At 35.2% G+C, this 72,089-nt stretch overlaps 6 protein-coding genes and 4 pseudogenes across 7 annotated transcripts in view; 5 read left to right on the top strand and 5 right to left on the bottom strand.

Moving 5' to 3' along the window:
• Positions 1-14,939: 14,939 nt before the first annotated feature.
• LOC100263321 (UDP-glycosyltransferase 76B1-like) lies at positions 14,940-18,398 on the top strand (annotated as a pseudogene).
• Positions 18,399-24,075: 5,677 nt separating this feature from the next.
• Positions 24,076-25,886, bottom strand: LOC100258217 (7-deoxyloganetic acid glucosyltransferase). 2 transcript variants are annotated; one of them, XM_019223941.2, is made up of 2 exons: positions 25,336-25,886; positions 24,076-25,258 (listed from the first exon to the last, which is right to left on the bottom strand). In XM_019223941.2, exons 1-2 carry the CDS (start codon positions 25,835-25,837, stop codon positions 24,312-24,314), a joined length of 1,449 nt encoding a protein of 482 aa, XP_019079486.1. In that variant the 5' UTR covers positions 25,838-25,886; the 3' UTR covers positions 24,076-24,311. The 2 variants fall into 2 exon arrangements, with proteins under 2 accessions (XP_019079486.1, XP_002281029.1); XM_002280993.5 differs by having other exon boundaries at positions 24,076-25,237; positions 25,336-25,885.
• Positions 25,887-26,445: 559 nt separating this feature from the next.
• LOC100253085 (18.1 kDa class I heat shock protein) lies at positions 26,446-27,557 on the top strand. Its single transcript, XM_002280899.5, has one exon. The coding sequence runs from the start codon at positions 26,871-26,873 to the stop codon at positions 27,351-27,353; it is 483 nt and encodes a 160-aa protein (XP_002280935.1). The 5' UTR covers positions 26,446-26,870; the 3' UTR covers positions 27,354-27,557.
• Positions 27,558-31,085: 3,528 nt separating this feature from the next.
• LOC100247961 (17.3 kDa class I heat shock protein-like) lies at positions 31,086-31,665 on the top strand (annotated as a pseudogene).
• Positions 31,666-33,400: 1,735 nt separating this feature from the next.
• Positions 33,401-35,655, bottom strand: LOC100247927 (7-deoxyloganetic acid glucosyltransferase). The gene is made up of 2 exons (XM_002276735.5): positions 34,916-35,655; positions 33,401-34,809 (listed from the first exon to the last, which is right to left on the bottom strand). Exons 1-2 carry the CDS (start codon positions 35,424-35,426, stop codon positions 33,878-33,880), a joined length of 1,443 nt encoding a protein of 480 aa, XP_002276771.1. The 5' UTR covers positions 35,427-35,655; the 3' UTR covers positions 33,401-33,877.
• Positions 35,656-39,405: 3,750 nt separating this feature from the next.
• LOC100242779 (17.8 kDa class I heat shock protein-like) lies at positions 39,406-39,864 on the top strand (annotated as a pseudogene).
• A 2,313-nt stretch (positions 39,865-42,177) lies between these two features.
• LOC104881158 (7-deoxyloganetic acid glucosyltransferase-like) lies at positions 42,178-43,889 on the bottom strand (annotated as a pseudogene).
• A 5,137-nt stretch (positions 43,890-49,026) lies between these two features.
• Positions 49,027-51,108, bottom strand: LOC100259884 (7-deoxyloganetic acid glucosyltransferase). Its single transcript, XM_002276787.5, has 2 exons — positions 50,520-51,108; positions 49,027-50,414 (listed from the first exon to the last, which is right to left on the bottom strand). Exons 1-2 carry the CDS (start codon positions 51,028-51,030, stop codon positions 49,483-49,485), a joined length of 1,443 nt encoding a protein of 480 aa, XP_002276823.1. The 5' UTR covers positions 51,031-51,108; the 3' UTR covers positions 49,027-49,482.
• Positions 51,109-61,179: 10,071 nt separating this feature from the next.
• On the bottom strand, positions 61,180-62,124 carry LOC100254764 (UDP-glycosyltransferase 76B1). Its single transcript, XM_010660195.3, has one exon. The coding sequence runs from the start codon at positions 62,122-62,124 to the stop codon at positions 61,180-61,182; it is 945 nt and encodes a 314-aa protein (XP_010658497.3).
• A 9,545-nt stretch (positions 62,125-71,669) lies between these two features.
• LOC132254853 (uncharacterized) overlaps positions 71,670-72,089 on the top strand; it is a 1,134-nt gene continuing 714 nt past the window's right edge. The window contains exon 1 of the mRNA XM_059741486.1: positions 71,670-72,089. This exon is cut by the window's right edge and continues 714 nt beyond it. Coding sequence (XP_059597469.1) covers positions 71,670-72,089 — 420 coding nt within the window.

Genomic DNA, 72,089 nt, shown 5'->3' with positions numbered 1-72,089 from the left:
AAAATCCAAGCCCCACCAGTGGGCCACTGAAGTTGGAGGTTGAGGTTAGTGTTAATTTTTTTCAGATCTGAGTTTTTTTTATCATGTGTTGTTGTGTTGTTAGTATTTTTATTTTTCCCGTTGGATGCTAAGAAAAGTGGGAAACGAGAATGAAAATAGAAAGAAAAAAATTCTTGATTTTTCCCGTTTCTCAGTTTTGATTTAGGGTTCTTGAAATTTAAATCCAATGGCACAACAGCAAAGAGACCCCTAAAATGGATCCAGAAAACACAAAGAGCAAAAGAAAAGCAATTTTTTTGGTTTTCCTTGGGGGTTTTGCATGGATTTTCTCGGAAATCAAACGAGGATGAATTTTCGCAAAAATCGAATGGGGCATGGATTTTCTCGGAAATCAAACGAGGATGAATTTTCCCGGAAATCGAATGGGGCATGGATTTTATTGGGAATCAAAGGGGGGTTGCAAAAAAAAAAAAAAATAACATGATTAGATTAGTACCTGCGAGGATTGAGAGTGGCAGAGTGAGAGAAGGGCTTTTTTAGGGATTCTCCGGCTGGAAGGCAACTTCAGAAAAGGGGTTCTTCATGCCCGAGTGAAAGAAGTGGGTAGCATTTTGATTTTTAGATTTAATAGAGTTAAAAAAAAAAAAAACAAATCATGAGAACAATTTTATCTCATCTTAATAGAATATATTATAATTTTTAATAAAATTAAAGATTAAATAAAAAAGATATTAATAAAAATAATTTTATCATATTACTATTATGAAATTTTCCTGTGGAATTATTATTATGGGTTTGCTCTGGTATTAAGTACATCAGCTTATCACTTTTCCTATGGAATTAACTGAATTTACTAAATTTATATTAATATTACTAAATTTTCCTATTGATATTAAGTAAATGACTAAATTTATAAAATATTTATATATTTGAATATTTAAATGAATAAATGAATATAAGAATTAATTTTTGAAGGTGTAGTAGAGTCATTTTTATAAATATATCATATTTAAATACTTCACTTTTAAATAAATTTTATAAAATATAGTGTTATTTATTTTTATTTTCATATTTTCAATTACTAATTTACTTAATATCTTGTTTTTGTTAAAAAATATTATTTAATTTCATAACAAGTCAACATAATACCACAATTATGCGTGATGTTCATTAATCAATTATCAAATTTCAATTAGAAAAATTTCTCTTTATTTATAAAAAAAAAAATTCAATTAGATAATTGCTAGCTCTTGAATAACACAAGGGGACCCACCCTAGTAATTGTTAATTATTCAAAACAAAAGGGTAGTTGGTTGGTTTGAAATTTGAAACTTTGGAATAAGACTAGGACTTTGGTCTTTTGAGATTTAAGGAGAAGAAAGATAAAATTATAATAGTAGGGAAAAAATAAAATAAAAAATAGGAAAAAAAAAGATAAAGAAGCAATCTTACAAACTTACATATGCCCTAGGAGTCTCACTTAGAAGTAAAATAATTAAGTCCTACCATGAATATTGCAAAATTTGCACCCATAAAAAAATAAAAATAAAAATCTTTGGATCATCAATCATCATCCCCTTTTACATCCATTAGCTTTATTTATAAAGTTTTAGAACCCTTAAAACTAAAAAAAATTATGGAAAGTGTTGAATATAATGTATTTATAGTATATTATCTTTCCTTGTTAATATAGGTCACATGTATGGTAGTTAGGACTCCTAGCCTTGTATATATATATCTCTCAATTGTAAGTAGAGATAACATGAATGAGAATTAAGGTTTTTCTTCTTTCTCTCTCTCAACATGGTATCAGAGCCAGGGAGGAAAACCTAATTCTTTCCTATTTCCCGTGTCATCAACTCCGGGAAACCTTCCGGTGACCGTGTTTCATTCCGGTCACCTTCCCCATCTCCCAATACTTTCCGGTCAGTCGGAACGTCATTAGAAACCACTCACCGCCGGCAAAATTTTTCGGCGAACTTTTCCGGCGACCTATTTTTCCGACACCGACCATACCAGAAGGAGCGCCTGGAGGAGATCTCCAACTTTTGTGAAGGCACCGGCACCAAAAGAGCATCCACGCGCCGGCCACGCTCCATTTTCCGGTCGGCGGCTGCATCTCACGCGCCGGCGCGTGAGGGTGCGTGAGGCATTTTCCGGCGACGCGCCTCCTCCTCCAGCTTCGCCTGACGCCGACCAGCCTCCCTACCTCCTTGGTTTTCCCATCCGAGCCCTGCACGTACCTCTTTTGGGGTTTTTTTGTCTCCGTCGGCCCTCCAAACAGTCTTTCCGGCGAAGCTCCGACTATTTTTTCTCCACCCCAATCCCTGCACGGGCCTTGGGAAGTGTTCTTCTACCTTTCTGGTGGTACCACGCTGCAATCTGAAGCCGTATTAGGGCTCTCTTCGATCCAAACATACTTCATTCTCCAGATAAGTGGATATGGCCCAGTCCTCTGATTCTCCGCTGCCTCAGCCTCCGAGCTTTTCTGCATCTCAGGCTTTTATTGCCTCTGTTGCCCAGCCTGGTAATGCCTCTGCCTGCCTTACCCACACATCTTCTCTTGGATCCTGGATTCTAGATTCTGGAGCTTCTGATCACCTATCTGGTAATAAGGATATTTTCTCCTCTATTACTACTACCTCTGCTTTACCTACTGTTACCTTAGCTAATAGTTCTCAAACTGTGGCTAAAGGTATTGGTTTGGCCCTTCCTCTGCCTTCTCTACCTCTCACTTCTGTCCTTTATACTCCTGAATGTCCTTTTAATCTTATTTCCATCAGCAAACTCACTCGTACTCTTAATTGCTCTATTACCTTTTCTGATAAATTTGTGACCTTGCAGGACCGGAGTACGGGGAAGACGATTGGCATAGGACGTGAGTCTCAAGGCCTCTATCACCTCACCTCGGATTCATCTGCTGCAGTTTGCATTTCCACTGATGCCCCTCTCCTCATTCACAATTGTCTGGGTCATCCTAGTCTCTCCAAGTTCCAAAAGATGGTCCCTCGTTTTTCCACTTTGTCGTCGCTTCCGTGTGAGTCATGTCAGCTTGGGAAACATACTCGTGTCTCGTTCCCAAAGCGTTTGAATAATCGGGCAAAGTCTCCTTTTGAGCTTGTCCACACTGATGTTTGGGGTCCTTGTCGGACTGCGTCTACTTTAGGATTTCAGTATTTTGTCACTTTCATTGATGACTATTCTCGATGTACTTGGTTATTTTTAATGAAAAATCGAGCTGAGTTATTCTCTATTTTCCAGAAATTTTATACTGAAATCCAAACCCAGTTCAATATTTCTATTCGTGTGTTACGCAGTGACAATGCCAGGGAATATTTTTCAGCCCAATTTACTTCGTTTATGTCTCATCATGGGATTCTTCATCAGTCTTCTTGTGCTCATACTCCTCAACAAAATGGGGTAGCTGAACGCAAGAATCGACATCTTGTTGAGACAGCTCGTACTCTCCTCCTCCATAGTCACGTTCCTTTTCGCTTTTGGGGGGACGCTGTTCTTACTGCTTGTTATTTGATTAATCGTATGCCCTCCTCTGTCTTACACGATCAGATTCCTCACTCCCTTCTTTTCCCTGACCAACCACTTTATTTCCTTCCTTCTCGTGTCTTTGGTTGTACTTGTTTTGTTCATATTCTCACTCCTGGACAGGACAAGCTTTCCGCCAAAGCCATGAAGTGCCTCTTCTTGGGATATTCCAGACTTCAAAAGGGTTATCGTTGTTATTCCCTTGAGACTCATCGATACTTTATCTCCGCTGATGTCACCTTCTTTGAGGACTCACCATTCTTTTCCACCACTTCTGAGTCTCTTCCTATTTCTGAAGTCTTGCCCATTCCCATTGTCTCCCCACCTGATGCTATGCCCCCTCGACCACTTCAGGTTTATCATCGTCGCCCTCGTGTCGTTGCTCCTCTCCCTTTTCCTGAGGCTCCTGCTGACTCACTTCCTATCCCTTCGGCTTCACCTGCCCCGGCTCTACCTTCTCCTAATGACTTACCCATTGCTGTTCGGAAAGGTACTCGCTCTACTCGTAATCCTCATCCTATTTACAATTTTTTGAGTTATCATCGATTATCTTCACCCTATTCTGCTTTTGTTTCTGCTATATCCTCTGTTTCTCTTCCAAAGAGCACCCATGAAGCTCTTTCCCATCCAGGCTGGCGACAGGCAATGGTGGATGAAATGGCTGCTCTGCACTCTAATGGCACTTGGGATCTTGTTGTTTTACCCTCTGGTAAATCTACAGTTGGTTGTCGTTGGGTCTATGCAGTTAAGGTTGGTCCTGATGGTCAGGTTGATCGCCTTAAGGCCCGCTTAGTTGCTAAAGGCTATACTCAGGTTTATGGTTCTGATTATGGTGACACATTCTCCCCTGTTGCCAAGATTGCTTCTGTCCGCTTGCTTCTCTCCATGGCTGCTATGTGTTCTTGGTCTCTTTATCAGTTGGATATTAAAAATGTCTTCCTTCATGGTGATCTTGCCGAGGAAGTTTATATGGAGCAACCTCCTGGTTTTGTTGCTCAGGGGGAGTCTGGTTTAGTGTGCAGGTTACGCCGTTCTCTATATGGCTTGAAACAATCTCCTCGAGCATGGTTTAGCTGTTTTAGTTCTGTTGTTCAAGAGTTTGGCATGCTTCGCAGTACAACAGACCATTCAGTTTTCTATCATCATAACTCCTTGGGGCAGTGTATTTATCTGGTTGTTTATGTGGACGACATCGTCATTACAGGCAGTGATCAGGATGGTATTCAAAAACTAAAGCAACATCTTTTTACCCACTTTCAGACCAAAGACTTGGGGAAACTCAAGTATTTCTTGGGAATTGAGATAGCTCAATCCAGTTCTGGTGTGGTCCTTTCCCAAAGGAAGTATGCTTTAGACATCCTGGAAGAAACCGGTATGTTAGACTGTAAACCGGTAGACACACCTATGGATCCGAATGTCAAACTTGTACCAGGACAGGGGGAGCCTTTAGGAGACCCCGGGAGATATCGACGGCTCGTAGGTAAATTGAACTATCTCACCATTACTCGTCCAGACATTTCTTTTCCTGTGAGTGTTGTTAGTTAATTCCTACAGTCACCATGTGATAGCCATTGGGATGCCGTAATCCGCATTCTTCGATATATCAAAAGTACACCAGGCCAAGGTGTATTGTACGAGAACAGAGGTCATACTCAAGTTGTTGGTTACACAGATGCAGATTGGGCTGGCTCACCCACAGATAGACGTTCCACTTCAGGGTACTGTGTTTTTATTGGAGGTAATCTAATATCTTGGAAGAGTAAGAAACAAGATGTAGTGGCCAGATCTAGCGCTGAAGCCGAGTATCGAGCTATGGCTTTGGCAACATGTGAACTCATATGGTTGAGACATCTTCTTCAGGAATTGAGATTTGGAAAGGATGAACAGATGAAACTCATCTGTGATAACCAGGCCGCATTACATATTGCATCCAATCCAGTCTTTCATGAAAGGACCAAGCATATTGAAGTTGACTGTCATTTCATTAGAGAGAAGATCGCATCAGGATGTGTTGCTACAAGTTTTGTCAATTCAAATGATCAACTAGCAGACATCTTCACTAAATCTCTCAGAGGTCCTAGGATTAAATATATTTGTAACAAGCTTGGTGCATATGACGTATATGCTCCAGCTTGAGGGGGAGTGTTGAATATAATGTATTTATAGTATATTATCTTTCCTTGTTAATATAGGTCACATGTATGGTAGTTAGGACTCCTAGCCTTGTATATATATATCTCTCAATTGTAAGTAGAGATAACATGAATGAGAATTAAGGTTTTTCTTCTTTCTCTCTCTCAACAGAAAGCAAACCTAACCTATGTAGCAACTTGTTAGGACTATTGTTCATTTTTGAGAACTCCTAAATCTTTGAAAAATAAAATAAAATAAAATAAAAAAAACTCCATTTGTAGAATTAACATCCTACTTTATAGAAACACCTTCGGATAAAATTTCTAATAACAAAGACTTCAAAATTCTGAAGACTCAAACTAGAAACTTAAGAGAAAAGAGATTAATTTATAAAATAGAAAGTTTAGAAATATTGACACTTCTTTTAAGAAGAAAGTTTCAATAAAAAAACTTTTCAAATTATGAATACAATTGAAGTACCAATTTTTTACTAATAACATTAAAAAACGTCAAATCTGCAAAATTACCTAAATGCACTTTATAGAGTAATTTAGGATTTCATTTAATTCCTTTCTTTAGCAGGTATTGTCAATTCATCCACGTCATTGTTTCACTTTCTTTGTATTATTTCTTATCCTCAACCTAAATTTCAGAATATTTGTATCTTCATCTTAGGTAGTTCTCGTATTGGTTGATTGTTTTTCTCATTACACATTTGATTTTATGGGGATCCTAATCTATGGTTGATTGTGTGGTTAGGAGGTACTAGAGTTCACTATTCAAAATATGTGTATTCTAAAAATTATTTCTTAGCTTGTGGACTAGGGTGGATTTCTTGCAATTATTAAAATCTCATTTTTTTATTTAAAATAACATATTTAACATATATTTATTTTAAAAAATATATTTAATAGATAATTTTGAGTTGTAAAAGAATTAACATAATTAACACATATTTATTTTAAAAATTATTTTTTAATATAAAAATATTAATTTCATTTTATCAAAAAAATATTAAAAGTTAATCTCATCCTAATTATGAAATTAGAAAAATAAATTAAACGTGTTTGTAACCCAAACACATGTAAAACATTTTATTGGACCACAAAAATAATATTAATTCATAATATCATCCTACTCTTTACTTATATACTTATTTGCTTATACATTGCTTTCATTTGAGTTGAATTTGGTATTTAGACATGAAGCTTTGTTACATTCCAATATTTATTAGGTTTATTATTGTATTTTATGAATCATTGACCATAAAGTATTATTTTTTACTTAAATAAATATAAATTTTTTTTTATGTAATAACCTTTTGTTATTATTTATGTGAAGGCCATTATGACTGATTCCACAGTAGAAGTGTTATGTTATTGGAATGGAACAATTTTGAGGACAGAAACGGACTTGAGATATATTGGAAATAATGTAGAGATTGAGCCTATAGATGTGCCCATTCATACGACTTTTGTGGAGTTGTTGAAGATGATATATGATATCATTGGTGTTGACAGAGACGATCAGTTAGTCTTGAAATGTCGTCATCCAACTGAAATGAACAAATTTCAACCATTAGTGGTGAGAAATGATCGGACAGTTGCACGTATGCTACTGGTGTCATCAAAGTATGGAATGTCTTCAGTTCAATTATTCATAGAGCAAACTCCCAACCATTATCATTTGAGTAATGAAATGGGTCATTTGACACGATTATCAACAGGTGATACTGATGTTGATGACGAAAATGAGAGAGATGAGGAAGATGATAGAGATGATGCAATCGACACAGATGAGATTCATTTACCTAATGATGATGAAAATTGTTGTCAAACAGAAAATATTGATTTGGTGATGGTCCAACAAGTTGTGGAATGTGAAAACACAAGATTTGTGAACCTTGAAGTTGGTGATAGGTCTAATAATCCTGAGGTTGAGTTTGAGGTTGAAAACACATCACTAGTTGCCTCTCCACATGGTACCCAATTTAATATCTCTAATGACAACCTACAGAAAACCTACGCGGGATCTTAAGCTCTATAATTAGTATTGATTAGTGTAAAGGGAAAGCTTTGTCATGGGGATAATTTGATGACAATGATGGTGCCTTCTTTAATTATCAATCAGTAAGTGTAAAGGAATATTTAATAAATTTCCATCAAAACATACAGTAAGTGTGTTGACTAGATGGCTGTAATATTTGCTATCGAGATTGTTTGTCTTTTACCCAAAAAAAAAAAAAAACATATTTGCTATTAAAATAACAAATATATTTCATTGTTTTATTATTTTAAATATATTATTTTTTTTATATTTTTTCTTGTAATCATCCCGTATTTAAATTATTGAATTTAAAGGTTTAAAAAATATTTAATTGTTATAAATCATAGCATGGGAAATAGATTGAAAATAATACTATATCACTAAAATATTTGAAGCTACATCTAACCGGTTGGCTTATGTTGTGGAAAAAGTGTGTTTGTATAAATATTTGAAAAAAAAAGTTAAAAAATCAGAATTTAATTTTGAAAATTTCAAAATTAATATTTTTTAATCAGAATTTTGTATAATTTTTTTTTATCAAAATATTATTTTTAAATGTAAAAAAAAAAAAAATTGCGGTAGCGGTAGAGAAAGAGATAAGAAATGATTGAAAAAGTGGAGACCAAAGCCGAAAAAGGAACAGGGGGAAAAAATGACAAAAAAGAAAAAACACTAAATGATTGAAAAGGTGGGGACCAAAGCCGAAAAAGGAACAGGGGAAAAATGACAAAAAAGAAAAAACACTAAGTGCTAGTAATAAAGAAAGGGGTAACAAATGATTGAAGAGGTGCGGTGACACGATCAGAAAAAGGCATCACTAGAAAAATGGCAAAAGGAAAACAAAAATGAAAAATAAATAAATAAATAAAATAAATCCTCCGATAACAAAGAAAAGGTTCTTATGAGTTATGACAACGAATATTGAACCAAGGGTTCACTCGATGTAAAGGGTACGACGATCTAATCTCTTGATTGAATTGATAATGCGATTTATGGTTGAATTCGATTTTTAAAGCTTTGGTTTGCATCGACCGTTCCTGTCCGTTCATTAGGCGGATTAAATATTTGTCACATTCCTATTTATTTATATTATAATTAAAACTATTTAAAAATTTAAAAGAAGTTGAAAATTTAAAACTTTAGATTTCAAAATAAAAAATTTAGTGTATGTTTTCTACTGATTTTGTTTTGTTTTTTTTTTTTTTTTAAAGACAAAAAAGACTTTTAGGTTGTGTGTGGTTTGCAAAAGTACTAAAAAAAACAAAATTTTAGGAAAAATGGTTTTCGCATAATCAATTTCTTCATAAAAAAATATAAAAGAAAATCAAATATAATTGAAATTCTTCAAAAATTTATATATTTTAAATTAATTAATATTTATATAATTGAGCAAAATAAGTTAAATGAGTTTCAAGAAACATATAAAAATAATTTATCAAGTTGAAATCATTAATTTAAAATTGTTTTTAATAAAACCCTTTGAAATTTCTTGAAAACTAATTATTTTGAAATATCTTTTTATTTAGTGCAATAAATCATTTTGAATAATTCTCTTCTCACATATTTTGTGCGTTCTTATAACTTGATTTTATTATTATTTATATATATATATATTTAGTAGAAACTGTATGTATATAGGTTTAGAAGGGTGTTACGACTTATCACCGTACCTTCCCAATAGATAATCTAACCCCGGAACCTAGACTAAGTTTTTCATAGACTTGTTTTTCTTTTTGGAGTTACACTTAGGAGTTTTTTTTTCTTATTTTGTTTTTTCTTTAAAAAAAAATGACGATTTTAAGTTTTTTTTAAAAATCATAATTTTCATCAAATAAATAAAAAGTGAATCTGCACTGAAAAACAAGCGTCTACAACCATGCTTTAAAAATTATTGTTATGACCTCAATTATTGAAAATTGGATTAAAGTCAAAAAAGAAATTAAGATAAAAGCACAATAGGGATGCTATCTTGAAGGATAAACACATTGCCGACAACTCACGAATAAAGCAAATAATCCCGTTGAATAAGGAAACAATCCCATTGGATTTTGGATCTGTCATATAAAAAAGTTAAGATGATATCAAAGGAAGTTATCGGTGGACTGCATCAATAATTCCTATAATTGCTTAGTTTATATCAAGTAACCATGTGACTAGGGGTCTCCAACGGGCGGGCCGGGCCGTAAATAGGAGGCCCGCGGCCCAGCTCGGGCCGGGCCTATGGGCCCGTTGACTGGTCAAAGGGCCGGGCCGGGCCGGGCCAGGGAAAAATCTTCGGCCCGCGGCCCGGCCTATGAGCCCGCGGGCTGGGCGGGCTGGGCTGCGGGCCGGGCTGGGGGCGGGCTGGCGGGCCGAGCTGGGGGGCGGGCTGGCGGGCCAAGCCTTGGGCTTTTTTAAATAAGCCAAAAGGCTTTAGAAATGAATGGAGAGGGGGGGATTCGAACCCCTCCCCTCATGGTTCAAAGTAAAGGCTCTAACCAATTGAGCCACATTACTTTTGTGTTAAATGTTAGAGTTAGTTATATATATATAATATAAAGTATATTATTTTTTTTAAAAAAATTAAAGGCTCCAACGGTCATGTGACCGTTGGAGCTCCAACAGTCCAACCCATGCTCCTAGCTGCCATGTGACCGTTGGGCAACGGTCACATGGCCAATTTTTTTTTTTTTTTTTTTTTTTAAAAAAAAACCTTCCTATAAATACATCTTCTCCCTTTTCATTTTTTCATCAAATTCTCTCTATTTCTCTCTCTATTTCTCTCACATTCTACAATATTTCAATTTTTTTTTATTTTTCCCTCAAATTATACAATATTGTTGGTGGTGCAAAACAAGCATTGGTGGCTCCAAGAGTTCAAATTTGCTAGGAATTTCTGCATCGGTTCTCTAATTGAGTAACATACTTCACCCCTACTACTTTATTTTTTTGTTACATTTTTTTTTATATTTATTACTTTATTATTTTTGGCATAATATTTTATCAATAATTATAATATGACAACAAGTGCTTCTTCATCTAGTCCATGTGATGAAATATCATCAAACAAAAAATTTACTTCAAATATATGGAATTTTTTTGATAGAGTAGAAATAATTTTAGAAAATAATAAAAAAGAAATAAAAGCAAAATGTAAAATTTGTAATAAATTTCTTACTGGTGGCTCAAATGCAGGCACAAGTCATTTAAAAAGACATCACGAAAATTGTAAAACTAAAAATAATGTAGATATTAGAAATTATATGCAATTAGGTAAAAATGAAAGTGGAAATTTAAAAACATTTTCTTATGATGAATCTAACTGTCGTGAAGAAATGATTGATTATATAATAAGAGCAGAACAACCTTTCAACATGATGGAAACTCATGATTTTGTAGGAACAATTCAACGAGGTATTAATCCTCAATTTAAAGGTTGGTCTGGAAATACAGTTAAAAGAGATATTATGAAAAAATTTTATACACAAAAAGAAATTTTAAAAATTTTTTTTGCAAATTTTGAAGGAAATATTTGTTTAACATCTGATATTTGGACATCTTTAACTCACACTGGTTTTTTATGTATAACTGCTCATTACATTGATAATGAATGGAAATTAAATAAAAGAATAATTTCATTTAAATTAATAAATGCTCCACATAGTGGTAAAAATATAGCAGCTTTAATAAATGAAGAAATTATAAATTTAGGCCTTCGTGATAAAATATTGACAGTAACATTAGATAATGCTGCTAATAATGATGCAGCAATAAATAGACTAAAACTATATTGGCAAGTAAAAGATGATCATGCTAAAATATTTCATGTGCGTTGTTGTGCACATATTTTAAATTTAATTGTAAAGGATGGATTAAAAAATGTTGATGATACATTGGAAAAAATTAGAGGCATTGCATATAGTATTAATAGTTCTCAAGCAAAACATGAATTATTTTTTGATTGTTGCAAAATGTTAAATATGAAAAGAAAAAATATAAATTTGGATATGGCCATTAGATGGAATTCCACATATAAACTTTTACAAAATATTACAAAATATAGAAAAGTAGTCGAATTATATGAAATACAATTACTTAACAATGATTGTGATGCAGATATTGATGCATTAAGTGATTATGATTGGCATGTTGCGGATCTTTTAAGAGATCTTTTTGAAATTTTTGATACTTCAACAAACATTTTTTGTGGTGTATATTATCCAACTTCAAATCGAGTTATTATGCAAATAACTAATATTTTTATTGTACTTCAAAAATATTTAAGTTTTGAAATATTTAATGATACAATATTTGCAATGATAGAAAAATTTAGAAAATATTGGGGAGAAATACCTTTAATTTTTTATATTGCTTTAATTGTGGACCCTAGATTGAAATTTGAAGCTTTGGATGAATGGTTAACAATTATTTATTTTAATGACCAAATAAAAATTGAAGAAATTAAAAATGAAATAAATTCATTATTATATAATTTATATAACTATTATAAAGAAAAATATGGTAATGATATTAATACTAATAAATTACCACCTACATCTACAAACTCCTCATCTTTTTATAAAGGAGCTCTAGAAATGTTGAAAAGTCGAAAAAAGACAACAAATAGTTCTCCAAATAATACATCTGATTTAGATAAATATCTTAATACTGATATAATTCCATTTGAAGATCAAGAAGATTTTGATATTTTAATATGGTGGAAATCACATCAACACAAATATCCTGTGCTTTCTATAATTGCTCGTGATGTACTAACAGTTCCTGTGAGTACAGTTGCATCAGAAGCTGCTTTTAGTGCAGGTGGAAGAGTTATTAGTAAAAAACGATGCAACTTAGCGCCAGACGTTATTGAAGCAGGGATATGTGTAAAAGATTGGGAAATTGCAGAAAAAAGGATGTACGATTCCATTCGAGAAACAGAGATGCTTGTCGATATGGAATCTTTAAAACTATCAAGATCTTCATGGATGCATGATAGTTCGCCATCACCGCCAGAAAATAATGACTAAATGTATATTATATTTTTATTTTTATTTTTTGTGGTTGAAAAATACAAATGATTGACAAATAAATAGGTGCCAACCTAGTTGGGATGTATTTATTTTGTAGTGATGTAAAATTTTCCCACATTTTTAAATGTAATTATACATTCAATGAATAAAATTTTGAAATGAATATTTTTTTTAATACTTTTTATTTTTGTAGTTTTTTTTTTTAAATGGGCGGGCCTACGGGCCGGGCCGGGCCTAATTTTAGGCCCGCGGCCCGGCCCGCCCATAAACGGGCTCGGGCCGGGCTCGGGCCCGGCGGGCTTGGGCCGGGCTTTAGCCCGGCGGGCCGGGCCGGGCCTAAAGCGGGCCGCGGGCCGCGGGCTTTTTGGAGACCCCTACATGTGACAAAACCTCTCATCATGTATGTGTCACACTCAATTTTTTTTCACTTTAAGAAAATATACAGCCCATTTCATCAAAATGCTCAAACCATTTGCACTCACCTCTCATGAAGGATGGACACGTTGCTACTCGTTGTCATTTACCGCCATCACTTTTTCAAGGGTCCGCTAGTGGCCCCTTGAAACCCCTAATATTTTAATATTAGGAGTATTTGAATCAAGTTTTGGTTGGAATCGTAACCCTTCCCTTGATTCCACCTCATATAGACTTGTAGATGTAGATTAAACTTAATTATTATACCTCCATGTTTTGGTTTCATTAGTTAATGGATTTCCCAAGCTTTAAAGAACACATCTTAACTAATTAATTAACATTAATTTAAAATCTATGGACCCGATTCATGGTTGTCACTTTTCACTTTAAGATGGCAACAAATTCAATTACCAGCAGGTGAAACATAATAACCCGACAGCAAATTTTAAAACTCAAGGATTTTGAATGTGAAAATTGGGATCAGTCAGGAAAGAGAGTCATGTCAATAACAAGAAGGATCATCAACCTGAATTTGCAAAGAAACCTCCTGCTACTCCTTTCCACGCGATGTCACTTGTCGTTCTTCTCCTCTTGCTCTTTACTCCTCTCTCCACTAATTTGAAGCACTCTTCCCTCTTCAACCTCTACTTTCACTTCCTCCTTCCTCAACCTTGGAAGATCCGCCTTGAAAACGTGAGCTTCTGGCTTCTCTTTCCAGTCAATACGCGTGTTGGCGAAGGCCAAGGTTTTGCCAACAATGCTGGGAATGTTGGACAAAGTGGTGCTAAAGGGAAAGCTCTCGAAAGGATCCTAGATGTCTAGGGAGAAGGGATCAAAGATGCTGCTTCGTTGCCACCACCCAGAACCCTTGGAATGAGCGACATTTTCTATGAATGTTGTTGAATTGATTTGCTTTCTTGGACGCAAGCTTCTAACAATTTCTTGATGATGAAACTAACGGAGAGGGCCTTGCTATATATTGGACGTGAGAAAGAAGAGTGGGACTTTCTCCGCGTTTCCGAGATATTTTTACCATAGTTAACAATCGCCCTCAATTCTTTCCCATTAATTAATTAAAATAATTTCATAGGAAACGACTTTAGAATATTTACATAATCATATAAATTAATCATACATGATTCAAGGATACTAACAATAGAAAATCACTATAAAGAACATATCTATTTGAGCTATCACAAAAAAAAAAATCAGGTGATTGATTATTGCAACCAAGTCTTTCTCTCTATGATCTTGATAACAACTATGGTGGCTCTAAAAGACCATTTTTTTTATCTAGATTAGAAAGAGGACTTAACATAACTCAATATTGAGTTCTCATTGGGCTCTCTCATAATGGGCTTCAATGAGACTCATAGCCTACACTTGCCACTCAACTGAGCTTCTATTTAAAAGATACAAAACTCAATCCAAAATGTGATCACTAATTTATTGGGCTTATTATATAATAAACTATCCATTAACTAGTTTTTGCAAATACAAATTATTCAATTAATGTTAGTCATATAAAAATTTGGGTGGCCTATTATACATTTTCACCATCATCATGTTGAAGAAGGGTGTGAGATGCGTGAAGGAAATATTGCCCGAGAAATTTCAACAAAGAGATGTACACAACCATCCCAATCCCGGCATTCGCTAGTACGTCTTCTCACCATGTCACTATTCACTAACGCCCCACAAACTTTCTCGCCACTCTAGGTCGGTGGCCCTTTTAAAGCCTGATGAAGAATCAGAGGAAAACTCACCCCACTGAAGTACTAGTCAAGGTCAATGGAGAACTCCACAGAAACCCAATTGCAGCAAAGAATGGGTCGCCGACTGGTGCTCTTCCCATTGCCCTTCCAAGGCCACCTAAACCCCATGCTTCAGCTGGCAAACATCATGCTCGCCAGAGGCTTCTCAATCACCATCATCCACACCCACTTCAACTCTCCCAACCCTTCCAACTATCCTCACTTCACCTTCCATTCAATCCCTGATGGCCTATTAAAAAGCCAAGCCTCCTCCTCTGATGCCACAGCTCTCATCAGACTCCTTAACATAAACTGTGTCGCGCCATTCTAGGATTGCTTGTCTCGATTGTTATTACAGACTTCTGAGGAGCCTATTGCCTGCTTAGTTACAGATATTTTATGGCCCTTCACTCAGGCCGTTGCCAACAGCCTCAAGCTCCCAAGGATAGTGTTGCGTTGTAGTGCCAACGAAAGCTTTGATGCCAACAATGTTAGTTCAAGAACACAAAGATAAAACAATCACACATACGGTACACGAGGTTTTAACGTGGTTCGGCCAACCATGCCTATGTCCACGGATGAGAGATAATGATTCCACTGTACAATAGAGAATATTACAGAAGACAGAACCAGATACAACTATTAGGTTCCCGAAACATCCCATGTTTCCCCACTCCTTGTATCCATACCTTACTACGAGTCATCTCGCTCGACTGGGTACCTCCCGTTCTTCCTCACATCTCTATCCACCTTGTATAGTCTCTATAGGCCCATCTCCATCTCATAACTTTTTCCCCTCATGACCTAGAATATTTATAGAGATATTTCTAACAACCTTCCTTATTCAATAAGGAAGTCTAATATTACAATAATATATTAACCTAGAAATATTCTATACAATATTCTTTACAAAAAGGAATCTATACTAATTAGGAATTTGGGACACTTCCTAACAATCTCCACCTTGGACCAAATTCCATGAAGTTAATCTTCAATCTCTCCATGACACAAACCTTTTTGTATCATATCACCACGAGAGAGCAATCGACTCCACATTCAGTGAAAATTCCTTTTGTTTTCATCTTGTGTGCTTTGTGATCTTTTGCTCTTCCAGAAATCTTCAACCCAAGCTCTGATACCAGTTGTAGTGCCAACGAAAGCTTTGATGTCAACAATGTTAGTTCAAGAACACAAAGATAAAACAATCACACATATGATACACGAGGTTTTAACGTGGTTCGGCCAACCATGCCTACGTCCACGGATGAGAGATAATGATTCCACTGTACAATAGAGAATATTACAGAGGACAGAACCAGATACAACTATTAGGTTCCCGAAACATCTCATGTTTCCCCACTCCTTGTATCCATACCTTACTACGAGTCATCTCGCTCGACTGGGTACCTCCCGTTCTTCCTCACATCTCTATCCACCTTGTATAGTCTCTACAGGCTCATCTCCATCTCATAACTTTTTCTCCTCATGACCTAGAATATTTATAGAGATATTTCTAACAACCTTCCTTATTCTATAAGGAAGTCTAATATTACAATAATATATTAACCTAGAAATATTCTATACAATATTCTTTACAAAAAGGAATCTATACTAATTAGGAATTTGGGACACTTCCTAACAGGATAGTGTTGCGTACCAATAGTGCTACTTCTTCTCTTGCTTTCGCCCCATTACTATCTCTGCATGAACGTGGTTGCCTCTCCGTTAAAGGTGCGCTCTTATGCTCCCATCTCTTCTTCTGATCTCAACATCTTCAAGAGTGAGATTTCTTTTGATGATGAATTTGTCTAGCCAAGCCATAAATTAACCATTATCCAAATGAGCTGAATCTGTAAAGTCAAGTTGTATATATGTATTCTTTTCCATGATTCCGTATTTACCACCAAAGAATCGATATATAGTGATCGTTTTTCAATGAAACTCAGTAGTACTATACTTATTCTTTCAATGTCAATATCCTAATGCAAGTCTCGGTCGAAAGTCTCAGTAGTAATGAAACTCATAAGTAAGTTCACTTCTCTGTCATAATAGATGTAAATGTAGAGCAGTTCCATTTTGGCGGCCAAATGGCTACGCAAGTGGGTCACTAAAGACCGCAATTGTTCCATTCATCAAAGGATAAGAAATCCTTATCATATTGGAATAACTAAGAAGCAACTACAAAAGGATAATACTTAAAATTATTTTTAATTAATTTATGGTAGTTTTTCAAATTTTATTGGAAGTGTTGGTCGATCTAGAGACAGCTCTTTCTATTGTCCTCCTAATATGATCATCTGTCTCTTTTCTCTTCTATGAAGGGCTTGACTTGCATAGGGTTTAATTTGCACTGTCAGCTCTATTTTATGTGGCATTTTTCTATATTAGTTAATTTCTTTATTTACAAATCTAATTTTCCTAAATCCAAAAATTTCTCATTAATAGATGAAGTAGCATTTGTGTAGCAAATTGTGTATGTAACTCCATAGAAGGAACTCTGACTGTATGCCTTTTTTTTTTTTTCCTTTGTTGTTATCTCATACATTAATCAGGTTCTCAACTAGAGTCGCCAGTACCAGAAATTCCACCACTTAAAGTCAAGGACCTTCCGAACATCAACACGCGAGATGAAGTGTTTTATCAGCAAATAGCTAGCGCCTTTCGTGAAGGCAGGGCCTCTTCGGGAATAATTTGTAACTCCTTTGAAGGCCTCGAAGAATCTGAACTGTCCAGGCTTCACCAGTACTTTCGTGTTCCAATTTTCACAATTGGTCCATTTCAAAAGTACTTTTCGTCCTCTTCAAGTAGTTTACTAGCACATGACCAAAGTTCCATTACCTGGCTAGACAACCAAGCACATAGATCTGTAATCTACGTGAGCTTTGGTAGTATCGTAGAAATAGATGAAACTGAATTTTTGGAGATGGCTTTTGGGCTAGCCAACAGCGAGCAGCCCTTCTTATGGGTGGTTCGACCCGGGTTGGTACGTGGCTCAGAGTGGCTCGAATCATTGCCAAAAGGGTTCCTAGAGATGATGAGTGGAAGGGGACATATTGTCAAATGGGCTTCCCAACAAGAAGTGCTAGCTCATCCTGCCACAGGAGGATTTTGGACTCACTGCGGATGGAACTCGACATTAGAGAGCATCTGCGAAGGGGTCCCACTGATTTGTCTGCCAGGTTTCGGCGACCAAAGGGTTAACGCGAGATATGCGAGTGAAGTTTGGAAAGTTGGGTTTCTATTGGAGAATGGGTGGGACAGAGGGGAGATAGAGAGGACAATCAGAAGACTAATGGCGGAGGAAGAAGGGCAGGAGATGAGAAGAATAGTTATGCATTTGAAAGAAATGGTGAACCTTAGTCTAAAGCCAGGCGGCTCTTCTCACCGATCTCTAGAGCGCTTTGTTGCTCAGCTTATGTAATCCTAATGTTTAAATTTCCTATTAGCAGCTCCTAGTGAACACCTAATTGGTCATCTGGCATTTCTTTGACCTTGCATCATGGTACTACCATTTAAAACTTACAGATGACTAGTTGCTTTATTTTTTGTTTGTACATAATACTTAATTAAAGTACTATCATCTGAGGCGAATAATGTAACCATACTTCAACTAAAAAAATATGGAGTTTTTGAGAACTTTACCTTTTCCCTTTGAGCCGAGTGTAAAGCATAACCTAATACATGCACTGTATCAATGCTAGGCAAAAACTTCCCAAAATACCCACAAAGGGCCAATTTGGAATGACCACATAAGCCTCTTCCATGACAGCATGTTATGTAAGTGTATGACATGTAATATGTTCCATGTCGGCATCCCACATGTACATTCCAAGTAGGAATTAAAAAAAAAATCAAAGAGAAAAAAAATCTACAATAAAAAAAAAAACTCATTTCATCTGAGCACCCCTTTTCTTTTTGAAACAAACCTTTTCTTCGAAGCTCATTTTCGTTTCAAACAAACACCATCAAACTCATTTCTTGTCCACTTCTCTACCATGACAAGCTCCATTTTCCTAATTTCATCCGACCAAACAAACAAACCCATTTTCTTCAACCAATTTCTTCCAAACAACAAACCCATATTCTCATCTCTTGACCATCAAACCCATTTTCTTCTCCACTTCTCCACCATGACAAGCTTTGTAGTTTGATGATGACAATGACATGCACTTCTCTACTAGCGACGTTACTCCATAGTCCTCCGCCAGCCATTGAGAAGATGCACTTAAAAACTCTTCTTTAAAATCAAATAAAATTCAATAAAGATTTAGAACTCTCTTTTATGCAAAATAATAAGTTTGAAACCTTTAATTAATAGGAGTTGGAAGTCTAAATTAGCCATTAGGTATAGTTTAGGGTTGATCAATCGACCAATTGGTTGAATTGACTATTAATTGTTGGGTAGTAGAAAGTACAAAAAGTATTTGTTAGGTTATTAGAGTTTAACCAATTCAATCGATACTTGACTAATTGAGTGAATAGTCTTAATCAGTTCAATGAATAACCTGTGGTTAAGTGAATAGTAATCGATTAAGTCGTTTTGATCAAACACTAGTCAAACATATACAAAATATGAAAAATTAATGCACAAATGTTTTATAACGACTCAAATTGTTTCAATTTGAAAAACCCTTTTTAATAATGAAATACATAACAAAGAACAAAATAGAATGGACAGATAATGACACAATTTTTTTTTTAATGTAGAAAACTTCCAAAGAGAAAAAATCAATTGTTTCAAATAATCAAATAATCTACTATGAAGAAAACTTAGCTAAGTACAAGGATTTACTTAACGTAATCCTTCCATCTTTTCTTGGATTACTTGCCTAAAACATTCAAGCTTCAACTATCATCTTTCTTATTCTAGAGAATACTTGAAATCCACTCCAAGTTTTGATCTCAATCTCTTCTTGAGTCCACACAAGAAGAAACTTAAGTTTTACTCCAAATATGTTGAATATGAGAGCAATGATAAATAATACAATGAATCAACTCATTTGAAACAAAAATTTATCACTCAAAAATTAATTTTCAATTCAAACCCAAATGATTTTCTTTCAAGGCAAACACTCGCCCTAATTTGGTAAGAAAACTTGAGACACAAAGCAAGATTCTCTCACACTTATAGTAGCCATTGACACTTCTAGAAAGAGGGTTTAAATATTAACCATTGAGAATGATTTGGGAAAAGTTAAAAGGAATACAAATGTGATTGAAGTTTAATAGATTAGGGATGAATAAAAGGGGTATAGCAGAGACTATTATCCTTAATTTGGATTGATAAAAAATTGATTCAAATGATTTAAATATTATATTTTACACTCAACCAACCGCTCCATTTTTCAATAAAATGATAAGAGTTTAAAACATGGTTGATCAACGTTTGCCATCATTCAACACCTCAAAAACACTTAAACTCTTCTTTAGCCATCTTTAAACATGAATAATTTGGAAAACACAAATGTCCAATGGAGGATTTGAAGAGTATGAGCTAAAAGACATAATGAGAATTTTGACTTGGAATTACCAAAACACAAATATGCTTAAGGTTTTGCAACTTTTGCATCTTTAACATAAAATTCTTAGGATACCTGGTTAGATGAAGTCTTTGTCATTTTGAAAACCCTTTTAATCATCAATAGCACTAAACAAATGTGGTTTTCATTTAAACGATTATCCATTGATTTATAAAAGAATAAAATTGATTTAGACACTTTAATGATTTTAGGTGCTCAAATAAAAATATAATGCAATATAAACTTAATGCACCAACAACCTCATAAAGTGACCATAGAGAATAGATTTTGATTCTTCTCTTCATTAAGACCTTTTCCTTTTTCTTGGTTTCTTTTTGACTTATTATATATTTGATTACTTATTTGGAAATCTTCTTATCTAACTACACTTAAGATAATTATGAGTTTTCAACTTTATTTGTTATTATCAAAATCAAGATTAACTAAAACTTAGTTTAACACAAACCTTAAATGTTAAATTCAAGAAAAAAATTATTGATACAAGATGTTAAATATTTGAGAACCTCATTTTGAATGTTCAATAAGAAAACATTCAATTTCGTATTACAATTACCAATTAAATTGGCATATCATTGATATCTTATTGAGAGACTTGATTTTTCATATGAAGATTTAATATGTAATTTTTCACATTGAACACATAATGGACATTCGGGATAAATTAATGCCTTTCATTTTTCAAATGAATTAAGATTTTACTTTTACTTTTTTATTGGAACTCCAAATTTAACATGACCACTTTCTGATTCCTCATGCTCATCAAAGATATTTTTAAATTCACAACCAATACTTTAGAAAAATAATTGGAGATTGATTTATTTTTTCATATTCAAACTTTCAAATTCTCTTTTCTATACATTAATTTGTACTATCCATAAGCTTTTTTTAGAGGTGGATATTCTTGGATTTTTCTTAAAAATACATTCATTCATTGCTTAATAGACTGTGGTAAGAGCTTTCTTATTTATTTTCCTCATATATATATGTTTTAAATTTCTTTGATTTAGGTACTTTTTTAAAAAAATTTCTTTGATTTGGGTGAAAAGTTGTTTTGACTCTTTATAACCCTTTTGTACAACCTCATATGCACGTTGTGAATCAAACAAACAAAACCTTTATCTCGATACTCTATTTATTATTTATATATATATATATATATTTTTACTTTGAGAATTTGAAACGGATACATCATATTTATCAGTTTTTTTGTAATCACCTATCAGAATTAAAAATGTATTATTATTCACTATTCTTGTTCAATCATTATATAACTTTTTATTTTTAAATATTTATATTTAATAAAATAGAAATTCCAAATAAAAAATATAAAAACTCCAAATAATAAAATACAAAAACTTTCTACAACTCAGTCTGTTAAATCTATAAACTAAACCAACTAATTAAAATACAATATTATCTTTTAACTATTAGAAGTCAAATCTAATTCAGTTTTCAAAAAGTTTTCAATCAATTTTGCATTCGAGTGATTACTCACGCTTTCACAAATCTACACAATTCAAAAAAAAAAAAAAACCTAAACAAAAAAAAAATTGCATCTAATGAGCTCTCGGTCCCTCTAATTATTATATCTCGCTCTCACGAGGTGTTAGAAAAAATTTTAAAACTGAAAGGGTATCGCGTGAAGGAAATATTCCGGGAGAAACTTTAACGGAGAGACGTATGAAAGCATTCCACACATGTCAGGACCAGCACGGGCTGCTATCTATTTTCACCGTCATTGATGCCCAATCACATGTCGGGTATGGCTGCTATCTATTTTCACCCTGTCATTGATGCCCAATCACATGTCGAGTATGGAAAACAGCTGTCCTTGGTTTGTTAATCAGCATATTGTCCCCTCAAACTTCCACGTCATGATGGATCGGTGGCCTTTTAAAGCGTGATGAAGAAGAAGAGAACTCGCCCCTTTATGGAAAAGTCAACAGAAATCGAATTGCAGCAAAGAAAGCGTCGCTGACGAGTGCTCTTCCCATTGCCCTTCCAAGGCCACATAAACCCCATGGTTCAGCTCGCAAACATCATTGACGACAGAGGCTTCTCAGTCACCATCATCCACACCCACTTCAACTCTCCCAACCCTTCCAACTTTCCTCACTTCACCTTCCATTTAATTCCTGATGGCTTGTTAAAAAGCCATGCCACCTCGACTGATGTCATAGCTCTCATCCAACTCCTTAATATCAACTGCGTCACGCCCTTCCAGGATTGCTTGTCTCGATTGTTATTAGAGGCTTATGAGGAGCCTATTATTGCTAAATTATAGATATTTTATCGCATTTCATGTTGTGCCGATCCAAGTTTCAATGTATAAAATATTTGTTTAACTACACAAACATAAAATAACCCGCACAAAGATCTATGAGGTTTTAACATAGATTCGACGTCAAATATGCTTATATTCACAATTGAAAGAATTATTTTATTATAGTACTATAAAGAATATTAGTATATAAAAGATAATGAATTTTGAAACATCACACATTATATCTATGTTGTGAACTATAAGTCCCTTAATTCCATTCGATATTTCTCATTCTTTTTCGATCACATAACTAGCATGATTTGAAACAAGGGCCTCCTTAGGATTAATTTGGAACTACTTGGAAGACCTTGAAGAATCTGAACTGGCCAGTTAGCCAGTGCATACTTCTGCCATTCCTATTTTCCCAATAGGTCCATTTCAAAAATACTTTCCATATATACTCTTCTAGTTCACTAGTACGTGATCAAACTTTTACCTGGCTGAACTAACAAGCACCTAAATCTATCATTTGTGTGAGCTTTGGAAGTGTTGTGGAAGTGGATGAAACTGAATTTTTGGAGATAGCCTGGAGCCTAGCCAATATATTAACCAGTCCTTGTTATGGTCGGTTCGACCCCGGGTTAGTACGTATAGCTCAGATTGGCTTGAATCATTGCCAAAAGGATTCCTAGAGATGAGGGGTGGAAGGGACCGCCATACTATCAAATGGGCTCCCAACAGGAAGTGCTTGCTCATCCTGCCACTGGATGATTTTTGGACTCACAACGGATTTGTCTGCCTGGTTTTGGTGACCAAAATAAATGCTAGGTACGTATATCACCGAATTTGGAGAGTGGGTTCGCAGCTGGAAAATGGACTGGAGACACAGGAAATAGAGAGGATTATATATGCATTAATTTGAAATAAAAGGGTGAACATTTGTCCGAAGCAATGAGGGTTTTCAGACCAATCCTTAGAAGGCTTGTTTCCTATTGAGAGTCCTACTAAATACCTGATTGTTTATCTTGCCTGCCGCTTGAGACTTTTGATGGAGATTTAATCTTTGACCAAGATTAAACTCTTCAGAATAGAATAGTTTATTAAGATTTACAATTCATCATATATATATATATATATATATATATATATATATATAACTCAGTTCTATGGGGATTGGTACGCTGTATGTTTCCCCTGGGGGCTAGTTGTCTCCGAGAACTACCACTCAAAATACAGGAAAGCAGCCTTAAACGCAACATATAAATGTGGGAGAATACTGTGACACGTATCTGGTTACGATCGATCCCCGTGCTGTAATGTGAATGATGAACGAATTGACCCTTTAATATCTCCATGTATGTGGCTGTTGATTAAATTGCAATGAGCATCTTATTAGATTCGAAAAATGTACAAAACACAGAGAAATTAAATGTGAGAGCCTCCAGCATCCCTGTCTGACAAGGTCTTTTCCTCCTTTCATTGGCTCGAAACCCCAAAATGACTAAAATACTGAAAATCTTGTCTTGTTGCAACGTGAGATGCTAGAGGCATATGATTAAATAACACACCACACACGTTTCAACACACGTCAAATTCCTAGTGGTTATCAGGCGCTCATCAACCTTATGCTCTCAATCAAACGGCTAAAGTTACAGTAGGAGGACCCACCTTCACTCAGACTACTTCTTGCCAACTTTGCCATCGCCTCCGCCGATTTGGTGAACTCAGTGCGCCTCTTTTCCATCAAATCTCTCACCATCTTCTCAATGGTAACCCTATCGCAAGTGTCTTTCATGTCCATACCCAGCTTCCAAACATGGCTTACGAACCTACTGTTTACCTGCTGATCTGCAAAATAAGGCCAGCAAATCATTGGCACTCCCGCGAATATACTCTCAATCGTCGAGTTCCATCCACTGTAAGTGAGGAACCCACCCACAGCCGGGTGCGCTAGAACCTCTTCTTGTGGAACCCAGCCCACAATTTGACCCCTTTCCTTCGTCACTTCCCAGAGCTGCGCCGGTGGTTGAAATTCTCCGTCTTTTTCTGTGAGGGAGTCTGGCCGTATGACCCACAAGAAGCGGCTACCGCTGTTGACTAAACCGTGCCAAAACTCCATGAGCTCCTCCTTTGTGATGACTGTGAGGCTTCCGAAGCTGACGTAGATGACAGATTTTGAGGGCTGACGGTCAAGCCACGGAATGCACCTTTTGTCTTCCTCCCACAAACTATTGGAAAACTGTGATGCGGTTGTTTCGGATGCCAGCCTGGATTTCAGATGTGCGTGGAGAGGTCCAATGGTGTATAATTTTGGACAGTGACTGCGTATTTGAGAGAGCGTGGCTCCATCTAGGTCTTCAAACGTATTGAGTATAAGCGCATCGGCCCGTGGTGTTTGTCGAGTCTCTATCATTACAAGCTGGAGATTCGGGTCATTTGCGTCCTTGGTACGGCAAAAACTAGGTAGATCTCGCCGCCGGAGAAACCCCTCCATTCCAGGAACACTGGTTACTAGCTGATCCATGTCATCATCTACAGTATTCATACATAAACCTGGTAAAATAATCAAAAGAAGAGAGAAAGGAAAACAAAGATTGAATATGAGCAAAAAGACAACCTACTAAAGTTACCTTTAAAGGGGACTTCGCCAGCTTCAATGAGCTGAGGTAGAGAGAAATATGCCCAGAAGGCACAAGGACTGCTAGTACGAAAAGAAATGGTGGGAACTCCAACTTCATTACCAACATCAATAGCAAAACCCATGATCCCATCTGCTATGATGCAGGTCACAGGGTCAGAACTCCTGCACCACGACATGATCATCTCCCTAAACAGTGGTTTGGTCGTGGCTTTCATTCCATCAAACATATCCTTCAATTGGACACCGGTTCGCGGATGATCCAACGGCAGCCCATCGGATATCGTTTGGAAACGAAAGCCAGCATAGCGCGTGAATCTGTCCAGAATGTTGGTGTAACGGAGGAGGCGGCTGTGGGTGTAGTCGGAGTTGAGGAAGGTGATGCGGAGGCCGGCGAGGGAAAGAAGTTCGGCGAGTTTGAGCATGGAATTGACATGGCCTTGAATGGGAAAAGGGAAGACAAGGACATGGGGAGAGACAGACCGATGTTCCATGTCGAATTTTGGTAAGGTGGCACCTTAATTTCCGACTCCATGTGGGATTTATAACGAAATAAACTCTCTTCATTGCTCCTAGTGCCCACTGCTCAGCTTCGGCCTTGTGGGCGTACACGTGTACGAATATTAATTAGGTAACCATGGTAGGTTTGAGATTCGCTCCAGTACTTCTGATTCCATGTTTTTGTATTTTATAAAGTTTTAGAAAATAGCAAATAACATGTTTTTTTAGAAAGTAAATATATATTCAAATGCCAGCTCAGCAAGTATTATTTTACTCTTGAAAAAAAAAATATTTAAGGATGATGACATATTTTATAATATAGTTTAACATATCTATATTTTAAGTATGAGAGACTTATTTCGTCGTATCATAAAATGTGTAAAATGTGTATTATAACCACATATGTCTACACAATTTTTTAATCATGTGAAAACCGTGGTAGAAATATTTTAGGGCTTTAGCTACCTCCGGGATTAACAATTGACTGATTAGCATCGTGGAATTATAGACTAGAGGGATTTATAACAAAAGAAAAAACCTAAATTGAAAGTAAATGTATCCTTCACATTATCACATACCATCAAAGCAATCAAGAGTGAGAATAGAAAATAGAATTATATAATTACAAAATCTTCCCAAAAGATTCTATCAATTTCCGAATTCTGCACCCAGTATTATTATTAACCGTGCTGGCCCATTGATGTCCATGGGCCATAAACTTCCTTCCCACGTCTAAGTCTTGTAAGCCCATTAGGACTATGATTAAATTGAAGAAACCTAGAATTGTGGATTAAGGCCCATAACCTAGAATTTGATGATGGAAAGCGGTGGAAGGTTGGAGAGACGTCTCGTTCCTATCCAAACTGGAAGTGTCCAGAAGGGTGAGGAAAGCGCCACAATCCTCTTTCACCTCCTATATAGAGAGCTCATCTCTATCCCTTTCATCATCAAGAAATCGTTCGAAGCCTGCGTACGAGATATTTCGCCTTTAAGCAAATCAATTCAATTTGATCGATCGACCAAAAAATGGCACTCATTTCAAGTGTTCTTGGTGGTGGCCGACGGAGCAACATCTTTGATCCCATCTCTCTAGATATCTGGGATCCCTTCGAAGGCTTTCCTTTTAGCACCACTCTTGCCAACGTTCCTAACAGTGCTCGCGAAACCTCTGCCTTCGTCAACACCCGTATTGATTGGAAAGAGACTCCCGAAGCTCATGTTTTCAAGGCGGATCTTCCAGGGTTGAAGAAGGAGGAAGTGAAGGTTGAGGTTGAAGAGGGCAGAGTACTTAAAATTAGTGGAGAGAGGACTAAAGAGCAGGAGGAGAAAAATGATAAATGGCATCGGGTGGAGAGGAGCAGCGGCAAGTTCCTTCGCCGGTTCAGGTTGCCGGAGAATGCAAAGATGGATGAAGTCAAGGCTACTATGGAGAACGGTGTGCTAACTGTGAGGGTTCCAAAAGAAGAGGTGAAGAAGCCGGAGGTGAAGGCGATCGAGATATCTGGTTAAGTCATTAAAAGGTTGACGGCCATCAGGAGACATGATGTTTTCAAATTTAGCTACTGCAGGAGTCTTGAATGATGTGGATGGTGTGTTACTTTGACAGACTGGGCATGTGTATTTTTGGTTGTGTTTTTCCTGTTGGTTTTAATAAATGTGTATCATAAGGTGTGTTTTAAAGTATATAAATGAATAATTTTCTTTAATTAGAAATGATTAAGATGTTTTGTTATTCGATGATTTTTTACTATTGGGTGACGTCAATATTCACCTTTGAAATGCTTCAATTAATTCTAAAATTTTGATGTCGGTGAACCCCTAGCTCCACATGAAGCCTAAAAAAACAAGGGGCTTTTATCAGGTATCGGTGAGATATCTCACCAGTGAGACTTACCATGGTTGAAATATTCAGCATTTTTGTGAAAAAATTTCCGATTTTTCGGTGAGTGGTCAGCGCGGGGTCCAGCTGAAGCCATTCTGGTCATCGCTTACATTTTTTGTTTGTTGTGCAGCGCCTTTATAAACATGGTCCTCTTCATGCTAATATAAGTGTAAGTTTTTATTTATTTATTAATTTATATAAAAGATCCTTTAACTAATGCATTTCAATATTGTGTCTTAATCTTTTGAATATTATAATTGGTAATACCTTTGTAAATATATCAATTAAATTATCACTACTTTTCTAGAGATCATGCATATAAAAGAACTTTAATAAAATATGTTTGTTGTTGTCTTTTTTCTAATATAACCTCATTTAATTATGTATGCAACATTATCTTCAAAAATTATTCCTAATTTCTTCTAGATCGAGGATAGTATACATGATTTCTGAATATGTTGGATTGTAGATATTGGTCATATATACACATGTATTAACCTTAAAAGTTTTAATTTAAAATTTCAATTGTTTATATGTAATTTTAAATTCTTTATTTTTAAATTTCAAATTATTTGTTTGCATGTTCTTTTTGTAAAATCAAAGTACTAATAAATTTAATAAAATATGCAAAAATTCTAACAAACTTATACTGAAAAACTACTATCTCAAACTTAAAAATTTGAAGTGATTTTTAAAGATATAAAATAAATTTATATTTTTAAATAAAATATTAAGGTTATTTTTGGTTCTTAGAAAATTTGAAGGAAAATATAAAGAAAAGAAAATATAAAGAAAAATAGAAGGAAAGAAAAAATGAAGGAAAAAAAAAAATTTAAAATTGATAAATTATTTTTATATATTTCTTGAAACTCATTTAACCTATTTCTCTCCATTATATAAATTTTTGGGGAATTTTAATTATATTTGGTTTTCTTTCATTTTTTTTGTGATGAAATTGAATATGCGAAAACAAATTTTCCTTATATTTTTTTTTTAGTACTTTTTAAAAATCAAACACAACCTAAAAGTTTCTTTTCTTAAAAAAAAAAAAAAAAAAACAAAATAGGTAGAAAACAACCACTAAATTTTTTATTTTGAAATCTAAAGTTTTAAATTTTTAAATAATTTTAATTACAATATAAATAAATAGGAATGTGACAAGTATTTAATCCGCCTAATGAACAGACGCATGCAAAAACGACCGACGCGGAACAAAGGTTTAAAAATTGGATTCAACCATGAATCGCGTTATCAATTCAATCAAGAGATTAGATCTTCTACCCTTCACATCCTATGAACTGTTGGTCCAACATTTGTTTTTATAAGAACCATTTTCTTGATTACTGGAGTTTTATTTTTTTATTTTTTGCCATTTTTATGGTGGTGCCTTTTTTTTATTGTGTCCCCACACCACTTCAATCATTTGTTACCCTTTTCTTTATCGTTGGCACTCTGTTTGTTTTTTTTTTTTTTTGGTCATTTCTTATCCCTTTCTCTATCATTGGCGCACTTTTTTCTTTCTTTCTTTTTTTACATTTAAAAATAATATTTTGATAAAATTCTAATTAAAAATATTAATTTGGGAATTTTCAAATTTAAATTCTGATTTTTTTTTTCCAAATATTTATACCAACACACTTTTTCAAAAACTGGACTGGACTAGGCCATCCGACCACTGGCCTGTCACGGTTCCGATCCGGTCATTTAGCATGAAAAATGTTCGGACCGGAATTAGGTCGGTTAAACTGGTGGTTCGATCGGAGAACCCAATAAATCGGACGGTTCTCTTCGAACCGTCCGATTCAATTTTATTTATTTTTTCCATTGTCGTCATCCCCGCCGGTAGGACCCACCTCGCGTTGGAAAAGCCCGTTCTCGTCGTCCCTCGCTGCTGGAAAAGCACTCTACGCTGCAAAGCCACCCCCGCGACCCCGCTGAAACCCCCCCATCCAGCGCTGGAAAAGCCCCTCCTCTTGTCGTCCCCCACCGGCAGAACCCCCCACTCCCTGTGACCTTACTGGAAAAGCCCCCCTCGTCGTTTCTCGCCGGCAGGACCCACCCTTCTTGTAAAGCCACCCCTTACAAAGCCACCCACCCATCCCCTGCGTTTCCTCGCCCCCCTGGGAGAGAGAATTCTTAGAAAGAGAAAGAGTTTATAGAGAGAGGAGATGAGAAAGGAGGGGAAGAGAGAGAGAGGAGGGGCGTGCATGTAACCAGGGACAACACGTAGATAACGCACACAGATATCATCACACACAAATATCCTATCAGATGGCGTAGATATGAGAGAGGTGGACCCACTTTTCAGTTATTAAATTTAATTTTCTCATTCTTGCCTCCAATTTACATGTTATTATATTTTATATCCTAATTTTACAAAACTTTATTTAGTTATAGAAAGAGAAAAAAGCTTTATTATATTTTTGGCCTTGTAGGTGTTTGGCCTCCATCCTTTTCATCCCGACCTTTCAACTTCATCCACAAATTAATTTGCTTTAGACGTGGATGTTTTTAACTCATATCAAATTATGAGCCTCCTCATCATGTGATTTGAAAACACTATTTTGTTTTTTAAACTCAAAATTTAAAATAAACTTTTATTTTTATTTTTATAATTATTTTAAATTTTAATGATTTATAAATTATATATTTATGACTTCGACCGCCAATCCAACCATTGAACCGTGAACCAGTAACTTTTTCGGTATAATAATCGATCTGGTTCTAAAAACATTGTTTTTTTCCACAAGCATAAGCCAACCACTAGGTTAGATGTAGCTTCAAATATTTTAACGATATAGTATTATTTTCCATCTATTTCCCATGCTATGATTTATAACAATTAAATATTTTTTAAACCTTTAAATTAAATAATTTAAATGCGGGGATGATTACAAGAAAAAATATAAATAAAAAAATACATTTTAAAAATAATTAAACAATGAAATATATTTGCTATTTTAACGTCAAATATGTTTTTTTTTTTTTTTGGTAAAAGCCAAACAATTTCGATGACCCATTAAATTCCTTTTGGTGTTAAAAGCCTAATAGTCCCATTTTGATCGGGTCGGTAAGGAAATTTGGAAATGGGCCTGGAATTGTGAAATAAGGCCCAGTAAGGATGAAAAAAGGCCAAGTAGATGATGGAAGGTAGTAGAAGATTGCAGAAACATCTCGTTCCTCTCCAAAGTCCAAACAGGAAATATCTCAGAAACGTCGGGAAAGTACCACAACTCTCCGTCACCCCCAATATGTAGCAAGTCCTCTCCATCAGTTTGATCATCAAGAAATTGTTCGAAGCTTGCATAGAAGAAGTTCTTGGTATTCTCAGCAAATCAATTCGACAACATACGTAGAAAATGTCGCTTATTCCAAGTATTTTGGGTGGTGGCCGACGAAGTAGCATTTTCGATCCTTTCTCCCTAGACATCTGAGATTCTTTCGAAGGCTTTCCTTTCAACGCCACTCTTTCCAACATTCCCAGCACTGTTGGCGAGACCTCGGCCTTCACCAACACACGTGTTGATTGGAAAGAGACACTGGTAGCTCATGTTTTTAAGGCGGATCTTCCAGGGTTGAAGAAGGAGGAAGTGAAAGTTGAGGTTGAAGAGGGAAGAGTCCTTCAAATCAGCGGAGAGAGGAGTAAGGAGCAAGAGGAGAAGAACGACAAGTGGCATCACGTGGATAGGAGTAGCGGGAAGTTCCTTTGCAGATTTAGGTTGCCAGAAGATGCAAAAACGGATGAGGTCAAAGCTAGCATAGAGAATGGAGTGCTGACTATGACGATTCCGAAAGAAGAGGTGAAGAAGGCTGAGGTGAAGGCCATTGAAATATCTGGCTAAGTCATTGGTCAGATTTTTTCTAATTTTCTATGTAATTAAGAAGCTAATTGATTGTTTTGCTAGATTGGGCATGTATATGTAATTCGAAAGATGTGATGTGATGATTTTTGTCTTGTATTTTTATTTTGCAAATTTTCCCATTTTTCTTATGTGAGTGTATTATAAGTGGAATAAAGGAATAGTTGGTTTTTTCTAACTAGAAATGAGTTACCAACATAATTATCTCTTTCCTAAGGGATCCCAATTTTCACCTTTGAAATCCTTCAATTTTAAGACGTGGTTGCGCTGGGTTGATATGTTCCATATATAGGTTGGTAATTGAATCTGTTACCTCTTTGATTGATTCATATTTCTATTTCTATTCCAATGTTCAGTCATATCCACAGAAAGTGTTATATTTAATCCTGAATTTACTGTAGCTTTTCTAGCGATTATACACAATATACTCTTGAGAATATTCATCTCATCTGAGGCCATTTACTATTTTGTTCCTAATATTTGGTCCCTAATTTGGGGGAAAATGGTGTCAGAACCCAAATCCATCCACGTATTACCTCATATATGAGAAGCAGAAATTTTGTTTTGGAATTGTTTTTTAAAATAGTTTATTGTTTCTTAGAATAAAAAATAGAAATTGTTTTCTACCTTTAAAAATAAAAAATAAGATATTCTTAAAAGAATATTTTTTAGGTATTTTTAATTGTTTTTTTTTATGATTTATATATATATATATATATATATATATATATATATATATATATATATATATATAATAATTAAAATTTTAAAAATAAATAAAATTTATTTTTAAAATATGGAAAATATGTTAACAACATTTTCAAGTTTTTAAACATACTTATTTTTTGTTTTTAGAAAGGGAAACTATTTTTCACATTGGAAAATTCTGGTATAATTTTTTAAATAGAAAACAATGTTTTGAGGACTTTTTTTTTTCTTTCAAAATAAGGCCTTTTATGAAAACATATGGTATTCGTTTCAAATTATTTTAATTTTCTTTTTAAATATTTTTTTAAAATAATTATATGAGTATTAAAAATAATTGAAAATAAAGTATTTTGTATAAAAATTATTTTTTAAAGTATTTAATTATATAAAAATCACAGACACACTTTCATTTTTAATAAACGTCAAATAATTATGTTATTATTTTTAAAATCTGTTTGTCAAGGGTTAGTTTTTTCAATAAGTGTTCCGAACACGCTTTCAAAGTCCTAAATGATTCCTTTGGAGGAATTAGGGAATTAAGAAATTAAGGCATGCAGGTGTGGAATTTTAAGGGTTGCTTGGAATCTTGGGGCACTGGGACAAATAAGACTTGGCTTTGTCTTTGATAGAAAAATGTGGATCAATTTGATGGAAATTTGATAGAGAAGGGTCCCACTTTTTAGGTTCCAAGTTTGCTATTATCTTATGGTGTAACATTTGATAAATAATTAATCTAAAAAAATATTCAAAAAATATATCTTCGTTAAAAATATTTTCAGTAGAATTATTTGATTATATTTTCAAATAAAATATTTTCAAGAATTTGTTAATATTTTTTTCCTTTTGATAGTGAAACAGATAGTAAAACAAGACATGGCGGCTGCTTGTGATGGTGAATCGGTGATGTATGACTGCAGAACCATTTGCTGAGGCCAAGGACTAAGGCCAAGAGAGTATGCAAGTTGTTGAATGCATGGTCAATTGTCGAGTAAAAACTCACTCTCATGATGATCCATATGCATTTTCTAGGAGCCATCTGCCGTGACCTAAAAATAAAAGAAAAGTAATGAAATTTCTTAGCAGTGTAAAAGATGGAGAAGTAAAAATGAGAAAATCCCATACATATATTACATTGTCTAATGTGTTATACATGGTCTTTGGTCTGCGCAGAAATTAAGCTGCTATCACCTAATTCCCTGGAGATAATTTTGAGTCACGTACTGAACTACACTCTTAATACAATGGGTCTCTTGCTTTTTGCTCATGGCATCGCCACTCCTTTGGCAGCATCCACTAAGAACTTAGTTTGGGTCAAAGCTCAAGAATTGTTTCTGTAAGAACGAGTCCATGTGTTGTTGTTTTGTGGATGTTATTGAGCTTAGATCTAATTGAATTCGGACAAAAGAAACAAGAAATAGAGAAAAGCTAAAGGCATCCACTTCTCGGGCTTGGGAAATTTATCAACTCTTCCTCGCGTCGCCAGTCCACCCCAAGATTCCTTTCTCCCTTCGCCCAATCATTTGCCAAATGCTTCCGATTAAATTATTTTGCCTTCGCTTTCCATGGAAAACCCAAATATACTTTCAACTCAGCCTGCCCATCAATCTTATCTCCTCGATCAAGCTGCTCAAGTTACAATAAGAGGACCCACCTTCACTAACACATTTTCTAGCCCTTGTAGCCATCATGTCAGCCGTTTTCAAAAGCTCATCCTTCCTCTCTTCCATCAGATCTCTCACCATTTTCTCAACAATAAGTCTATCGCAAGTATCTTTCATGTCCGAACCAAGTTTCCAAACATGGCTTACGAACCTACTGTTGATCTGTTGGTCTGCAAAGTATGGCCAGCAAATCATTGGCACGCCGGCGCATATACTCTCAAGAGTCGAGTTCCACCCACTGTGGGTGAGGAACCCACCTACTGCCGGGTGCGCTAGAACCTCTTCTTGTGGAGCCCACTCCACGATGTAACTCCTCTCCTTTGCCCCTTCCATGAGCTCTGCCGGAGTCTGATGCTCTCCATCTTCTTCGGCAAGAGAGTCCGTCCGTATGACCCACAAGAAGCGGCTACTGCTGTTTACCAAACCGTAACAGAACTCTATGAGCTGCTTCCTTGAGATGACTACCATGCTTCCGAAGCTTACATAGATAACAGACTTTGAAGGCTGGTGATCAAGCCACGCTATGCAGCTTCTGTCTTCTTGCCGGAAACTGTTTGAAGACTGTGACGTCGTCGATTCAGAAGCAAGCCTGGTTTTCAGGTGCGCGTGGAGAGGTCCAATGGTGTAGGTTTTTGGACAGTGATTGCGTATTTGACCGAGAATAGGTCCTTCTAAGTCTTCAAACGTATTAAGTATGAGCGCGTGGGCTCGAGGAGTTTGTTGCGTCTCCTTCGTTAATAGTAGGAGACCCTCGTCATCTAGGTTGCTGACTCGGAGAAGACTCGGGAGATCTCGTTTTCGGAGAAACCCCTCCATGCCGGGAATACTGGTTACTAGCTGATCCATATCGTTACCTGTAGTTTATTCATGATCGTAACTATATTGTAAAAGAAGAAAACAAAAATATAAACGAATTATAATGAACAGATGATTTCGTGGAATTCAATCTAGAAAGCATACCTTTGAGGGGAAGTTCACCAGATTCAATGAGTTTGAGCGCAGAAAAATATGCCCAGAAGGAACAAGCACTAACGGTGCGGAAAGAAATGATGGGAATTCCAACTTCATTAGCAATATCAATGGTAAAACTCATCATCCCATCTGCTATGATGCAGCTGACCGGCGGGCGAGTATCAGAACCCTGGCCCCTTGAAATCATTAGCTCCCTAAAAATTGGTTTTGCTGTGGCTTTCAATCCCTCAAACAGATCCATCACCCGCTCACCGGTACGTGGATGGTCCGTGGTAAGCCCATCAGATATTGTTTGGAAACGGAAGCCGGGATAGCGGCTGAACCTGGTCTGAATATCGGTGTGAAGGAAGAGGCGGTGTTGGTTATAGTCGGAGTTGAGGAAGGTGACGTGGAGGCCGACGACGGAGAGAAGTTCGGCGAGTTTGAGCATGGAGTTGACGTGGCCTTGAGACGGGAAGGGGAAGATGAGGACATGAGGAGACACTGGCCCTTGATCCATCTGACTATTGGTGGACTATTGTTGCAGAATAGAACATGAATTTATGCAGTATTTGTAAGGAAATAATCGGTATATTCCAAAAAGAGCAAGTGGCTTTCTTGTCTTCATCAATGTATAGTATAGCTAGGTGGACGGCAATTCTTTGATGCCGTTTCCTATGAAATTATTTTAATTAATTAATGGGAAAGAACTGAGGGTGATTGTTAACTATGTTGTCCCTTGTGTTTTTGTTTTGCAAAATTTCCCCTTTAATTTTGTTATATAAGTGGTGTTGATGGTAGGCGTTACCAGGACCATTTCAATTTTTTGATGTACTCGTCTCCTCAATTGAAGATGATGCTTCCTTTTTCTAACCTGCAAAAGATGTCCAGATACCCTCAGATGCCTTTGTTAGTTTTATTTTCTAACATATTGATATTTTTATGGGGCCCTTCTCCTTAGGAATGTTTACTTTTTTTGACCATGTGAAGACCTTTTATAGTGTCAGGAGCTTCATTCCTTTGAATGGTGGGAAGACTTTTTGGCTGTCATGATGGTGCTTAGAGAATGACAGAGCTATCATTATCCTACAAGCGGCTGTCAGAGATTGCTGGAGGGATGGTTTGTCGTCATCCTTGTCTTTTTACTCTGTAGGCAGCGCAGGGCAAGTCGTGGCAGGTTGTCTAAAGTGACCTAAGAAGTTCCTGTCGAGCATACTTTTGGAAAAATGAGTAATGATTGTCCGTGAAACACGATCAAGAATCTTGTTTGAGACGCTAGCCACTGGGTTCGGACTGAACATTCAAATAGGGGATATATACTGCATGTTAGTCCACATGCTCGTTCGGACAGAGGGTTAGACGTGCCACATGTCCAATGGAGTTGTTCCTTGTGAGGCTGCCACGTGTACGTTTAGGGGTGGTCCCTACAAGTGGAATAAAAGAATAATTGGTTTTCTCTAACTAGAAATGAGTTAATTTATTTGGTTCTTGATGATCCTTCTTGCTATCGACATGATTCTCTCTTTCCTGAGTGATCCCAATTTTCGCATTCAAAATCCTTGAGTTTTAAAACTTGTTATTGGGTTATTATGTTTCACCCGTTGGTAATTGAATTTATTGTTATCTTAAAGTGAAAAGTGACAACCATGAACCGGGCCATAGATTTTAAATTAATGTTAATTAATTAGTTAAGATGTGTCCTTTAAAGCTTGGGAAATTTATTAACTAATGTAACCAAAACATGGAGGTATAATAATTAAGTTTAATCTACATCTACAAGTCTGTATGAGGTGGAATCAAGGGAAGGGTTACGATTCCAGCCAAAGCTTGATTCCTGACACTTTTTAAAAAAATACTCTTAATATTAAAATATTAGGGGTTTCAAGGGGCCACTAGAGGACCCTTGAAAAAGTGATGGTGGTAAACGACAAAGAGTAGCAACGCGTCCATCCTTCATGAGAGGTGAGTGCAAATGGTTTGAGTATTTTGATGAAATTTTCTTAAAGTAAAAAAAATTGAGTGTTACACATACATGATGAGAGGTTTTGTCACATATATAAACTGAGCAATTATAGGAATTATTGATGCAGTCCACCGATAACTTCCTTTGATATCATCTCAAATTTTTATATGACAGATCCAAAATCCAATGGGATTGTTTCCTTATTCAACGGGATTATTTGCTTTATTCGTGAGTTGTCGGCAATGTGTCTATCCTTATCTACCAGGAAATCATACAAAGTGCATAGTTGGTAGTCAAATGGACCCACTTTTCTATTGTTTTAGGCGTCTATTCAGGTATTAAACTTCTGGATCGTCCCAGTACCGCATCCCTATTGTGCTTTTATCTTAAATTATTTTTTGACTTTAATCCAATTTTCAATAATTGAAGTCATAACAATAATTTTTAAAGCATGGTTGTAGACACGTGCAGATTCCTTTTTCCTTTATTTGATGAAAAATATTATTTTTTTAAAAATACTTAAATTCTTTACTTTTTTTTGTTTTATTTTTAAAGAGAAAAAAAAAACTATATGACTCCGGAAAAAAAACAAGTATGTGAAAAAACTCAATGTAAGTCTAGGGGGTTAGGTTACCTATTGGAAATGTACGGTGATGAGTCGTAACACTTTTCTAAACCTATATACATATGGTATTTATTAAATGAATCGAAGAAATTGTAACAATTAACTAATTAATTATGAATATCAAAATTAATAACATAAATTAATATATATATATATATATATATATATATATATATATATATATATATATAAATGATAATAAAATCAAGTTATAAGAATGCACAAAATATGTGAGAAGAGAATTATTTAAAATGATTTATTGAACTAAATAAAAGATATTTCAAAATAATTAGTTTTCAAGAAATTTCAAAGGATTTTATTAAAAATAATTTTAAATTAATGATTTTAACTTGATAAATTATTTTTATATGTTTTCTGAAACTCATTTAACTTATTTCGCTCTATTATATAAATATTAATTAATTTAAAATATATAAATTTTTTAGGAATTTTAATTATATTTGATTTTCTTTTATGTTTTTTTATGATGAAATCGATTATGCAAAAACCATTTTTCCTTAAATTTTATTTTTTTTAGTACTTTTTGCAAACCACACACAACCTAAAGTTTTTTTATTTTTTTGTCTTAAAAACAAAAAAAAAACAAAATCAGTAGAAAACAAACACTAAATTTTTTATTTTGAAATCTAAAGTTTTAAATTTTCAACTTCTTTTATATTTTTAAATAATTTTAATTGTAATATAAATAAATAGGAATGTGACAAGTATTTAATCCGCCTAATGAACGAACGCATGCAGGAACTATCGACGCGAACCAAAGCTTTAAAAATCATATTCAACCATAAATCGCATTATCAATTCAATCAAGAGATTAGATCATCCTACCCTTCACATCCCGTGAACCCTTGGTCCAACATTCGTTGTCATAACTCATAAGAACCCATTTCTTATCACCGGAGGTTTATTTTATTTTATTTATTTATTTATTTATTTATTTTCTTTTGCCATTTTTTTAGTGATGCCTTTTTCTGATTATGTTCCTGCACCTCTTCAATCATTTGTTACTACCCCTTTCTTTATTGTTGGCACTTTGTGTTTTTTCTTTTTTGTCATTTTTTTCCTTTGTTTCTTTTTCGGCTTTGGTCCCCACCTTTTCAATCATTTCTTATCTCTTTCTCTGGTGCACCTTTTTTTTTTTTTTTACATTTAAAAATAATATTTTGATAAAAAAATAGATAAAATTTTGATTAAAAATATTAATTTTGGAATTTTCAAATTTAAATTTTGATTTTTTTTATTTTATTTTTTCAAATATTTATACCAACACACTTTCTCCACAAGCATAAGCCTACCACTAGGTTAGACGTAGCTTCAAATATTTTAGTGATATAGTATTATTTTTAATCTATTTCCCATGCTATGATTTATAACAATTAAATATTTTTTAAACCTTTAAGTGAAATAATTTAAAAGCGGGATGATTACAAGAAAAAATATAAATAAAAAAATTATATTTTTAAAATAATAAAACATGAAATATATTTGCTATTTTAATAGCAAATATGTTTTTTTTTTTTTTTTGGGTAAAAGACAAACAATTTCGATGGCCCATTAAATTCCTTTTGGTGTTAAAAGCCCAATAGTCCCATTTTGATCAATGGATAAGGAAATTTGGAAATGGACCTGGAATTATGGAATAAGGCCCAGTAAGGATGAAAAAAGGCCAGGTAGATGATGGAAGGTGGTAGAAGATTGCAAAAACATCTCATTCCTCTCCAAAGTCCAAATAGGAAATATCTCGGAAACGTCGGGAAAGTACCATAGCTCTTCGTCACCCCCAATATATAACAAGTCCTTTCTATCAGTTTGATCATCAAGAAATTGTTCGAAGCTTGCATAGAAGAAGTTCTTGGTATTCTCAGTAAATCAATTCGACAACGTACATAGAAAATGTCGCTTATTCCAAGTGTTTTGGGTGGTGGCCAACGAAGCAACATTTGAGATCCTTTCGAAGGCTTTCCTTTCAGCACCACTCTTTCCAACATTCCCAGCACTGTTGGCGAGACCTCAGTCTTCGCCAACATGCGTGTTGATTGGAAAGAGACACTAGTAGCTCATGTTTTCAATGCGGATCTTCCAGGGTTGAAGAAGGAGGAAGTGAAAGTTGAGGTTGAAGAGGGAAGAGTCCTTCAAATCAACAGAGAGAGGAGTAAGGAGCAAGAGGAGAAGAATGACAAGTGGCATCTCATGGAGAGGAGCAGTGGGAAGTTCCTTCGTAGATTCAGGTTGCTAGAAGATGCAAAAACGGATGAGGTCAAAGCTAACATGGAGAATGGAGTGATGTCTGTGACTGTTCCAAAAGAGGAGGTGAAGAAGGCTGAGGTCAAGGCCATTGAAATCTTTGGCTAAGTCACTGGTCAGATCTTTTCTAATTTTATATGTAATTAAGAAGCTAATTGATGATGAATAATGTTAATGGTTGATTGTTTTGCTAGATTGGGCATGTATATGTAATTCGAAAGATGTGATGTGATGATTTATGTCTTGTGTTTTTGTTTTGCAATTTTTCCCTTTTTTCTTATGTAAGTGTATTCTAAGTGGAATAAAGAAATAGTTGGTTTTCTCTAACTAGAAATGAGTTGGTTTATTTGGTTCTTGATGATCCTCCTTGTTACCAACATGATTATCTCTTTCCTAAGGGATCCCGATTTTCACATTTGAAATCCTTCAATTTTAAGACGTGGTTGTGCTGGATTGATATGTTCCATATATAGGTTGGTAATTGAACTTGTTACCTCATTGATTGATTCATATTTCTATTTCTATTCTAATGTTCAATCATATCCACAATAAAATGTTATATTTAATCTTGAATTTACTGTAGCTTCCTAGCGATTATACACAATATACTCTTGAGAATATTCATCTCATCTCAGCCCATTTACTAGAAGTAGAAATTTTGTTTTGCAATTGTTTTTTAAAATACTTTATTATTTCTTAGAATAAAAAATAGAAATTGTTTTCTACCCTTAAAAACAAAAAATAAGATATTCTTAAAGAATATTTTTTAGGTATTTTTAATTGTATTTATTTGTTTTTTTTTATGATTTATATATATACATATATATATATATATATATATATATATATATATAATTAAAAATTAATAATATAGATAAATTTTATTTTTAAAATATGGAAAATATGTTAACAACATTTTCAAGTTTTTAAACACACTTATTTTTTGTTTTTAGAAAGGGAAACTATTTTTCACATTCGAAAATTCTTGTATAATTTTTTAAATGGAAAACAATGTTTTGAGGACTTTTTTTTTTCAAAATAAGGCCTTTTATGAAAACATAAGGTAATTATTTCAAGTTATTTTAATTTGCTTTTTAAATATTTTAAAAGTATTTAATTATATAGAAATCACGAACACACTTTTATTTTTAATAAACGTCAAATAATTATGTTATTATTTTTAAAATCCGTTTGTCAAGGGTTAATTTTTGAATTAGTGTTCCGAACACGCTTTCAAAGTCCTAAATGATTCCTTTGGAGGAATTAGGGAATAAGAAAGGCATGCGGGTGTGGAATTTTAAGGGTTGCTTGGAATCTTGGGGCACTGGGACAAATAAGACTTGGCTTTGTCTTTGATAGAAAAATGTGGATCAATTTGATGGAAATTTGATAGAGAAGGGTCCCACTTTTTAGGTTCCAACCCCACATTAGACGCTACAAAAGGTCATGATTCATGGAGTAACATTTGATAAATAATTATCCTAAAAATACTTTTTTTAAAAATATTTTCACTAAAAATATTTTTGGCAGAATGTTGTGAAACTTATTCTTAATGTTTTAAATTATTCACTTATTTTTAAAAAATAATCATATAAATATTAAAAATATTAATTTTAAAACATATTTAAAAATATATATATATAAAAGTAAAAAATATTTTTTATTTTTAAACAGATTTTTATTTTATAAAATATCATAAAATAATTTTAAAAAATTATTCTTAAAATTTGTTCTCAAATATACTTTCTAAAGAACTCGATGGTTCCTTCGGATGTGGGATAAAATTTATTTTCTTAAAAACTACATGGACATTATGCGGAGGGAAATAGTAACATTTAAGCACACTAAGAAAAAATAAAACAAAATAAAAAGAAAAATAAAATATTTAAGTGATTTAGAATGGAGGGATATCAACATCTAAAACCCAATGTATATTTTGTCTACCTCTCTTCACTTTTGACTCATTTTGTTCCTTCACTCTCAAAATTCTATGTAAATATTAAATTCGCTAAAAAAAAAAAACCAAGTAATTTGAGTCAAATACAACACAATATCCAAAAGGTGCTAGACTTCACCTCTCAAGTCCAACCCAATTGATAAGCCCTCCAAATCAATTGGACCGAATTCATTTACAAAGCCCCGTTCCTAAGTGGACTGAGAATGATATCTTATTCTTACCATTATATTGTACTCTAGTATCAAATGACTTTCCCCTGCATTTTATGACCCAAATGCCAATTATAAGTTGAGTGATATGTTACACATAAGGGCCATTCACGTTTAGATTGGACTTTTAAAAAAATCAAGATTAGGGTCTCCAATGATGGCAAATTATTCCTCAATGGATTCAGTAAATGTATGTCTATATAAAACCAAATCCAAATTGAAAGCATGAATGTTTTCTTCTTCGGGAATCCAAATTTCAATAAGCACTAGATGAATCTCATCCAAATACGTTATCCATTGTAACACTCAAGATTTCTTTTATCCACTGCCAAATCATGACATCAAATAATTGTCTTTCAGCTTTGGGAGAGGAAGGATCCAAATTCAGCAGCTGGAGACTGTACTTAAAAGAATGTGATTAACATGCTGTTTCATGGAGACACTAGGGGGTTTGGCTTTACTGGTAGAAGAAAGTGAAATTTCCATGGAAATCAGGTGCTCAACAATCCTATATCCTCAATCAAACTGATCTAGTTACAGTGAGAGGAACCATCTTCACTTTACCCTTTTTTTAGCTAACGTGTGCATTATCAGCTGATTTCATGAATTCAGCCCTCTTCTCTTCCATCAGATTTCTGACCATCTTCTCAATCATAATTCTATCGCAAGTGTCTTTCATGTCTATGCCGAGCTTCCAAACATGGCTCACGAACCTACTGTTGATCTGCTGGTCTGCAAAGCGCGGCCAGCAAATCATTGGCACTCCTGCAGTTATACCCTTTAGAGTTGAGTTCCACCCACTGTGAGTCAGAAAAGCACCCACGGCCGGGTGGGCTAGCACCTCTTCTTGAGGAGCCCAGCTCACAAGCAAACCCCTTTTCTTTGTTCCTTCCAAGAGTTCCGCCGGTGTCTGGCCTTCTCTATCTTCTCTGGGGAGAGAGTCCGACCTCATTACCCACAAGAAGTGGCTGCCACTGTTAACCAAGCCGTACCAGAATTCAGTGAGCTCATCCTTTTTTATGACCACGAGGCTTCCGAAGCGTACATAGATAACAGATTTTAACGGTTGGCGGTCAAGCCACGCTATGCAGGTTTTGTCTTCTTCCCATAAACTGTTGGAAGATTGTGACATAGTCGTTTCAGATGCAAGCCTGGATTTCAGGTGTTCATGAAGAGGTCCGATGGCATAGGCTTTGGGGCAGTGATTGCGTATTTGAGAGAGGACAGGTCCTTCTAGATCTTCAAAGGTGTTATGAGACCGTTGGTTCGTGCTGTTTGTGGAAGCTCTTTCAGGACCAATTGGAGAGATGGATCATCCACGTTATTGGCCCGGAAAAAAACTGGGTAGGTCACGTCGTCGGAGAAATCCCTCCATTGCAGGCAAACTGGTTACTAGCCGATCCAGATCATCATCTATATTTTGCCCATTAACCATGTAATTTGTAGATGTAGCAAAAGAAAAGACAATAAGCAGGGGAAGGAAAAAAAGAGGTACCTTTGAAGGGGAATTCGCCAGCTTCAATGAGTTGATCTAAAGAGAAATATGCCCAGAAGGAACAAGCACTTGCAGTACGGAAAATAATAATGGGAACTCCCACTTCGTCAGCAACATCAATAGCAAAAGTCAGGATCCCATCTGCTATGATGCAGGTCACCGGTGGGTGGGTTTCAGAACTCTGACACCACGAAATCATCTTCTCCCTGAAAAGTGGTTTGGTTGTAGTTCTGAGTCCGTCGAAGATATCCTTGTGGTCGGTGCGCGGGTGCTCCATCGGAAGCCCATCAGATATTGTTTCAAAACGGAAGCCGGGATAGCGGGTGAATCTGTCCAGAATACTACTGGAGTAACAGAGAAGACGGTGGTAATTAGAATTGGAATTAAGGAAGGTGACTTGGAGGCCTCCAAGGCAGAGAAGTTCGGTGAGTTTAAGGGGAAAAGGGAAGATGAAGACATGGGGAGAGTCCATCCATCTCGCTTTTGGTTCACAATCTCAAGGGTGATATCCTTATACTAACGAGATTCCGAGTGCGTTTTTCCAACTAAGAATTTCTTCAGAGACAGCCATGCATGTGCTTCACTAAAATGCTTCACTTTCTTTTTCAGGCAGTAGCCTTTGGTATGTGGTGCATCCTTATATTCCACTTCTCCCAGGTGTTCTTTAATCATCTAGGATCCATGAAAATTTCTAGTTTGGCCGCTTTGATGACTAACAAGCTTACATATTAAGTGAATGTCATAATATATGCAAATAATTTGAAGATTACTTTAGGGTATAAGAAATTAAATATATATAATTTTTCCTTAGTAATTTTAGATTACATGAGCATATAAAATACTTTAGCATAACTTCAAGCTTCTAAATAAAACCACTTCTTCTTACGAGAATTTACAAAAGAAATTATATATAATTTTAGGCAATGATAATGTGCAAATGTAACTTGTTCATAAATTGATCACTATCTATCTATATAAATTTAATGAATTTTGAATTTTTTTTTATAATGAATTTAATTTATGACTTTAAAATATATGGATGGAATAAGGAAATATATGTATCATTCCATGAATCCATGAATTTAATATTCACATGCATGAAAAAAAATTAATATATGGTAAAATATTTAGTTTTATCAAAGGTAAACTTAATGTTTTCATTAAGATCATTTCAATTTTTAACTTTGAGCTGCAAGCAGTTCCATAGAGTAATGGAGGACGCCAACAAGTTGCTTTTAGCTGCAAAGCCAAATATTCAAAACTTGATACTCTCCATTGAAATTTCCCATGACAAAGCCGTATTAGCAAATGGACTAACAATGGTAATTACAGATTTTCAAAGAAATGCAAATGTCTATAGCAATTATTTTGTTTTAGGAGCTCGTGTCCCATAATTGTCTTTTCCATGTATGATTCAAATTCCCGTTGATATCCAATTACTTCTGCTGATAAGTTCAGCAATATTTTGCAATCCTTCAATAAACTGAATAAAAACGTTTTAACATATATTTACTATGACAAAAGTTATCTACGCCATCTGAAAAGGTCAGCTGGATTTAATAATTTTTCCTGTTGAACAAAAACGGAAAAATAAACTGAATAATTTTTCCTATTATATATCAAAAGTTATGAAATCTTTGATACGATTTTGACAAAAAAATAAAATAAAATTGAGAAATTGTCTCTCTAAATGACTATTTTCATAAAAAAATATTTATTTTATAAATAATTATTTAATAAATTAATAATAAATTTGTTTTTTATAAACTTATTTTTCACATAAATAAAAATAATAGATAAATATTAAATAAAAAACAATATCAAACTAAATTAATTTTATTAGTTGTAATTGATTGAATTAATTTAAAGAAAAAAATTGAAGATTAAGAAGAATTAAAATTATTTTTTAAATCAATATCTAATTTAATTTAATTTTTTTAAATATAAATTATTAAACATAATTTATATTTTTATAAATATTATTATTGATAAATATCTCAATAATTTTTAAATATTAAATTTAGTAAATAAAATTAATTAATTTTATTATATATATATATATATATATATATATATATATATATATATATATATATATATATATATTATCACCATTTATCTCATTAATCTATTTTTAAAAATTATTGTCGGTTCACTATTAAATTTTTTATATTTATTCTTTTAATTTTGAATGTATTTATTTTAAAATATTAAAAATATAAATTTATTCAAAAAATACTAAAATATAAAAAAAATAATGAAGTTCTAATATTTTATAAATTAAAATTAATTTGATAAGATAAATAATAAATTATATATTAAGATTAATATATCACTACTTACCAATATTTTTCTTTTTAATCATACATATGTCTTATACTTACAAAATAATTTTAATGTGTATTTTAACTTATTTTATTATTAATTCAGAGTTTTTTCAAATATTTATGTGAATTTTTAATAATTTTCACGTCACCAATATACTTATTTGATATTTTTAATATATTTGAAAAATTCAAGTACTGTATTTACCAATATTTTAAACCATGTCACTTACCACTAAAAACACATTATTTAATTTAAAAGTGTTGTTGAAAAAAAAAAATTAGGTATTTGATAAAATATAAAAAATACTTCTAAAATTTTGAAAAATTATTTATAATATTGAAAAATCAATTGAAGTATTTTTTAACTAAATATTTAGTAGACGATTCTCATAGAAACATTTTCGAAAACATTTATATTACAAATACTTGGAGTAAAAATAGTATCAAACACATTTTTAATATGTTATAACCAAAATTACTTTGAGTAACCTCCTAACTTTTCTTTTATTTTTGTTAATGGTTTGATTAATTTACTTATGTATGAATCTTTGATGAAATTAAATTAGATTTATTTTGAAATACTAATACTTGTTGAGTTTGTGTTCTGACTATTATTATTATTATTTATTAATTAATAATAAGTTCATATTTGGTTTTATGGTTTATTGATGATAAAAATTATGTTATACTTGTAAAGAAAGGAATTTTTGGTTCTTCCTTCTACTCTTACAATTCAATGGAGGTATCTCTATATCCACTAAGAAGTGTAAAACGGAAAGTAGGAGAACGAAAATTAAGAGTAAAGGAATTCAAGATATATAGTTATAGAGCGAAAATTAAAAGTGAAAAAATTCAAAACGGAACTTCAAATTCATATTGAAGTTAAAAGTATGGATTAAGGTATGTTTTCTTCTTTAAATTGTAGATGATATTTTTTAAAGTTGAATATAAAACACCAACAAAATATTTTCCAACATAGTTTGCATTAAATACTTCACCTTTCAACAAAATAAGTCACTGTGATCATACCTTGTCTTTTTCACTCTCTCACAACATCGCGCCTAGCTACATACGACTACTCTTTCAACATTTTTCAACACCCTTTTTCCATAAAATATATATTTCACAGTTTTTACATGTGTTGCTATCTTTCAAGTTGTCATATAATAAAATTTCCCTTATTAACACTAACATGGCCATCCATCCCGTGTCGCATTCAACACAGTTAGGTCATGCCAGGTTTAACAGGGGAGTTCACGCTCGAGATGATATGAGGTAGGTGTCATTTTCTTTTCGTAACGGATTCAAAGACGGTCCTCTTCAATTCCCATGTGCAGGAGACTCAGGACACCCGTTCTCATGGGCATCTGTGGGGCTGCCATGTTTTTTTTTTTTAAATCTTCCAAGGGCACTGCATTTTCAACCACTTAAATACGCATTTTTAAAAAAAAAATAAAAAAACACCTGGCCCCTTTCCCGAGACACCTATTCTCATGGCCATATGTGGGCTGCCAGTTTTTTTAATTAAAATTTCTAAGCACCACCATTTTCAATGATTCCTGTGCACATTTTGAAAAAATGAAAATAAAAGAACACCACCTTTCCGGGATACCAATTCTCATGGCCGGGGCTTCCATCCGGTTTTTCCCAATCACGTAGGTATTGTCCAAAGAGCCTCACAGCTTTAAAACCTTATCAAAAGCTTTCTCACATATCCAATGTAGGATATTACAAACATCCTTCATGCAAACACAATGTCATCGTCGTGTCCCATGAAATTGCGGGGTTAAACAAACAAACACCCTTTACGGATAACAAATAAACACCCTTTACGGAACCAAACAAATCCCCACACCAAGATCGGGAATCGGTTATGATATCATTTGTAATGGTTCATACCCAACCATGTAAATATTGTCCACTTTTAGTCCAAAGGGATCCTCACAATTTTAAAACGCGTCTACTTGATTAAAACGAATCTCTACATATATAGCGTTAAAAACTTTCTCCCCTATCCGATGTAGGACATCACAGACAACATTTTCAAGCTTTCAACACTACAAATGGTTTATTTCCATTTAACAACATTTATGGAAACTCACTAACAGATATAAACAATAAAGATTTTAACTTCAAAAGTGATAAAGATTACAATATCTTGAGGTTATTTCCATTTGTCAGATGGATTGCTGTGCATGCTACCCTTTAACAAGCTATGGGTTCTTCACATTAACGAGGGCAGGCAAGTTTGGAAGAAGTGAAATAAGAAAAACAAAGCAAAAGCAGGGCACATACAATGGCAGCATGAACAGGAGCCTTTGAATTTCCAGATTTTTGAGATAAATATATGAGAAGCTTGCTTAACACATTTCTTTCTTCTCATCCAAGCCCTCCAGTTGTCTGTATTACAGTCATAAATCAAAAAGTAATTATACTCAAAATATTAAAGAAAACAAACAACAATACATTAACTCATCAACATCATAGATGATAGAAACTAGATATATTTATGGGTTCGAAGCATCTCACACTAATCCACTTTTTATATTTACATCTTGATCTATAAAATAATATAGTAAACTAAAATCAGGAACGCTTGGAAGCAGCCAATGAAGAATCAAATGTGGGCAGGCGCTCAACTTATGAATATCCTTGTCACGTTTTGGTATTTAGGTCTCTTTCCTGGCTAGCATCTTAGTTCTTATAATGAGCCCACCACCTCTCTAAATCATTACGACACGCTAGCCAGCAATATTTTCTTAATAAAAAAAATTGGGCAGCCTTGCAGACTTCCCTCTAAATTGTTGTCAAGATTTCGTGTTGAGTAGGTAATGCAATGCAATAGGGCAGATCCGGTTGCTTTTGAAGTTTTTTATTTTTTATTTATATTTATATTTATTGCTTATTACAGTCATCTAGTCAACACACTTACTGTATGTTTTCATGGAAATTTATTAAATATTCCTTCTAGACGTCAAAGGATGGAAGGTCCGTCTTTTGATTATATTTTCAATAATTAATTTGTTAATATTTTTTTCCTTTTGATAGTGAAACAGATGGTAAAACAAGACATGGCGGCTGCTTGTGATGGTGATGGTGATGTTTGAGTGCAGAACCATTTGCTGAGGCCAAGGACTAAGGCCAAATGCATGGTCAATTATCGAGTAAAAACTCACTCTCATGATGATCCATATGCATTTTCTAGGAGCTATCTGCTGTGACCTAAAAATAGAAGAAAAGTAATGAAATTTCTAAGCAGTGTAAAAGATGGAGCAGTAAAAATGAGAAAATCCCATACATATATAACATTGTCTAATGTGTTATACATTGTCTTTGGTCTGCGCAGAAATTAAGTTGCTATCACCTAATTCCCTGGAGATAATTTTGAGTCACGTACTGAACTACACTCTTAATACAATGGGTCTCTTGTTTTTTGACTATGGCATCGCTACTGCCTTGGCAGCATCCACTAAGAACTTAGTTTGGGTCAAAGCTCAAGAATTGTTCCTGTAAGAACGAGTCCATGTGTTGTTGTTTTGTGGATGTTATTGAGCTTGGATCTAACTGAATTCGGACGAACATTTAATTTAAAGAAACAAGAAATAGAGAAAAGCTGAAGGCATCCACTTCTCGGGCTTGGGACCCCAAGATTCCTTTCTCCCTTCGCCCAATCATTTGCCGAATGCTTCCAATTAAATTATTTTGCCTTCGCTTTCCATGGAAAACCCAAATATACTTTCAACTCAGCCTGCCCATCAATCTTATCTCGTCGACCAAGCTACTCAAGTTACAGTAAGAGGACCCACCTTCACTAACACATTTTCTAGCCCTTGTAGCCATCTTGTCAGCCGTTTTCAAAAGCTCATCCTTCCTCTCTTCCATCAGATCTCTCACCATTTTCTCAACAATAAGTCTATCGCAAGTATCTTTCATGTCCGAACCAAGTTTCCAAACATGGCTTACGAACCTACTGTTGATCTGTTGGTCTGCAAAGTATGGCCAGCAAATCATTGGCACGCCGGCGCATATACTCTCAAGAGTCGAGTTCCACCCACTGTGGGTGAGGAACCCACCTACTGCCGGGTGCGCTAGAACCTCTTCTTGTGGAGCCCACTCCACGATGTAACTCCTCTCCTTTGCCCCTTCCATGAGCTCCGCCGGAGTCTGATGCTCTCCATCTTCTTCGGCAAGAGAGTCCGTCCGTATGACCCACAAGAAGCGGCTACCGCTGTTTACCAAACCGTGACAGAACTCTATGAGCTGCTTCCTTGAGATGACTGTCAGGCTTCCGAAGCTTACGTAGATAACAGACTTTGAAGGCTGGTGATCAAGCCACGCTATGCAGCTTCTGTCTTCTTGCCGGAAACTGTTTGAAGACTGTGACGTCGTCGATTCAGAAGCAAGCCTGGTTTTCAGGTGCGCGTGGAGAGGTCCAATGGTGTAGATTTTTGGACAGTGATTGCGTATTTGACCGAGAATAGGTCCTTCTAAGTCTTCAAACGTATTAAGTATGAGCGCGTGGGCTCGAGGAGTTTGTTGCGTCTCCTTCATTACAAGTAGGAGACCCTCGTCATCTAGGTTGCTGACTCGGATAAGACTCGGGAGATCTCGTTTTCGGAGAAACCCCTCCATGCCGGGAATACTGGTTACTAGCTGATCCATATCGTTACCTGTAGTTTATTCATGATCTAACTATATTGTAAAAGAAGAAAACAAAAATATAAACGAATTATAATGAACAGATGATTTCGTGGAATTCAATCTAGAAAGCATACCTTTGAGGGGAAGTTCGCCAGATTCAATGAGTTTGAGCGCAGAAAAATATGCCCAGAAGGAACAAGCACTAATGGTGCGGAAAGAAATGATGGGAATTCCAACTTCATTAGCAATATCAATGGTAAAACTCATAATCCCATCTGCTATGATGCAGTTGACCGGCGGGAGGGTATCAGAACCCTGGCCCCTTGAAATCACTAGCTCCCTAAAAATTGGTTTTGCTGTGGCTTTCAATCCCTCAAACAGATCCATCACCCGCTCACCGGTACGTGGATGGTCCGTGGTAAGCCCATCAGATATTGTTTGGAAACGGAAGCCGGGATAGCCGCTGAACCTGGTCTGAATATCGGTGTGAAGGAGGAGGCGGTGTTGGTTATATTCGGAGTTGAGGAAGGTGACGTGGAGGCCGGCGACGGAGAGAAGTTCGGCGAGTTTGAGCATGGAGTTGACGTGGCCTTGAGCCGGGAAGGGGAAGATGAGGACATGAGGAGACACTGGCCCTTGATCCATCTGACTATTGGTGGACTATTGTTACAGGATAGAACATGAATTTATGCTGTATTTGTAAGGAAATAATCGGTATATCCCAAAAAGCGCTAGTGGCTTTCTTGTCTTCATCAATGTATATTACAGCTAGGTGGACGGCAATTCTTTGACGCCGTTTCTTGTGAAATTATTTGAATTAATGGCCGGGAAAGAACTGAGGGTAAAAACAGTCTAATGTTTTTGAGAAGAAAAAATTAACGGAAAACATTTCTTTATCAATATCAATTCTACAATAGAACCCTAATTCATAAATAGGTGAATTAGTCATAAATCAGTATTGAAAATAACTCCTTTCAACTTATCCAACTACATTGTCTCATCACTACAATTAATGACAGAACAAAAAGTAAAATATTTATATACAATAGGGTTTCAAGATTGACGTCTGTCAACTGTTTGTCGGAGGATGTTTTCCACGACACATAAATACATTTTTGTTATGCGTTTTAATACCAAATATTAGTGTGGACCCCGTATTTCGGCTCATGCGTTTCCCACTCGAATGACGAGCTCAATTTTAATTTGAAAAAATGATTTGCAGAATAGACCATGAATTTATGCAGTATTTGCAAGGAAATAATCGATATATTCCGAAAAGCGCAAGTGGCTTTCTTGTCTTCATCTATGTATATTATAGCTAAGTGGACGGCAATTCTTTGATGCCTGTTGGAATTTTAAAATTTTTCAACATGGTGAGAAAATAAAATAGCCCGTATTTTTCTTGCTTGGGGTGCTTGGGATAGTTTTCTACCTCTCTTTTGACATTTCTCCGGGTTTAGATTTGTGAAAGTCTTTTATCTGGTTTTTATGTGGCATTTAATTTAAGTAATTATTGGAAAGTAAACTTGATTGAGAATTTTTGAAAACTAGAATTAGATTTAACTTCTAAAAGTTAAAAGAAAGTACTTTATTTTAAACGGTTGGATTTAGTTTTTATATATAAGTAATTGACTTGTAAAAAGTTATTATATTTAATTGTTGGGAATTCCTATATTTTTATTATTATGAGTTTATATTTTATTAAATATGAGTATTTAAAAATAAAAAATTATATAATCTATTAATAAGAAAATGAAAAACAATAAATTTTAAATTCTTCTGTATTATTACAAAAAAAAAATGAAAAATAGGAGGTATTCATTTGAACTCCTCAAACTCAATAAAAATAATTACGATAATTTGAGTATAAGGATAAATGTCTTGTTTAGAAAGTGTTAACCCCTTGACATAGACCATGTGGCACTAATGTCTCATGGGATAGCACCTTAGCCTCATGAGTAACCTATGACATCAACAAGGTGGCATATATAATAAGGGCACAATGCCTTTTGCAATGAGACAATTTGGTGAGCCATAAGTGAAATATCATGCCAAGTGGAGCACCAAGAGAGACTCGGATGAGGCATCAATGTGGAGCATGTCGACTTAAATGCAATACACAAAGGCACAATGCCTTGTGCGTGAGGAATCATGGATACAATGTCATGACATGTTGCTGCATCAAGAAAAAAGCTTGGGCAAGGCATAAAGTCGCAACAACAATAATATGGATGCAAAAGCATGTTGTCACGACATGAATGCAATTTGAATGTGCAGGCCAAAAGAGGGTTTGACATACACATGAGCCATATATATAGATGCATGCGGTAGCAATACAACGAGTTGGACTTGAAGTGGGATTGCAAGTCAAGCATGAGTAGGAGTGTTAATGCCTATTGTAATTGTAGTATAAGTAGGACTAGGACTTTGAGTCGTAATAGGATTGGTTGATGTCACAACCTATCAATAAGAGTCTCAATAGAACTAGGATGTGTAATCCTAGTTTAACAAGGAGTGTGTGGCGCCACTCTATAAAAAATGAGGACAAAGAGCCTCCTAATAAAGATCTAGAGATGGAGATCATGAGGGAAGCTGCTAAAGTCTTGTATTCTTATTTAGTAAGCTAATAAAATACAAGTTAAGATTGGTGCCCTATAAACCTCATGTGTGCCTTGTGTGTTGTTACCATCTCATAGGGAAAGGTGTAAACTAGCTTAGAGAGCTTCTAAGCATCACATAGACGCGAAAACTTATGTGGGAACTTGCACTTAGAGAGAATAAAAAAACCAAATGCATCACCTGAAACTACTATTCTAAAGATTAAGAGAACACAAACTCTATGTGAAAAAGGAGAAATGCGAGTTTGCACAAAAACATATTACCTTCCTAAGGTACAAGATAAGTGAAGGTTTGATTAAGATGGATAAAGCAAAGGTCCAAGTCATCAGAGATTGGCATGCTCTAAGTAAGATGACAAAATTAAAATCCTTCTTAGAACTGGCAAACTACTATTGAACATAAAAGGTTATTCCAAGATAGTAGCTCCCCTAACTAACCTTCTAAAGAAAGATATCCTCTAGGATTGGAGCTTGGTATGCCATAAAGATTTTGAAAAGTTGAAAGTTGGTTATTTCAACTGAGTCGATGCTACATCTACTGAATTTGGATTTGTTTTTTAAGGTTCGGATAGATGTATCAGCCAATTACTTAGGAAAGGTCCTAGTGTAAGAAAGACACCCAATAACCTTTGAGAGTCAGAAGTTCAATGAGGCAAAACAAAGATACTTCACTCATGCGAAAGAGATGATAGTAATTATCCATTGCTTGCAGCAGTGGAAACATTATCTATTTGGGAGTATATTTACTATAGTCACAAACAGTGCGACTAATACCTTCTTCAAGACTTAGAAAAAGTTGAGCCTCAAGCAAGCTAGATGGCAAGAATTCCTGGCCAACTTCAAGTTTGATTGGTTGCATCAACCAAGAAGACATAATGTAGTTGTAGACGCCTTGAGCCAGAAGATGGTGACAGAGTATGTAACTACTCTATCACATGTGATGTTAGATTTTAATGAAAGCATCAAGTAGGCTACTAAGCTTGATTCTACTTATGAGAAAATGAAATAACAAGTCAGAGATGGGGCAACAAGAAAATATTAACTAGAAGATGACCTCCTAGTGGCTAAATGAGGCAAACTATATGTACTATGAAGTGCTTAGGCAAGAAGCTGTTAAGAAAGACCCATGAGGCCAAGTGGACAGGTCACCTTATTAAAGAAAGGACACCAACACTATTGTCCAAGTCATATTACTTGTCGGAAATGTGAGAGGATGTCCAAGCATATGCCCGTTCTTATTTAGCATGTCGCTTAGGCAAAACATAGAAGAAGAAAGTAGTGGGGTTAATGTTGCAACATTTCCCTATCCTAGAGAGACCTTAGGAGAGCATATCAATAGACTTCATTGGTGGCTTTCCAAATGTGGGGGAATTCAAATATATTTTTATGATAATAAATCGATAGATTCTCTAAATATGTTGTCCTCATGCCTACACCACATGCATGTCTCGCAAAAGAGACAACTAGGCTATTTTTCAACCATGTGGTCAAGTACTTCAGGTTGCTTAAAGACATAGTAAGTGATCGTGATGTCTGATTCACTAGCTAGTTTTAGACCAAAATATTCAAACTCCTCGATTTAGAGTTGAAGTTTTCAACAACAAATTATCCGCAGACAGACAGCAAACAAAGCATATCAACATTTTACTTGAGGAGTACCCCAAACACTATCTTTCTACAACATAAAAGAACTGGGTTGATATAATGAAGATAACTCAGTTATCCTATAACTTGTAGAAGAGTTCGACAACATGATTGAGTCATTTCGAGTTGGCCACAGAGCAATAGCCAATTATGCCCTTGGATGTGGCTAAACCAAAGTCTTGTGGTAGTTGTCCTACAAAATACAAATTTGTAAGGTCTAGGTAAGAGATGCTCACTGAAGCTTGTGAAAGCTTAGAGAAAGTCGCAAGAATGATGAAAAAGTATGCAAACGCAAAGGCCAAAGACCCTTGGAATTTCATATTAACCCCTTAGATATGGAAAAATGTTAGTAGCAAGATTGTGCAAAGGGATTAGTTCCCAAATATGACAAACTTTTTGAGGTGATGCAAAAGGTAGGATATGTAGCTTACAAATTAAAGCTACCTGACAGGTTAAAGATACACCTCATAATCCATGTAAGCTTTTTAAAACCTTATCATGAGGACCTAGACCCAAGAAAAATATAGGTGAGATGAGCTCCACCTATGATCAAAAAATAGTTTCATCATGAGGTAGAGAAAATATTGAATCATCGAATTATGGGAATGAGCAAGAAAAATTGAAATGTTGATTATCTAGTTCAATGGAAAGTCAATCCTAAATCATCAGCAAGTTGGGAATGAGATATGACATTATGGCAGTTTAAAAAGGCAGTATAGGCCTAACTATAGTCCATGTCGATGAGAACGTCAACTACATCAGGTGAAGGTGGTTTGTTAGCCCCTTGATATGGACCATGCAACACTAAAGTCTCATAGGGCAGTACCCTAGCTTCATGAGTAACCTATGACAACAACAAAGTGGTACAAGGACACAACGCCTTGTAAAGGAAGATGACTTGGTGAGCCATGGATGAAATGTCATGGCAAGTGCAACACTAAGAAAGACATAGATAGGCATATCAATACGAAGTAGCAGTGCCAACTCAGATGCAATACATAAGGGCGTAATACCTTGTGCATGGAGAGTCACGAGCACAATATCATGACATGTTGTTGCACTAAGAATAGAGCTTAGACAAGATATGGAGTCGTAGCAACAACAAGACGGATGCAAGAGCATGTTGCCTCGATACGAACGCAATCTAGATGTGTATACCAAAAAAGGTTCTGGCGTATACTTGAACCATATATATAGATGTATGTGGTAGTAGCACAAAGAGTTGGACTCAAAGTGGGATTACAAATTAAGCATGAGTAGGAGTCTTAATGCCTATTATAATTGTAGTCTAAGTAAAACTAGGACTTTGAGCCCTTGTAGGAGTGGTTAGTGCCACAACTTATCAGTAAGAGTCCCAGTAGAACTAAGATGTGTAATCTTAGTCTAACAAAGAGTGGGTAAAGCCACTCTTTAAGTAAAGACTACAAAGAGCCTCGTAACAGAGATCTAAAAAGGAAGATCATGAGAGAAACCTCAACTCACTGAAGTTATTGTGGGAGTCTGGCTAAAGTCTTGTATTCTTATTTAGTAAGTTAATAAAATACAAGTTGAGGTTGGTGCCTTGTAAACCTCGTGTGGGTCTTGTATGTTGTTGTCATATTGTAGGGAAAAGTTGCTAGCTTCGAGAGCTTTAAATCGCTACATAGACGCGAAAACTTGTGTGGGAATTTTACACATGTAACAAAAAGGTTATAAGAGTCAAAACAACTTTATTCCTAAATCAAAAAGTTTTTTTAAAAGACATAAGGAAAGACAAGAAACCTTTTCCCACCATCTATTAAATAACGGATGAATGTACTTGACCGAAATTTCTCTATTGTACCAAAATACTTAGCTTTTTTACGTAGTAACTCTGGTCAAGAAAAACTAGAGAAAGAGTCACTACGACTTTTGTAGTATTCCGGGTATCGTTCTCAAGGACTGACTTATGAAAATTATCAATACTAGAATAAATGAATTGTTTTTGTTTAAATCCTTAAGTGAAAAACAATATGTGAATAATGTGAAACTAAGTAAAAGAAGTTAAATTAATAAGAAAAAAAATGAATATTGATTTTAAATTCAATTGATTCAAGTTTGGGGTTTTCCACAATCCAACCTAGGGTATAGAAATTAGAGAAAACAAGGGTATTTTAAGTAATATGATCTTAGGGTTTTGGGATCCTTGGCCACTCGCGATCAAGTTGAGTTCTATAACTCAAAATTGCATCTGAAACCTAATTTTTCCTTTTTAAAACAGATTCCTAAAACCATCAAATGAATGAGATTGATTATCAATTTAAGATTTGGATTTTTAACCATTTCTACTCCTTATAGCTTTGTTTAGGGGCAAATAACGGTAGGTAAGATGAGGATAACTAATGATCAAGAATTACCAAGAATCACTAGTATCAAGAAATAACCTACCGTATCATTCCCTAAACGAACTCACAAGGATAGTATAAAAAAATTGATAAATTGTCACTCAACCAATAATTAATCTCATTGTTATAATAATTTACCCATTGTCCCTATAGGTTTCCTAACCCTTAGGTTTTCATGCTTCAAGCCCCAAGTTGGCTCTTAGCCTCTCATGGGGGTGATGTCACATTCACAATCCATAATAGGGTAAAAATCCATAATTTGAATCAAAAGAAACTAAAAACAATATATTCAATATAGAAGAAAAAGAAAACAAACCAAAATTCTCGTCTTCTTCCACCTTCAATATCAAACTCTCCAGAAAAAAAAATCCAAGATTCCTAAAACCTAGAATTGAGAGAGTTTATATAATATCCTCAATTACTTAACATGTGACACACTCTCATTGGCCACTTATTACAAAATAATTTCCTAAAAATGATTAAAAAATAATAAAATGGTGATTTCTAGTCGTGTGGGGTCCACCTAAGGCGGATGGAGTGCTTTAGATGCAATTCCCGAGGTAGAGGAAGCGGAACATCAAAGTGGCAGTGGGTGAATTCGAAATTGGTGTCATTTCGAAGTGGATTTCGAATTCATAAGTTGAATTTCGAAATCATTTCGAAATGACCCTCCAGCTTGGTGCAGTTGTCTTCAAATGGCCATAACTTCTTCATTTCAGCTCCGATTTCCAAACCGTTTGAAGCGTTGGACTCCTGACTTCCCGAGCTTCGAAACAATATATATAGTATGTATATAATGGACTCCATAAAGTGCTCCAAATTTGTCCTCAAAATCAGAGTATATAATGCCATCAGATTTTTGAGTTCTAAATTTCCATGCAGCTAAATCTTGCTTCATGCCTCATTTTCCATGCTTTCTTGCCTTCTTTATTACTCCATAATGGTCATTTATCATCCTCCAACCTCATGATATCCTTGTTTTGCCTTTCCTTACATTCAATGAATCTTGACTCACTTATTTCCTCATTTAGCCCTTTCTTGATCTTTCAAAATCTAAAGTCATTCAATTTGCACAATTTTCTTCCCTTGAACCTGAGATAAATCTCCAAAGTATAGATTAAACTCATGGCTAGGGCCTTAGCATTGATTTAGGTCAAGTTGGGTGATTTGAATGTCCTTTGGTGCACAAATCATATCGAATATGTGCCATTAGAGCACATATTTTGGCTCCAATAAGTACTTTTGAGAAGATTTCAAACACAACCACCCTAAAAGAAGCTTGTGAGATATTACAAAGCATATAAAAATGAAATTTCAAAGTTTGAATGTAAAAGAATGAAACAATCTTCTATTAAAAAGGCACAATGAAAGTTTAAATGACATTCATGTTATTGAAAAAAAAACTTCAATATTCATATACATATTCAAAATTCGATTATGTTGTTGTGGCCATTGAAGAATCTAAAGATTTAGATTTCATGGCCATTGAGTAACTTATGTTGTCATTGCAAGTTCATGAAAAGATTAAAAATGAGAACTAACAAAAATTAGAGCAAATTCTATAAACAAATTAAACTTATATTAAAGGAGAATGAAGAAAATTTTGATAATGAAAGAAGTCAAAATAATCATGGGCATAGTCGTATACATGGTTATGGTCAAGATTATAGAAGAAGAAGTGATTTGAATTCATCAAACAATGAAGGAACAAGTTAAGACTCATATTATTCATGAGGATGTGGAAGATGACACAATATATAAGTTATAATCGTGTATGATAAATAAATCTCAAATTGAATGTTATAATCATGTATGTATGTGTCTATATATATATTATGAAAAGCAAAATCAAGAACAACCTACTTTATTGTTGGTATATAAGTGAGAAATTAAAGTAAGGAAAAAAACACTTGGTATCTTGACATTGAAATAAACAATCATGTGTAGATTTTAAAAGTATCTTTTTGGAGCACTTGAGGAATCCAAAAATGGTTGTCATATTTGGATGAGTTTTGATGAAAAGGCAAAGGTAAAATCTGAATTTGTTTGAAAAATGAAAGACATTAATTTATTTTGAACATCTATTATGTGTTCAACATGAAAAATAATATATTAAGTTTGGGTCAACTCGTAGAAAAGTGTTATGATATTCATATGAAATTCAAAGTCTCTCAATACGAGGTCAATAATATGCCAATTTAATTGTTAATATGCTCATAACAAGAAATTGAATGTTTTTTGTTGTACATTGAAATTGTTGTTGTAAAATGTTTAAAATCTTATGTCCATTATTCCTCTTGGATTTGACACTTAAGATTTAGACATCTTAGTTTTAGAATATTGAAGTTGCTAATAAAGAAGAAACTGGTGAAAGAATTACTTTTTATAGATCAATTATGTAAAGGACCCTTACTTGAAAAACATGCTCAAAAAAATTTTCCAAAGGAAATAATTACAAGAGTAAAAAAGCCTCTAAATTAAATTCATTCATGTAGACATATAAGGTCCAATTTGAAAAATATTGTAAAGCTTATAAAATTTGTCGACTTTAACGATTTCATATCCTCCACAATAAATAGTATAATAGAGAGAAAAAAAAATGAAACTACTCTTGACATCGCTCAAAGTATGTTAAATAGTAAGAAAATATTAATAAGGTAACATATAATATTCAAAATAATCTAATTCTCTTTTATCTTTCTACAAATTATGAACCAATAGATTATAAAGTAGTAATTTAAGATAAGACATGACAAAATGTTATGGAAATAAAAAGCAACGAGAAAGAATGACACATGGAAACTAAAATCCCTTCTAAAAGGAAAAAAAAAATTAAAATAAGTATTGGAAACAAAGAAGAACGTAAAAGGAAAAATAGGGAGATGCAAAGCAAATTTGATACCAAAGAGTTACAAGTAACAAGAGGGTAAGAAGTCATTGATTTTTCATGATCAAAGCAATCACATTGATACAAAATTTCATTTTGTCAAGGAGTCCATCATGAAAAAGAAAGTGTAATTAAAATTTGCAAATTCTCATAATCAAATTGTGGATATTTTTACAAAATGTTTCAAATTTGAAGATTATAAATGGTTAAGAATGGTGCTTGGTGCTTGGAGTTACAAATCAAGTTTACAGGGCAAGATAGAAAGTTAAACTTGATTTAGGAAGTTTCTAAAATTAGAACTAGATTTAGTTTTTAAAAATCAAAGAGAACATTTTTATTTGAATGATTAATTTAGTTTCTATATTCAAATATTAGAGTACGAGAAGGTTTCCATGTTTTATTATTAAGAGTCTTTATTTTGTTAAATATGAGTATTTATGGATTATAATTATTTGTATGTTTCTTCCAACTTTATTGCTTCACCAGTAATCGAATTAGAAGTTCCTTTCAGCTGCCTAGGGTTCATCTAAAGTTAAATTGTGAAAGACAAGATTCATAGGAAAGTGGTAAGTACATATTAGTTCAAATAATCACTCCATGGTGCTTAGCTGAGCATTGTCTGCTCAGTTTTGGTGTTATCTCTCACTCAATATCTTGAAAGTTAGGTGGAAAACTGCAAATCCAACTGAACCAATTTTTGTACAACTTGGATCTAAACCCATGTGAATGAACAGACACAATCCAATGAATGAAGGAGGCCAAACATGGTTTTCCAAGTATTTTAGTGTGCTTCCTTCACTTGACAATATAATTTAAAAAAGGAAAAATGGAACCAACAACCGCAACAACAATTTTGACTTAGAGCCCGTTTGGGAGTGATTTTATAAAGCGTTTCTAGCATTTTTAATACTTAAATAATAAAAAATTTCAAATATTAAAAATATTAAAAAAATTTCATAAAATCACTATCAAACAAGCTCTTATGCATTTAAGGATAACTAAAGAAGCAGTCATCAATCTGACATATTTGTATCCAGTTATTATAAAATAGTGGTACTAGAAACTGAGGGTAATTAATTGGACAATTGCTAGAAATCACCTCTAATTTTTTTTTTTACGTAGGAGTATAGTGATCATCAATGTGGTAATAGTATGAAATAATATTTAAGCACAATCTTAAAGAAGTAATTAAGACAACGGATCTTTTGTGAGAAACAGAACCAGCCTATTTGGAAACCTCGCTCAGGAGAATTCCTAACAATAACAGAAGACCATCTAGAACTTAATTATGAAGGAGTCCCTTGAAAGATGAGAGGTAACTAATCAAGCTCTCGAGGGATTGGTGTGAAGAACCACCTTGCTTTAGACACAAGTCTGCCTTCTCCTTCAACTCAATGCTTCTACGTCTAATTTCCTGCCCTTCTTCCTCCACCATAAGTCTTCTGATTGTTCTCTCTATCTCCCCTCTCTCCAACCCACTCTCTAATTGCAACCCAACTCCCCAAACTTGGCTCACATACCTCGCGTTCACCCTTTGGTCCCCAGAATAAGGCAGACAAATCATTGGAACCCCTTCACAAATACTCTCCAACGTGGAATTCCATCCATTATGAGTCCAAAACCCTCCCGTGGCGGGATGAGCAAGAACTTCTTGTTGAGGAGCCCATTTCACAATATGTCCCCTTCCACCTATCATCTCAAGGAACCCGTTTGGCAGTGATTCAAGCCATTCATAACTACGGATTAACCCTGGTCGAACCACCCACAAGAAGGGCTGATTGCTGTTGGCTAGCCCCCAAGCCATCTCCAGAAATTCATTCTCATCCATTGTCGCAATACTCCCAAAGCTCACATAGATCACAGATTTAGGTGTTTGTGTGTCTAGCCAGGTAATGGAACTGTGGTCATGTGCTAGTAAACTACTTGAAGAGGTTGGGAAGTATTTCTGAAATGGGCCTACTGGGAACAATGAGATAAGATAATCTTGGTGAAGTCTGACAAGTGCAGATTCTTCAAGATCTTCGAAGGAGTTCCAGATTAGCCCGGGGGAAGCCTTGGTTTCTTTGATCGCGCTAACAAATAATTGATAAAAATCTTCTGGGTTCCGAGTGTTGATCACTGGAAGGTCCTTGACTTTGAGTGGAAGAAGCTCCGACACTGATGACTCTAGTTGAGAATCTGAGAAGAGAAAAGGAAAATGCATATGAATTCCCCATGGAGCAAACATAGAGGATCAGAATACATATATTTATGGGAAAGTTGTGTTTTAGGGCCCTTATTTAAAAAAAATATGATATTCAAACCTCAAGTTTTTCAAATATGGAAAGCAGTCATTAATGGGCAAAATAATATGAGATTTGTGCACTCTGTGCTGAGTCAATTTTATCTTCCAAAAATGCCCTCAATGTCTTATGCATCAGCAGCCAAATAGCCTCCATGTCATACTTAAAAAAAAATTGTGAAAATTGATAATTTCTTAAAAAAACCACCCGACCCGACTTTTGGTGTCCCTTTCTCTCTTTCTCTCATTTTAGTAAAAAAAAACCTTAAGTCAAACGACATCTAACTTTGCTCTCAGTAGCCCTAAATCTGCTTTTTAGTTTGACAACAACCAAATCTAAGATTTTCCCTAAGCCAGAATCTCAAAAACTTGCCATTTCAGAAGGTTATTTCAAATCTGAATCAGCCAAAACCTTCACGTCCAACAAACCCAACTGATACACATCTTCCCCGAATCTCAAACTTCTCTGTTTTTCTCTTAACATCCCGATTAGTCGAACGTGTTTGTCTCTAAATGTCTGGAGTAGCTGAAACTGATACCCATCTTCCCAATACGTTGAAGTAAACCAAACGGGAGACATATCTTGTTTTCGCATCATCGAAGTTGGAATTCCGTTCAGGTTTCTCAAAACGAAACTGGAATTTTCCCTCTTGTGCGTGTTTTCCGAGTAATCAATCACAGGTGAGTTTTCATTTACGGGTTTGTTTGGATGGTGTGGATATCTTAGGGTTTGAAGTGTTTTATTTTAGGGTTTCTTATATTTACTTCATTTTCTGTAGAATGAAATATAGGATAAATTATTTTTGGTTAAAGATATGTTCGTATTTAGAAAAAATAAATTATTATTATTATTATTATTATTATTATTATTATTATTATTATTTATTTTTAAATATTTTTTTTGCTTTCCAAGAATTCTGTTGTCATTAGATTTTTAGGGAAATTGGTTCATTTGTATTACTACTAGTCGATGGAAATTTTCTTTCAATTTTAATGGTATATATGAGAGTTACTACTAAACCCTAAACAGATTATTTGCTTGGTCGTTTGTCATTGTTATTGCTTTACTAAATTTGAATACCGATTTCATTGTGTGTATGTTGTTATTATTTTGTCCTTTGTCTTTGCATGATAGAATTGAATGTATGTTGTTATTGTTATTGTTTTATGAATTTGATTTGAGACATGATAAAATGATAGCAGTAAGCATGTAAAAGATGAATGTTGACTACTCTGCTCATTTGGTTCCCCGTACCTTTACTTGAGACTGTACCATAGGTACTATCTTAATTAACCTTAGGTCTAACCTTAGTAATCTTTAAGTACTAGGTTAGATATCCTTAGGTACTACCGTAGTTAGACTTGTATACTACTTGTGTGCATCGGCCAATTAGCATGTTTGAACCTTAATTGTGTGCATCAGCCAATTAGCATGTTTGAACCTTAAAGTATATGGAATCAACATGCATAATTCCTCAATCTTTCATTGTTGTATTGTTTTTAACAAATCTTTATGTCAATAAGGAAATGGAAGAGGAGATGTTTTGTTACATTCATGAAGGTGGTGAGCTTGTTAAGACTGCTGTTGGGTCTGTCGAATATAAGGGAGGTCGGACCAATTGCAGTGTTGTTAGCAAGAATATCTCACAATCTGAATTCGTTTCAAAAGTATGTGGTGTACTGAACTTGGATTCCAATTCCATTAAATTGGAATTCACAGTCAAGTTTGACCCATCATGTCTATTGCCACTGCATAATGATGGCGACATAGTCAATATGTTCAAATTCAACGACATGTTTTGTCATGTCTACATCTCCCAGTGTACTGAATGTGGTGATGACCTCATTTGCCCTACTAGGTACCTAATGTCCTTCCACAATAATGTTCCCTTTTGTATAATCGCTTTTCACACTTAGATTGATGGATGATCAAATTCTTTCCTTATGTTTTTTGCAGTGGCCCAACCCCCATTGTTGCTTCAAACTCAGCTCATGTTTCCTCTATTGGCGAGCCCCCATTACACATCTCTAATGAGTCGCCCACAATTCAGTCAGTTGGGTTTTCCCAAAGATGTGCTATGACAAATACCGTTCAACTTCAACCAAGTCGATTCGAACATTCAATTGTAGGTAGTGGACATACCTTCCCAAATGCGTCGGAGTTTTGAGATGCAATCTATTTGATGTATTTGGCTGGAAAATTTCGATATTCTTACAAAAAGAATAGTCCAAAACACATGACCGTAGTATGCACAATTGAAGATTGTCCTTGGAAAATCACTGCGCGTGCAATAGGGGATTCAAACATTGTTCAAGTACACACATTCCGAAATGTGCATAACCATTGCTTGGAAGATGTTGTCTTGTCTCAGCCTTTAGTGAGATCCACTAGTGCATCGTTGGTCATTGATGATGTCATTCGATCTACTCCTGAATACCAACCACGCCAAATTTGTAAGGACTTTGTAAGGCAACATGGCATCCAGTTAACTTACCTACAAGCATGGCAAATGAAGGAGAAGGCTAAGGAGCGCATTTATGGACAAACCAAGAATTATTACAAATTGTTGCCATGGATGTGTGAAAGAATGCTTGCAACAAATCCAGGATCGAGTGTTGAGCTGAGTTATTCCAATGATAACCATTTTGAGAAGCTTTTTGTTGCTCATTCAATATCTATCGATGGGTTTGTAAGGGGGTGTCGACCAATCATTGCAATTGATTCGGCCCATATGAGTGGGCCTTATGGCGGTGCTCTATTTTCAGCCACCTCTTACGATGCTAATGACTCCATGTTCCCCTTAGCCTTTGGAGTGATGAGCTCGGAAAATTATGAAGATTGGTTATGGTTCTTGGAAAAACTGAAGATAGTTGTGGGAAACAAGGAAGTTATTATTATCTCAGATAGACATCATGTCTTTAAATCCGTTTTCAATGCTCCGCAATAGTTCCTTGGTGGCCCATAGCTACTCATACCACTTACCTTTTTCTGAGTCACATCGGAGACTTTGGTTGAGGGATTATTTGATTCCTTATTGTGACCCTTGGCAGCCCTAACTTAGACTTAGGCTTTTCTTGTTTTTTTAAGATAGCTTTTAGATACACTTGGCCCATTAGGCACCACCCTAGGCCCACTTAGTCTCATCATAGGCCGTTTAGGCACACTTGGCCCATTTGGACATTTTTAGTGTGACTTGTATGACTTGCGTGTTTGCATGGCTCGTAGGGCCCATTTTTGTTAATTTGTTTATTTTTTTTATTTTTTTATTTTCCTCTTTATATTATTTTTCCTTAACTTATTTATTTATTTATTATTTTTACCATTTTCTAATTTATTTACTTATTTATCTATTCATGCAATTATTTAACTTCTAAAATTTCATGTTTTTGCAAGGAAACTTACCATTGGAGTTTAAGGAAGGTGGGACTCTCCTTGGAAGGTTTTGGAGGGGAATTCAAAATTGGGAAGATTGCTTTTGATTGGAAGATTTAAAAAAAAAGGAAGAGAAGAAGAAAGGAAAGAGGAGAATTTTCCATTTTGGAAACAGATTTAGTTTTAGGGAAAGGCGTATATATACGTGAGAGAGGAAGGAGAAAAAGAGCTTTTTTTTAAGGGGGGAGATTCTTTCTGGAGCAGCACGCATTGGAGGATTTTTTTGCGGAGAAGCACAGCAGAGCAGAAAGAAAAGGAGATTGCAGCCAAGCCTCTGCCAGGTACGCTTCTTGTTCTTTTGATCTTTTTATTTACTTTTATTTTGGTATTCCCGTTTACATTCCACTCTGGATTCTTTGGCTGTTTTTTTTTGAGAAGTTATTCTTGCTGATTGGAGTAGACATTGAGGACCACTTTATTTGCGTTGTTGAATCGAAATTTGCCTTCAAGCTTGCTCTGTTATGATTGTGTTCTTGATTTCTCTGATTTTTTTCTTATATAAATGGCTGAAATAGAGACTTGGCTTATCTGCTTACCCACCTTTATCTTCCTTGTTCTGTTTTTCTTGGATTATTATTTTTTTTTCTCTTTGATTTTGTATCCATATTTCTTCCCTTTCCCCTTTGGTATTCTGGGCTATAGAGGCCATGATGGCATGAGTATTTCATGAAAGGTAGAAACCTCATAAAGGCCGTGTAGAATGTGGGCTGTTTGTGGGGTTAGCACATGATAACAGATTGTTGAGTCAGATTGGGTATTTCCTCTTCAAGGTAAGAAAGTCGTTAAATCGGGTTCCGGATGTGATTTAGTTGGATGTAGAAGTTGCTTCAATTTTTGGGGCTCTCCGTTCGTGGTATTCTGGGCTGCAATCCTAATGGGATCAGTATAACACCTCTTCTCACTGCTACTGTCGCTTGTGTTCCAACAGAAGTGCACGTTGAAGATATTGATGAAGTTGAGTTTAAAATATCTCCAGGATCACCTTTTTTGTTGCTGCTATTAGATCGTATTATAGTGAACCTTGCTTGCTTCACGGTGTGGGATAGATGCTATCTAAGGGGACGATATAACTGAAGAATAAATGCTGAAGTGCACAGGAGTAGTATAACAGGGGCAGTTGCAAATCTGAAACAGAGAATGCTGTTTGTCATGAAGCTGAAGCCTTTTTTTTTTTGGAGACCTTTTCTCTGAGGGTGGTCGGTCTGTAAGATTTACAGATGGATGTGTTCAAGCCCCTATTTCAGTCAATCCAACTTCCAATTGCTGCAATATGCTAATTCAAGCTGCTTTAGAAGTATTGGGATTTCTAAAAGACTGTAGCTTTTCTCTAGAATGGCACACCTCAGTTTACGAGGATGGTTGTAAAAAGCTTAGTTGGAAGCACATGGATATTCTGCTTTCCATACTCAATTGTCAGGGTTGCTATTCTGAAGACAAGATTTCTAACAGCATTACAAGTTTACATGAGCAGAGGAAGAATGGATTTTTTTTTAGGAATATGGTCTGGCTTAAGTTGGTCAATATTTAAGTTATTGAAACTTGACAGCATCATGCTGTGTACTTCCACTGCTTAGGACTTTTTTTACCCAACTCCACTTTGATGCCCAATCTTTCAAACTTGCACAATGCATAACAGGTTGTGCTAGAATTAGGAAGAGTGTCTATGATGCTTTAGACAATGATCCATCAGAATGGGCAAAGAAGATATTGAAACACTCTTGGGTTTTCTTGATGGATGTGAAACTCAGAATTGCAAAGTGCTGGTTCAGAATCTGAATCTAGTTGATCTTGGAGGTTCTAAGTACAAGAATAGTCAGTACAACGGTTTGCTTCCTTGAGACGAACAAGGGTACTAATTTCAACCTTCGGAATCATTTGGAAAGAATGAGAATTATTAAGAAACGGCATAGGAGGCGGACGTGACTAAGTTCTCTGGAACACTTAGAGATGTAATTCAAAATTTCAATCTTGCTGCAATTTATGATGCCAAAGTCTCCAACAGTTCCAACAGTTTACATAAAACTCCAATATCTGATCTGAACGTTGATGAAACACATATTGCTTTTGTGAAGCTCTCAGAGAAGCAACCTGGGACGCACTTTTTTTTTCTTCCCTACTAAGACTGGTCAGCATGTCCGCCTGAAGTCAAATCAGTTGCTGCTGTAATTGCCACTCTCTTACAACAATATTTGAACCAGCTTGGTGGTCCCAAAAGCATGCTGGATTTTTCTTGCTATGATCATCAGGGCACTCTGCTGTTTGCTAAGTCATGGGCCTAAGCGTTTATTTGGAGGAATTAATTAAGTCATGCCTGAAATGGAGGGAAATGATGTCTTCCATGATAAAGTTTTCTTCACCATTTGATTCAGTATATGTGCAGTTGTCTCCACAAGCGAATATGGAATCATCATCCCCATTACTGCCTAGGATATGGCATACTTCGTGGAAATCCACAGCAGCAGGGGAGCCACCAAGTATTCACTCGACAAGCTAGGGAAGCCCCTGACTAGATTAATGAAGCAGCTCAGGCACGGACCTGAAGCTTAAATCTGATGATTCTGAGGATGGAACCATGGCACTCATATAGCTGTGATAAGACTTTACTGAATTTAATAAGGATAGCAAATGAATTGAAGCCGATGTTCACTGTAAGTACATCTTTGATAGTCATGCTGCTGCATCTACGGTGACTTTGATGGAGGGCAGTGAGTCGATTAATGAGAAATCTCTTTCTGACTTCTCAGAATATTTGGGAAGCATCTATGCTGTTTAAATGAACTTCCCGAGAAGTGCTTGTGTAACTTGCTAAGCTGGCTGCTTGAGTTGAATTACTGTGATATCAGTGGGGGAAAGAAACAACAAAGGCTTAATGAAGAGACTGTACCCCGGAAGTTCAGAACTGGAGGTTATGCGTGACGTTGTTCGAGATTTACAATCCGAAAGGCTTCCTACATGGCCAGAATATAGAGAATGGCTGGTTTAGATGAAAAGAAGATGACCATTATTCACCAGCTTCATCCAATTTTGGAGATTTTCATGACAAGATTTCAGGATTGAAGCTGGTCATGTCTGTTCTTCAAAACAAATTCTGTGCCTGCCAAAAGAGGACTCATTTCTCATGTCATAAAAAAAAATACTCATGTCCTTGAGGAAATTCGTGAGATAAATGTGATTAGAGTTTGCTAGCAAAGACTCATTTTAGTCCAAGAATTTATGAAGGATATTTTCCAATGACAGTCTTTTGATTCACCTTGGCTCAGAGTATGACCCCTTGCCCAATGAACATAACGCTAACGGTCTTTGTTACTATTTCCAAACTGGTCTTTTATGTGAAATGACCAGCCATGATGCGAGACCTATTATCAGATTGACTTGATCATGAAAGACGAAGTGTTGCACTCACTAGCTTGGTTGATTGCCATCAATACTGGTAAGATTTGCAGCGTTCATATAAGCTTTAAAGAGCCTTTGAAACAGTAGCAATATCGGATGAATATTCCAGTAACCACAGCTTATTTGCAGCCTTATGTGCATCCTCATCGAGAAGTTACCAACCATGCTGATTATCTTTGAGTTCCTCACCAGATGGGGGTCCTAAATCAACTTTTGGCAAATTCTGGTTATGCATTAACCCATCAGCAGATCCGTGACAATGCTAGTGGTGCTAATGGTGAAGATGATACTCCATCTAATAATCAAAATTGTCTAGTTCCAAAAGATCTATTAATCTCAGATGATACAATACCTGAAACAGTTCAAACAGAACCTGTAGTTGTGGCTGCTGCTGTTGCATCTGGTGCTGGCAGTAAAGATTTCATCCTTGAATCTGAAAGAAGGACAAGACATGATAACCTTTAGTTCCTCTAACAGGGTTCCAGAAACACAACGGATTGAATCAGTCAAAATTCGAACCATCATATCTCCCTCCTCTGCTTTGTGCCACATCGAAGAATCTAAAATGCCATGTCCTCCTAAAATAAGCATAGAAGAGGGAAGAGAACATATCTAGGAACCAATTTTACTGCATTCAGTCTGGCAAGACAAGCTCAGGTAAAAGCTGATGAAATTGCAAAGCTGATGAAAGAAAATGAGCAGCTAAAAATTGTAAATGAGGATTTGAAGAGAAAATCCAATGCAGCAGAAACTGAATCTCTACGAGAAAAGCAAGCTGCTCCAGAATTTCAGATTGAGAAGTCAAAGGCACAGATTAGAGAGTTTGAAGAAGAGAAGAAATGATTGACAACCAAACTACAGGTGGAAGAAAATAAGGTGGAGAGTATTAAAAAGAGCAAGTGACAAGCAACACAAATTGAAGCTTGCCACTGTCAGTGACTCTAATGGCGCTGCTGATTCTAAATTCAGGTTAAAAGATTTAAATTTGAGAGTAAATATAATGTTTCTCAATTCAATAGAACCCACCAGTGGGCTTGCTTAGTTTGACAGAACACATCAGCAAGTTAGCATCTGACCAGCATGAATAAGAATCAGTGGGCTCACTTTACCTTGATTGTCCTCTTGTTGATGATCTCCAAGTGAATCAGAGGTAGCAAGTCCAGGTATCAGAAAGGTTGGGGTAACTTAACGATGAGAGCAAGTGAAGAACCTACAGATTGCCTAATTGTTTCCAAGATTACTCACAGTTATGTTCCAGATTTTCAAGAATTCCATAAGCACTGTGGAGTAGGAAAAGTTGTTTCTGGTTATGTTTTAAATGTCAATAAGGAGCTTTAAGACATGCCAATAAACCGCCAAGGCGCCTAATGAAGGTTGTGACCTATATCTAGATGATTTTGGGATGCCCAGTTGCGGCTTCTGAACACGGACCTTTTCGAAGAGAAAACAACAACAAATTTCCGCAACAACCTCATCAGTTTCAACAGCAGTTCATTCCAAGTCAACATCAACAGAAGCCATCAGAATCAATTCCAGCAGATCTCCTCTGAAGACCGTTCTAGAGCACAATACCATTTTCCTCTTGCACCCTCCTGCTCTCCTCGTGCTTTTACGCGTTTTGAATTGTGTTTTCAAAATCGTTTTCATCCAAATAATCCTAACTTTAGGGAATTACCCCCAAACTCTTTCTAGGTATAAAATCCCAGTTTTAACATGCTATTTGCTGCCACTTTCCTTCGGGTATGCACTTTCAAAGTTTTATTTGATTTTTAACTATTTTTTTTGTGTTTTTCTTGATTTTCAATAAGCATGAATAAACTTCATAATTCCAAATCATGGAATTTATGGAACCAACTCATGCAAAATTAATTAGGGCTTTGGTGGGGGCCCGACATTCATAACACTCACTTTAATACTATTTGCTTGATATGTTGATTTTTTATTCTTCTTGATGAAATACCTGAATTCACTTAATATTTATTGTTGAGATACTCTTGTTTCTCATAGAGGAATACTAGCTTGCTATCCAGGTACGCTCTCTTCTCATCTATTTTTTTAGAACTCTATGGACTTGTATGTCATTGATGACCGTATCCATATTTGGCGTGATTCTTGAATGTCTTGATATATGCCTGATTTGCTTGAATAAAACAAATGTTGTATGATGTATCTCCAAACTAATCTCTTATGTTTTATGATAGCGCTTGGGAAGCCGTCCAGGTACGCATTTTTAACTCTCCTTAATTGTGATTTGATCTTGTTTGATATGTTATGTTTTTTGGAATCACCTAGCCTACTTAGGTATCCATGATCAACCATTTAATTGCCACGCTTCCCTTAACTTAGTCAGTAGAGACCTCTTTAGGGCTTAGAGGGGTGCTACCTCCTAGAGGTACCTTCCCAATAAGTAACCTGATCCCCGAACTTAGACTCGGGTTTTCAAAGACATGCTTTTTCCAAAATTTATGGAGTCACATTTTAGGGTTTTTCTTTCTTGTTTTATTTTCCCTTTAAAATAAAAATAAAATAGGTGGCGACTCCAACTTTTTTTCAAAAATCAATTTTTCACAAATAAAAAGCGAGTCTCGCCGATCGAGTGGGGGCGCACGTGAAAAATGCGGGTCCACAGGGGTGTCGACCAATCATTGCAATTGATTCGGCCCATATGAGTGGGCCTTATGGCGGTGCTCTATTTTCAACCACCTCTTACGATGCTAATGACTCCATGTTCCCCTTAGCCTTTGGAGTGATGAGCTCGGAAAATTATGAAGATTGGTTATGGTTCTTGGAAAAACTGAAGATAGTTGTGGGAAACAAGGAAGTTATTATTATCTCAGATAGACATCATGTTTTGCTTCGTAGTGTCCCTGAGGTGTTTGGCATTGAAAACCATGCTTATTGCTACCGTCACTTGAAGGAGAATTTTAGTAGTTTCTTGTCCAAGCATAACACACGAGGGAACAAGGGTAAAGAAAATGCATTGCAATTCCTAGATAGCATTGCGTATGGAAGGCTAGAACATGATTATAACATTTCCATGTTTGAACTAAAAAAATACAACGAGGCTTTAGCCACATGGGTAGAA

This window comes from Vitis vinifera, chromosome 13 (genome assembly GCF_030704535.1).
Source record: "Vitis vinifera cultivar Pinot Noir 40024 chromosome 13, ASM3070453v1".
NCBI classification, from domain to species: domain Eukaryota; kingdom Viridiplantae; phylum Streptophyta; class Magnoliopsida; order Vitales; family Vitaceae; genus Vitis; species Vitis vinifera.
This window is presented reverse-complemented; position numbering and strand designations above follow the sequence as displayed.

What these genes read in the sequence shown, in the direction of transcription:
- LOC100258217 (XM_019223941.2), bottom strand. Translation starts at nt 25,837, where the DNA reads ATGGAACATCGGTCTGTCTCTCCCCATGTCCTTGTCTTCCCTTTTCCC. An exon ending in TGGCGAAGTCCCCTTTAAAG is followed by an intron (nt 25,259 to 25,335) that starts GTAACTTTAGTA and finishes TTATTTTACCAG; the next exon opens with GTTTATGTATGAATACTGTA.
- LOC100253085 (XM_002280899.5), top strand. Translation starts at nt 26,871, where the DNA reads ATGGCACTCATTTCAAGTGTTCTTGGTGGTGGCCGACGGAGCAACATC.
- LOC100247927 (XM_002276735.5), bottom strand. Translation starts at nt 35,426, where the DNA reads ATGGATCAAGGGCCAGTGTCTCCTCATGTCCTCATCTTCCCCTTCCCG. An exon ending in TGGTGAACTTCCCCTCAAAG is followed by an intron (nt 34,810 to 34,915) that starts GTATGCTTTCTA and finishes AATAAACTACAG; the next exon opens with GTAACGATATGGATCAGCTA.
- LOC100259884 (XM_002276787.5), bottom strand. Translation starts at nt 51,030, where the DNA reads ATGGATCAAGGGCCAGTGTCTCCTCATGTCCTCATCTTCCCCTTCCCG. An exon ending in TGGCGAACTTCCCCTCAAAG is followed by an intron (nt 50,415 to 50,519) that starts GTATGCTTTCTA and finishes AATAAACTACAG; the next exon opens with GTAACGATATGGATCAGCTA.
- LOC100254764 (XM_010660195.3), bottom strand. Translation starts at nt 62,124, where the DNA reads ATGTTTGCTCCATGGGGAATTCATATGCATTTTCCTTTTCTCTTCTCA.